Source organism: Chenopodium quinoa, unplaced genomic scaffold (assembly GCF_001683475.1).
Source record: "Chenopodium quinoa cultivar QQ74 unplaced genomic scaffold, ASM168347v1, whole genome shotgun sequence".
In the NCBI taxonomy this organism is placed as follows: Eukaryota; Viridiplantae; Streptophyta; class Magnoliopsida; order Caryophyllales; family Amaranthaceae; genus Chenopodium; species Chenopodium quinoa.
In genome coordinates this window covers 31,586-103,449 of record NW_018742241.1, presented here as the reverse complement: position 1 = coordinate 103,449, position 71,864 = coordinate 31,586, and the positions used below count along the sequence as shown (strand labels likewise).

Below are 71,864 nucleotides of genomic sequence, written 5' to 3'. Positions count from 1 at the left end.
CCACGAGTCTTCGGGACACAACACTGAGGAGTGTATCCAACTGAAGGACCAGATAGAGGACATGGTCCGGAAGGGATACTTGAAAAAATACATCGCGGATCACCGCGAGAAAAAAGAATCCGAGAGGTCAGCAAAGGACCCTCGGCAGGACCTCGACTTCCCCCGGAAAAACAGTAAAAAGCCGGAGGGGAAATTCCCTCTGATCAATGTTATCTCGGGAGGAATATACTCTCGGAGGGAGCACAAGCGCCACCTTAGAGCTTTGACTCACCAGGTGAACAACGTTGACATTCAATCTCCCCAGTCGCCGGTGCCGAACATGACGTTCACAGCCGCCGACTGCCGGGGGATTACGTTCCCTCACGAGGATCCGTTGGTGATCATCGCCACGGTGGCCAACCACGACGTCAGTAAGGTCCTTGTTGACGGTGGCAGTGGAGCAAACATTCTGTTCCGAAAGGCCTACAATCAAATTAAGCTGAAGCCCAAGCACCTTACGCCAGTACCCTACCCGGTATCCGGGTTCAATGGGGCTTCAACTTATCCAGATGGGAAGGTGACACTTCCTGTCACCATCGGTTGCGATGAGGCAGCCCGGAACGTCATGATTGAATTTTTGGTCATCGACGCTCCTTCAGTGTACAACGTGATTTTGGGGAGACCCATAATTCACGAGATCTAAGGGGTCGTCTCAACTTATCATCAGCTGATGATTTACGTCTCAGACGCCGGCTTCCCCGAAAGGATACAGGGCAACCAAAAGGACGCCCGAAGGTGCAACTACCTCAAGCCATCCAGTAGTCGCCCAGATGACGACAAGGATGAGGAGGAGAAAGAAAAAGAAAGAGAGCCAAGCACAAAAAAGCCAAAAGGCCTAAGTGCTTCGGCCCAAGGATCTGTGCCCAGAGAAAAAGGGCCCGAAAGGGAAAAGGCTAGCTCTTCAGCTGAGCCGCAAGACTCAGAGAGCCAGCCGAAGAACAAAAAGACTGGGACACCTGCTGACATTGGCAGCAGGCCAGATTCTGAAGAGTCCAGTCCATCGGCAATGGACATGGACCAACAGACTGAAACAGTTGAGTTGGCCGAAGGAGACGGTGAGAAATGTGTAACAATCGGGATGAACCTTGATCCGAACACCCGTTGTGAACTTATTCAGCTCCTTCGGGACAACAGAGATGTGTTTGCTTTCTCGGCAGCTGATATGCCCGGGATAAGTTCAGACCTCATCTCCCATAAGCTTAATGTTGACCCGACGTGTCGACCAGTTAAGCAAAAGAAGCGGAATTACTCCGCCAATAAGAACCGAGACATCGCAGCCGAGGTCAAAAAATTATTGGAGGCAGGATTCATCGAACCTTGCCAATATCCAGAATGGCTGGCAAATGTGGTGATGGTTCAGAAGCCCAATGGTACCTGGAGGATGTGCGTTGACTTCACGGACCTAAATAAGGCTTGTCAAAAGGATTTCTATCCCTTGCCGAGGATCGATCAGCTAGTCGATTCGACAAGTGGCCATGCCTTGCTTAGTTTCATGGACGCATTCTCGTGGTATCATCAGATCTTTATGCACCCCGACGATCGAGCAAAGACAGCATTCGTCACGAACGCTGGGGTGTACAATTACAAAATGATGCCCTTCGGATTGAAAAATGCGGGGGCAACCTATCAAAGGCTGGTGGATCAAGTTTTCGCCGATCAAAAGGGCCGAAACATGGAAGTCTATGTTGACGATTCGATCGTCAAAAGCAAAAAACTAGAGGACCATGTAAAGGACCTGGCTGAAACTTTCGCCACCTTGAGAAAGCATCAAATGAAGCTGAATCCGAAGAAGTGTGTCTTCGGCGTGAAGTCAGGGAAATTCCTTGGGTTCATGGTCAGCAAAAGGGGGATTGATGCCAATCCCTCTAAAGTCAAAGCGCCACTCGACCTTCCTGAGCCGAAAACGAAGCGGGATGTTCAGCGGCTCACCGGAAGAATGGCAGCCCTCTCGAGGTTCATTTCCAGAGCTTCGGATAAGGGGTTACCTTTCTTCAAAGCCCTGAAACTCCCGAAAACAAAAGAGCTCGTTTGGGAGGAAGAGCAAAAAGACGCCTTTAAACAGCTTCGGGAGCATCTGGCTGAACTCCCAACGCTGGCTAGCCCAGCTGAAGGAGAAACTTTGTACCTATATGTGGCCGTTAGCCCAGCCACCATCAGCGCAGTATTGCTGAAGGAAGAGAGTAAGAGTCAGCAACCGATCTACTTCGTCAGTTATACACTGACGGATGCCGAGACTCGCTATCCTCTACTCGAGAAAGTTGCTTTCGCGGTAGTAGTAGCTGCTCGGAAGCTGAGGCCCTATTTTGATTGCCATCAGATAGTGGTCTTAACTGATCAGCCGTTGGAAAAAGTTCTCGGCAAGGTTGAAAAATCTGGTAGGCTAGCCAAGTGGGCTTTTGAGCTCACCGAATTCAGCATCAGCTACCGTCCGAGGGCTGCCATTAAGGCTCAAGCTCTAGCGGATTTCTTGGCCGAATGCTCATACCAAGAAGCGCTAGACAGTGAAAAGAAAGTTTGGACCGTGTTTACGGATGGATCTTCCACCGAAAACGGTTCAGGGGCAGGAGTAGTGATAACTTCTCCCGAAGGCAAATCCTTTGAGTATGCACTAAAGTTTTCTTTTAAGGCCTCGAACAATGAAGCCGAGTATGAGGCAGCAATCGCCGGCCTAGAATTGTGCATCTCCCTGGAAGCCGATCATGTCTGCTTAAAAACAGACTCTCAGCTAGTTGCATATCAGATCAGTGGCAGCTACGAGGCCAAAGAGCCCTCCCTGATAGCTTATCTTGCCAAGATCAAATCAGTCATTGCAGAGCTGAAAACTTTTGAGGTTCAGCTGATCCCAAGGGGTCAGAATACTCAAGCCAATGCACTCTCCAAACTTGCTAGTTCATCTTTTACCGAGCTGAACAGATCTGTATATGTAGAAGTGCGTCGAGAGAGAAGTGTCGACGAAGCACCTGAAGTGTGCTGCGCTGACCCAGAGCCTAGTTGGATGGACCCCATCCTAGCTTTCAAGCTTCGGGGAGAAACTCCTGAAGATAAAGCTTTGGCCTCCAAGATGAAGAGAACCAGCTCTAGGATCATTGTCTTCAGGGGGGAACTTCTGAAAAAGTCCTTCTCAGCCCCATTGCTGAAATGCGTGGGACCAACAGATGCAGATTATATCCTACGGGAGATTCACCTCGGCATCTGTGGGAACCACATTGGGGGAAGAACCTTAGCCCACAAGGCATTGAGGGCTGGATATTACTGGCCCACCATGATCGCAGATGCTAAGGAGCTGGTTCGGAAATGCGAAAAATGTCAAAAATACGCTCCAGTTATCCATCAGCCAGCAAGGGATCTTCAGCCGATCCTTAATCCACTCCCGTTTGCCCAATGGGGAATGGATATACTGGGACCATTTCCAGAGGCTGTGTACCAGAAAAAATGGCTGATAGTTGGTGTCGACTACTTCAGTAAATGGATCGAGGCCGAAGCAGCCTCGAACATTACAGAGCAAACTGTCAGAAAATTTATCTGGCAGAATATCATCACTCGCTTTGGCATCCCGAGAGTATTTGTCTTTGATCATGGGAGGCAATTTGATAACTTACCGCTGAAGCGGTATACAGATCAGTTCGGCATCAAACTGGCATATTCAGCGGTATGCCACCCGCAAAGTAACGGACAAGCCGAAGCTGCAAATAAACAGATCTTAAATGCCCTCAAGAAGAGGGTGGAAGATCAAAAGTCCAAATGGCTAGAGGAGCTCCCTGGAACCCTTTGGTCCCTTCGGACAACTGAAAAAGAGGCAACGGGCCACTCACCTTTTGAACTGGTGTATGGTGCCGAAGCCGTCCTTCCAGTGGAAATTGGCTCTGAGAGCCTTCGAGTGCACCACTTCTCGGCTGAGAATGAGCGACTGATGAGGGAATCTCTCGATTTCCTCGACGAAGTAAGAGACTCAGCCCGAGACAGAATGGCCGCCTATAAGCAGAGAATCAGCAAATTTTATAACCGAAGGGTCCATGCAAGGCCTCTCAAAATTGGAGACCTTGTCCTTCGGAATGCTGCTGCAGTTCAGAAAGGCCGAATCCATGGGAAACTCTCAGCTGCATGGGAAGGACCTTATGAAATTTATGATGAGCTTCAGCCAGGGACATACCGACTTCGGCAGTTGGATGGAACTGAGTTGAAAAATCACTGGAACGCTGATGTACTGAAAAAATACCATGTGTAAACCCTTCGGGGCAGAACAATCTTTGTAAGTACATTTTGAACTAATGAAAGGCCTTGGAGCCGCCATTTATATAAACGTTTACAACTTTTTATCCTTTTAAAATTTTCTTTGTTCTATCTACTCTTTAAGGGTTTTTTATTCAGCCTCGTCTGAAACCTTCGCCTTCGGGTAACTGGGTTTCAGATTGCTGACAAAACTCGTCTTTTTAAAGAACACTGGTCTTTCAGCTGAAGTCAAACTTCAGTAAGACTTGTTCTCCAAAGACATGAGTCCATGGACAATTCTGGGATATTGCCTTAACTGAGCCTTGTATCCCAGAGAGCCATTATCCGAAACATTGCCTTAAGTTGGCCCTGTGTTTCGGGTATCCATGTTTCAAAGATAGACAGAAAATCAAGGATAACAGCAACAGTTGAAAATTTTTAAATCAGCCTCGTCTGAAACCTTCGCCTTCGGGTAACTGGGTTTCAGATGGCTGACAAAATTCGTCTTTTTAAAGAACACTGGTCTTTCAGCTGAAGTCAAACTTCAGTAAGACTTGTTCTCCAAAGACATTAGTCCATGGACAATTCTGGGATATTGCCTTAACTGAGCCTTGTATCCCAGAAAGCCATTATTTGAAACATTGCCTTCAGTTGGCCCTGTGTTTCGGATATGCGTCTTTTTAAAGAACACTGGTCTTTCAGCTGAAGTCAAACTTCAGTAAGACTTGTTCTCCAAAGACATGAGTCCATGGACAATTCTGGGATATTGCCTTAACTGAGCCTTGTATCCCAGAAAGCTAATATCCGAAGCATTGCCTTCAGTTGGCCCTGTGTTTCGGATATCCAACTTCAGTAAGACTTGTATCCCAGAAGCATTGCCTTCAGTTGGCCCTGTGTTTCGGATACCCATTTTGAAGAAGTGAAGAAATTGCTTATTCAGCTGTAGTCATACTTCAATTTCTGGGGGGGGGCAAGAAGCACTCTCGGTGCAAGTATGTACGGCAGAATTGAAGTATGTTCGGCAGAATTGAAGAAACAGAAACAGTAAAGCATTCAAAAACAAAGCAACTGAAGAAAAGAGCATCAGATTAATAATTCATGCTCAGAAATTGAGCTACAAGTTCAATTAAACTGTATCGGCAGCCGCCCACAAGCGGAAAATAACAGCTGCCGAAATACGTACATAAGCAAAAAAATATAAACTGTTGTACGACAAGGCAAGCTGAAGCAAAAAACAAGGCAAAAAATTCAGAAAGCGGCAAGTCTAAAGTTAAGCGCATGATGAACCGCAAGATTCTGAAGACGACTGCCCGAGTTCCTATGCTTCAGCCTGAGGATCAGACTGATCAGCGTTGAGCCCCATGGTGGCCTCAGCCCCAGCAGCAGAAGAAGCGGGCTTTGCACTCTGCCGAGCCTCCCTTTCCCTCTGTTCAGCTTCCAACTCCATTCTCTCAGCTTCCTCTTCGGCTTCCTCAGCCTTAAGAATTTCAGCTTCGACTGGAGTTGCATACTTCATATGAGGGTCTTCGGGATTCTGGACCCATTCAGCACATTTAGACCAGTCCAGCTTCGGTTCAGCATGAAGGCAGACTCTTCGGCATACTCTGAACCCGTTTCTGAAACCCATCTCATATTCCTCTTGGGTATAGACATGGACTTTGAGTAGAGCCTCAGCATCAACCAGCTTCTTCTGGGTCTCCTCCAAGTCTTCCTTGGATTTCTTCAGCTCATCAGCGAGCTTGGAGGAGGAACCTTTCAGCTCATTCAGCTCCTGCTGAACTTGGGAAGCCTTTGTCTGAGCCTGGGCCACTTCAACTTTTTTGGTCATCAGTTGATCCTCAACCTCATGGAGTTTAGCTCTCTGAGCTTCGGCAGCAGCAGCAGCCTCTGAGAGTTGGACATCTTTGGCCTGGAGCAGCTCTTCAGCAGCCATTCGGCTGGCTTCAAGAGCTTCTAGACGTTGCTGCACTTCAGCTTGTGCAGCAGCTCCTTCCTGAATACGGCTCTCAACAGCAGCCTTGAATTTGGAGACGTCCACTCCCATATGCTCCTGGAGGAATTTTTCCCCTTCCATCAGTGGGGGAAAAACTTCCTTCTCCATAGCGTCGCAGAAGGTTTTGAGGGCTTCAACAGCTCTTTTCTCGTACTCCTCACCCTTCTGCTGCTTCTCTTCAGCTGCTGCTTGCTTCAGCTTAGCAAGCTTTAATTCCTCTTCAGCTACCTTCTTGTCGTGCACAACAGCGTCTACCCTATCTTGTAGGGTATCTATCAGCTCTACAGTGAGAGTCTGATTGTGCACGAACTGAAAACAGGAAGACAAAAAAAAATAATAAAATATTTATAATAATAAAAATAGAGCTGAATTTCAGAGGAAATGAAGACAAGGAAAATTACCTGCATCATCAGCAGTTGGTTAGACCTGGCTGGGTCAGGAACTGATCTGCTGGATTCGCCCATCCCAGCAGTGGCCTTCAGCGACCAGATCCTTGCCCTATCTACTTCGGACATGCCAGCAAAATCGCCGAAGTAGGCTGCAGCTCCTTCTCGGTTTTGACCCCATATGAGGTCCCAGATGTGGTCTGGGATTGGAATTCGGGGGGCCGAGAAACCCATTTCTCCAGATTGCAGAGTCTGGAAGGAAGGGAAGGATGACGATGGAGCTTGATTAGCTTTGGATGGCTCAGCATCATCCTTCTCAGAGGAGTCAATTACTATGACCTCCTCTTCTTCAGGGGTGAGGACGAAAGCCTCAACCTCTCTTGCGATGTCTGCCGTGAAGCCCTCAGCACTGGACATCACGGCATCCTTGTTTTCGTGCTCAGCAGCACTCTCCTTAATTTCTTCTTGGACCGCTCCTCGGGAGTTCTCTGATCCACCTCCATCTCAGGAGGTGGCGGAGGGGTCTTTTGAGGTGATTGGGGTGGTGCCGGGGAACCCTCGGCGATCCATTGCCTTCCTCGGGTTCCCTTATTGCAACGCCGATGGTCATCGGCCTCCGCTGAAAATCATGAGGGCCGATGATGGCCATCCTTCGGCGCCTTTTCTGAAGGGGCTGCTCGTCCATATCTGAGTCTGAAGACTCTCCTTGTATTTGGTCTTCGGGACGAACAGGAGCTTTCCCTTCTCTATGTCTGTTACTCTCTTCAGACTGTAACAAACAGGGGGGGAGGAAGAATGTGAGTAAAAAAAAAAAAAAAGAAAGAAAAAAGAAAGACAAAGTTAAGTCTGAAAGCTCACCGAGGTCTTCAGCAAAGCCTCGTCTTCTTCAGCTGCTCTAGCTGCAGCTTCTGCTTCAGCAGCTCTGGAGGACCCTTCTCCTTCTTCGCAAGCTTCGAGAACCCGTGCAACCTCTTCGGCTGTACGGGCAGCTTCAGCTTCTTCATCCAGCAGCTGAAACCAGGGGTCTCTCTTCTTCCACCAAGGCTTCTGCCTCTGGTACAGAGCAACAGCCTCAATTTGGAAGTGGGAAGAGTCTAGATGAACTTCCCTATGCCTCGGCTCAGTGATAGACGGGGCCCGTTCAGTTACAACTCGTTCTCGGTTGACACCAAGACGAGCGTAGTTAATGCCAACGTTGGTCTCGTCCCGCTCTGAAGAAGGAAAGGGGAAAGGTTAGTTCAGATAGGTTGGCACAACATAAAAAAGCGAAGCGAGAGAAGAAAAAGAGATAGTTAAAAAGCCTCGGCCCCAGCCGAAGAAGCTTACCATCCTTAAACTTTCGGCTAAGGCCAACAGCTGCTAGCATGTTCTCTTTGAAAACGTAATGCGTATCGGGGAGCCAAGTCTCCGGGATATGCTGCATTCGACCACTGCCCCCCCGGTTCGGCAGCTTGCCGAAGATATGTTGCTGATCAAGGTTCGGATCCGCCCCGTTATCTACGGGGGGACCTAGACTTCCCATTTCGGGATCAGGCTCAGCGAGGTACCGGGGAGCGCTGAAGACGCAAGGGTGGCCCGGATCTGTGGGTGCCCTAACCCAAATCCATTGACCTCCCCAGTCCTTGTCTGAAGAGTCGTTTGGCCACATGGTTAGGTATTGGGGCCGGGACTCAATCTGGTACCACCCAGAACCATGGCTTCCGTGCCCACTTTGAATATTTGGCACTAGCCGATGGAGCTTTTTGAAGCAGTGCAGGTTCGGCACATACTTGAAGAACTTGCAGACCCATAAGTATGTCATCACCCTTCGGATGCTGGTGGGAGTTAACTGACATAGAGAGATGTTGTAATGGATCAGCAAGTCTCGGACGAATACGTCCAAAGGGAACCTCAGCCCGTACTGAAGTTGTCTTGTGTACACCCCCACATACCCTGGGGGTGGACGATGGATTCTATCGGATGCCGAGGGCATTCGGCACCAATACCCATCAGCTTCAAAAATGCCGTAATGCAACTCAATTTGCTCGGAAAATCGATATTGATCGGCATTCTCCACCCACCATGGGTAGGGGCGGTTCTTTATCATGGCCGAAGCAACTTCGGCATTCTCCCATTCTGAAAACCCGGGGAGGATATCCCAAAGGACAGCGGGAACTTCATCATCCCGTCCAGAAGCGCTCGACTCCTCCGTTCTCTGAGGAGGAGCCGAGGAAAGGGGAGTCGCCCTAATCCCTTCAGCAGGGTCAGACTCTGGCCTTTGTCCATTCCAGGTCCCAATCTTGTTCCTAGGATCGGGAATCGGCCTTGCTCTTCTTGGAGCACGGGCTCTACCTCTAACTCCTCTTGCCATTGATTATTTCGAAGAAAAAAGTCGAAAGAAAAGGGGAAGGAGTTCGAATTCGAAGAAAAATAAACTGAAATCAAAGGAATTTACCTTAATCTGAAGCGAAAGTTGCCGATTTACGAGTTCGTAGTGGCAAGTCTCAGTTTCTAAGCTTAATGCTCGGGGAATTTGCGAAGTTTTGATGCGGGTTCTTGGTTTCTCTCTCGAGAATTCTGGGTTTGTGTTGGTGAATAAGTGAGGAGAGATGACGCGCCTCTGTTTATATCTCCTGGAATGGGATACGAGGAGTCTGCGTTTTAATTTCTCTTAAATACTCCACTAAGTAACCGTTAAACACATGATCTTGTGATTAAACTGCCCATTATCCGTCCAACTTCCACAATCATCCGCCTTAACCGTTGTTATCTCATTAATTACGGTTTAAATTCAAATTTTTGGATTAATTAAATCATTTACTTCCCTCCTTTTCTGAATTAAATCAAACCCGACCCGTCATCCTTCCAAATCGGGTCTGGGGGGCAAGTTGTTTGGGTCCAATTTAGTCCAATTGGGCCTAGATATTAAATGATCCAATTAAAAGCCCAAGGTCAAGGTTCAACTCTCCAATTGTGCTAAAGTCAAAGGTCAGCCCACAAAGCAAGCCAATTGGGCTAAGGCCCAACCTCTCCATGTATGATGAGGTATAAAAGCCATCAATATTGATACATTCATAGGTTCATTCATATGTTCATTCATATATTCTGATATATTCCATTAAAGCCTCAAGCAACAAACTCTCTTGCATAGTGTCCTCTTCTTACACATTGTACTGACTTTAGCATCGGAGGGGCCTTCCTCGGCAACACCCCCGAGGCTAGTTTACGTGTGTTTACTGTGCAGGAAACCTTCGGCCCAACATAACTTGGACCGAATCCAGCCTTCTCCGTTTCAGCGGACCTTCGGCAAGGTCCCATTGTTTTCACCCGAAACAGAAGTAAAATGTGATAGATCAATTACTAACATCATTGCTCAACATTTCAAATAAAAGATACTCCGTAATGAACTCTTACAAGTATTGTAAGGGTCAATTCAATCTCATGATGAGCGTGTGACCATCTCTTTATAAGATTTACAATTGATAGATCTCAGTCATCTCACACGGTAATAGCCTAAGAGAATTAGTGATAATTTTTTGTATAATAAGATAACTGTTATGAAAATATTGTGTGGATATCCATTATCCTCCTTGTATCATTCCTGAATATTTTAGATTTAGGGTTTATTGTTATCTAAGCAAACCCTAGTTATTATATTGTATGTATATATATCCCCTAATCAATGGAATAATAGACTGATATATTCTCTTCCCAATTTCTCTTTATTCTCTTTATTTCACAACAATAACAAAATTATAGACCTTTTTTTTTGACATAAAAATTACAGACATTTTTGGTACCACAATTTTAAAAAGAAATGATACGTATTTTTTTTTTTTTTGAAAGAAACGTACGTAGTATAAATTTTAACTACTATGTATTTTTTTCATTCCCGAACTTGGTTTTTTTTTTTCTTCCAAATATCATGTTCTTACTTATCACAATTCACATCATGACGTTAATTTTCAATCCCCTCCAATTGTTGTTGTGGGGAATCAAACACGAGGTTTTCCTACTAAATACAGCTCCAATCACCATTGCATTAATTAATTGTCAATTGGTAAACTATGTTGGAACGATGCTTTTGTTTGATAACCTGAAATTTGGGTTCAACATTTTTGTAAACAATAATTTTACCAAGTTTTCATTACGGTAACTAGATAGTATAACCATAAACCGTCATTGAATTATTTATAATGTTTTTTTTTTTTTGGAAAAATTGGTAAAACTAATCCCAACTTTTGTCCGTTCACTCAAAATAATCCCAACTATACATTATTTTTAAATAATCCGAACTTTGGAGGTCATTCGCTTTTAACGGTCCCAATCATCACCCAACTTGTTATATCAAGTTAAGGGACACGTGACACTACGTTATTGGTTGAAAATAAAAAAAAATTTTAAAAAGTTAAAATTAAAAAATCTAAAAAACAATTTATTTTTTTTTGTTTTTTTGAAATCTTTCTCCTCCCCTCTCTCGTCAGCCACTTGCCGTCCACCGCAGCCACCCAAAGCTAACCCCCGTCACAACCTGCTAGCCCCGGCCAACTTTTGTCACCTTTCCCTTTCCTCCAACCATCCCTCAATCACCCACAGTCATGAAAACAGCCTCGTAACCACCCCCAAAACAACCACACTAACCAACCCACAAACCCCAATTGTTGAATCCCACGCAAAAAAGGGTGGGGTTGGGTCTTGCCGACGACAACAGGGGTGAAGGGTTGGGGTAGCATTGGGTTTGCGACGGCAGCAGGGATGGGGGTATTGGAGGGGAAGGGAGAGGGTGGTTTTCGAGGCTGGAGGAGGGAATCAAAGGGTGATTCGGGGAGTGGGGGGTCGATTTTGCTGAGTATGTGGTGGGGAAGGGGGGATTCCAATGGTGGGGGATGAGGAGAAGAGTTGTCGGAGGGTGGAGGATGGGAAGGGGGTTGTCGGAAAATAGGGAAATGTGGTGGTGGTGGGGTTGTCGTGGGTGGCGATGGGATGGGCTAGCGAGTTTTTTTTTTTTTTTTCTTGTTTTTAAAATTTTTCTTTTATTATTTTATTTTTTTGACCAATCATGTGGTGACACGTGTATCTTAAACAAAATCTTATCTCTTTAACAGGTTATCGGTCACTTGAGACCGTTAAAAGCGAATAACTCTCAAATTTCGGATTATTTAAAAATAATCCATAGTTGGGATTATTTTGAGTGAACGGACAAAAATTGGAATTATTTTTACCAATTTTTCCTTTTTTTTTCCAACTACTTCCTTTTTTTATACATATATATATACTTTATATGTTTTTTTGGTATAAAAGAAAATTTTATTAAGCACAACATATATCTTTTACAACTACTCAAAAAAATAAGGAAAAATTAGTATTACTAGCCCACCTCCCCTTCCTAGCCCACCCCCCCACCGGAAAATCCCTTCCTCCCAGCCCGCAACCAGAAAATCCCTCCTACCCAACCCGTTTCCTTGTTCGCGAACCACCAGCCCCCACTGCACCCTTGCTTCCGCCGCAAAAATTGAACCCCCAACCCATTGCCTACTGCAATTTCGCCCAACCAGCCACCATTATTGCCTAGTCCGAGCGGTGGAGCAACCAAATCGAAGAAGGGAAACGGAAGGGGCGTTTTACGAGGCGGGGGAAGGGAGGGAAGGGGTTTCGGGTGGGGCTGCAATTTTCCGGTGGGAGGGGGTTTGTTGATGGCGCCGGCTGTGGAGGTTTCCGGGTTGGAAAGGGGTAGTTTATTATTTGTTTTTTTTTTTGTGAAATTGGTTTTTTTATTTTTTTATAGTAATAGTGTGTTGACATGTGGCATATGACCTGCTACAACAGTTGGTAACCGGTAACCGTTAAGGCCCGATAAAATTCAATACTCAGAAATTGGGATTATTCAGGAATAATCGATAATTAAGATTAATTAAAGTAAATGGTCTAAAGTTAAGATTAATAATAACAAATTTTCAAAAAAAAAATTTGACATCGAAGATCAAGCCAATTAATTTGTACACATCAATTCTACACGTTTGTGAAATTGTGATAGGTAGTTTCCAATTCGCGTAGACTTTGCTTAATTGAATTGAGCTAATGGATATGAAGTACAAACAGACTTATACAATAAAAATTTGATTATTCGGTGAATTGTTTTGTCAAACATTACTAGTATAACAGTAACTGAATTGTTTCACCTCTATCTTTATTTGTTTGACGGGAATTGGACTAAATAAACAAATAAGTAGCCAAAACTGAAAATAAGTAGCTCAATTTATTCGGTGAGTAGTATTTTCAGTTCGGTGTTTTTTCTGTGTGGCGGTGTGGTCAAGGTTGTTTATTTAGGGGTTACTTAGTCGATTAAGGGTTACTTATTCTGGGGTTATTCAGTTGATTAGCGTGTTTTTTGTGTAAGAGTAATCCATGATCGATCGAGTAATCCCTGACCGACCGAGTAACCCCTGAATAAGTAAACTCTGACCGACCGAGTAACCCCTAAATAAGTAACCCTTGACCGAGTAATCCCTGACCGACCGAGTAACCTTTGAATAAGTAACCCCAAAAAAAATGACCCCGATCACACGGTGTGAATAACCACATATATATAAAAATTTGTTTTTTTTGTTTTGGCTACTTATTTGTTTGGTCCGATTTTTTTGGTTTTTTAAAAACAATTTTTTGATTATAAATTTCTATGAACACCCCTATTTACAGTGTCTATAGCACCTAAGCGAGTAAAGAATAATTTGATCTAAAGTTATATCATAAAAATTTTCCTAGATAAAGTCCCTTAAAATTATTGGTCTATATTGTAATCAAGCAACTAATATACTAGTAGATACAAGTCATTCATTTATTTCAAAAAATAAAAAAAATAAAAAATATAATCTAGTATATTGTAATCCCTCTCCCTTATCATCCAACAGGATGCTTTAGGTATTCCCAATCAAAGGGACTAACCTAGCTTTTCTCACTCAATCCAAAATACATATATATATATGATACAAGCCATACAACAAGGCATGATCCATTATATCATCATGTGCATAACAAAATAATATTCCACTAATCAACGATGTGCATTGTAGACTTAGACCAAGCAATTTGGACCCAGACCCGAACGATTCAGCCCATGACCCGAAGTCGAATCAAAAACATCGATTCGAAAATGACCCAAAAGCTACCCGTACCCGGCCCAAAAATGGAGAAGACCCATTCTTGACCCGACACTGAACTAACCCGACCCAAAGTTGACCCGATACCCGAAATGACCCGATCCGAAATTGACCTGAAGTGTTTGACCCGAACAGATCCAATACCCAAAATTTTCCGACCTTATACCTAAACTAAAAATGTCTGGTGCCAAAAATAACTCGAATTGTTCATATCCAACTGTAGCCAAGCTCATAAACCGAATTGATAATTCTTATTATGAAATTTTTTCTTAAAAAAAACACCTCCAAATTCACCACTTTTCTAAAAAACCATCCCTTTTTTTACGAAATTTAAAAATACCAATGCAAAATCCAATACCAGTGGGAATCTAAAAAACCACCCCTCCTCTATTCCGACCTGTTTTCCGTCAAATCCGGTCTGTTTTCCGATTAAAGGTCCATGTGTCACCACCCTATTTGTCAAAATTAACAAAATTAAAAAAAAAATTAGAATAATCCCCAACCATCCCACGGCAGCCACCCCCTCCTCTTTCTCCTGCCACCGCATCGGAACAGCCAACCCCACCCAACCAACCATTTACCGGACAACCCCCACCCCAACACAGCCACGTCCAGCCGGCGAACCACACCAAGCCTCGCACAAGTATATACAGTACCTTCATTTTCTTCTTCTTCCCCTTTTCACTCCATTAAAGCGCACTCTAAGTTCTCCGTTGAAGCGGCTACTAAGCTTTTCTCTCACTCCATTGAAGCAATTTTTCTGAGGTATGAGGATGAGCCACCGGCAGGGGTAAATTTCGGTTGGTGTTGCTGTAATACCCCATATTTTTGAAACGTATTTTCTAATTAATTAATTAATTAATATTTTTTGAAAAGGGTATCTTAGTAATTTATTTTACTATTTGAATTTAGAGTCAAAATGATATCTAAATTTTGACGCCAAATACATTTTAAAACTCAATAATTATTTTGGAGTTTGGATAAGATTTATTATCTATTTATTTTATTTTAAAAATCGAATTATTTATATTTTTTGGATATTTTAATTAAAGCAAAAACTATATTTCATTATTTAATTAATAAGGTCCGAAAATTCCTAATTATTGACTAAGATTTTTGGATTTTCCTAGTGTGGAAAATCTGATTTTCTAGGTTAATTTATTTAGTGAATAATTGGTATCTTTTTAATTAATTATTTTATACAATAAATATTACTTACGCGATTATTTTTAATTCCTTAAATATAGCAAAAAAACTCCCTAAATTATACTAATAGGTTCCGAAAATTTGAGCTATGGAAGCTCAATATTTTCGGCCCTCATGGTCAAATTTTGGGTAATTTATTTTGGAAAATTGTATTTTTAATGATCTCCTTAAAATCTTTTATGTTCCTTAATTTTATTTCTCCATCTCCTAAATATTTTATCATCTTATTTTCCTACCTTATATCTTCCTTGATTATTTCCCAAGTAATCTCTTTTGCCATATTATTTTTCATGACAACACACTTTCCTTAATTCTACTATTCTTAATCACCTTAATATCAAAACTTTCCATATTTCTTTCATTCTCTTCTCCAAGTAATTCCTTAATTCTTTTTACCATAATTCTTCACTGGCGGAGCCAGCGTGGGACAAGGGGGACAGTTGTCCCCCCACTTCCAAAAAATAAAATAGTATAAATACAATATTTTGTGCATAATGTAATAGACCAAAGGAGTTAGCGCAATGGTTAAAGTAAGTTGCATGAGTTTGTACTTGTAGTCTTAGGAACTGGGTTCGATTCTTCCTGTGCGCTTTTTCTTTCCTTTATTTTTTTTTTTTTTTTTTTTTTGTTTTTTTTTTTAAAAAAATTATTATATATATAAATCTTTATAAGATTTTGAAACCTAAATTTTTATAAGATAGTATTACTTCAATTTAATTCTTAACATTACCCCATTTACTTATTTGAATAATTGTAACTGTAGTTCCCTTTATTTATTTATTTATTTTATTTGTTTTTTAATAAATCTTTATAAGATTTTGAAACCTAAATCTTTATAAGATAATATTACTTCAATGCATTTCTTAACAATTACTCCATATACGTATTTGAATCTTTGTAATTGTAGTTTTGCATGAGCTTTACCCCAAATTACGATTGTTATAGCCTAATAGATAATTATGACAGTACTACATTTAAATAACTATATTATTAATTGTTTGAAATCTTCAAAAATTATGAACCCCTAAACAAATAGTTTATGGAGAAAAGTGGTATACGATGTTGATTTTTTGACTAAGTACTCCGTATTTTATATTTTGAGCTGTAAAACTTTAACTATTCAAGCATATTTTTGCTCCAATATTAAACTAAGTGATGATGTTTATTTGTCCCCCCGGTTTGAAATTCCTGACTCCGCCACTGTAATTCTTCCTACATTCTCCTACCATAATTCTTGCATGAACTAGCCTATAAATACCCCCTCATACCTCTCATATTCTTCACACCAAAAACTCAATTCTCTTCTTCTCTTTTACTCTTCTTTTCCCTCAACCTTTTCCTACTTTTATTTCTCCTCCTCTTTTCTAAAAGAAAGTATGCCCGTATATCTTTAGAGTTAATTTTTGGAAACTTATGGTCAGTTTTAAGGTTTTTCTATTTCACAGAAAAAAAATTTATCTCGAAAAATACTTGAGGTTAGGCTCAAGAATCACCCAATTTGGAGTTATATTGAAGGAGTTATGACCTCTGCAAGTTCTGCCTATTCTTTCCAACGCAAATTCAATTCTCTTTAATCCTATTCCTTTATTTTCTTCATGGTTAGTTTTTTAAAATATAAATACTTATTTTCAAAGTTATAGTTTTATATTAAAGTATTATTTTTAAAAGTGTTTTATAGTCCATGCACATTAGATTTGGGTTTATGTCTAAAGATGTTGTGATAACCTTATGGTTATGTTAATTGCAAGGTGTATTCGTGATTGAACTTTGAAAGTGCAAAGTGTTGATTGATATTCGGAATCAAGGTACGTTTAGGTGGCTAGATACCTTCAAAAGTGATTGGTTTGAATAGCATGTTTTATATGATTTTATTGGTGATTGAATTAAATTGATTTGAATCATGATTTATGAAATAAAGTATGTTTGGAGGTATTGATTTTAATATTTCTTTTAATAAATGTATTTTTAAGGGATTGATTTAAATATCATATTTTAAATGGTTTGAAATTATTTATTATGTTTAAAGGAATTTAGTTTTTTCAAAAAAAAATATGTTGGATTGTTTTAAAGAGTTTTTAAAAAGGTTTTTCAAAGGAAGAGTTATTGATTTTGAAAAGTTATTTATATGAGTTTTAATTCTCAAGTATTTATGAAAAGGTTGATTTTGAAAGCACGTTGAATTAAATAAAAAGAAGTTTTGAGTTAACCTATTATAAAGGTTGATTTTATTCAAAGAGGAATTTTATTGAATTATTTATTAAAGCTTTACAAGCATGTTGTTAATAATCCCAATATGCGGATTTGGTTGATAAGACTTTGGACTTTGTATGACCGAGTCTTTCCTCAAGAATATTCTTGCAATATAAGGAAACTAGCTTGGAGGGTGTGCACACTTGGGTGAGGAATTGGTTTTAAAAAGAGGAATTGATTTTATTGAATTGATTACTGAAATATTGAATGATTGGAATTGGTTTTATAAATCGCTTCATCAAATTATTGAATTATTGAGAATTGGTTTTGAAATATGAGTTTTGGAATTCATTGGATTAATTATTGGAATTGGTTTTAAAAGCATGCATGCAAATAAATTGAACGTACTTATCTTGCACTTATCGTACTAAGCATATTTTGCTAATCCGTATTTCCTATTTGTTTTGGTTCGCCCTGTTTACCGTAATGGTAAGCAGTGTTGACTATTTTCAGGTGGAATCATGAATGAACATATGAAAGTCCCGGGATTTGCTTCACCTAGTTTAGGAATGTTGGTCTTGTCTTTATTTTGAGTACTCATAGCAATGTTACTATTTTTATAAGTATTAATAAAAGAAAGTTGAGTTTCCGCTGCAAGTTTTGTTATTGAGTTAAGTATTTTGAGTAGCCTTACGTAATCACGCGGCGGTAATACACCTAAGTCTATCTCTACGATATAATTATACGTATTATACTAGTGTTTCCGTAGAGGGAGATTTGGGGTGTTACAGTTGCGGCTGGTGTTGCGAATTGTAGGACACTAAAAAATCTAGGGTTTCGAGGAGAGAGAAAGGAGAAACATTTGGGACGAAATTGGAGGGGGCTTGGTGGTCGGGCGAGCAGTTCTGGGGCTTGGTGGAGTTCACCGGAAGGGGTAGTGGTTGGAAGTGGCTGGTTGGGGAGTGGGGTGTTCCGGCAAGTGGCTGCTTTGGGTGGATCGGAGTGGCAGAAGGGGGACGAGATGTGTTAGGTTTTACAGCAATTCAATCAACAAAGAATTACTTAAAATTGTGGAAAACAAAACCTAAATAGTGTATAATAATCAAAATATACAACAATCAAACTTAAACAAAGTATTACAACCAAGCACCAAATAAACAATGTATATTCTGAAAATACAAACAAGAACACTAATGTAAAAGATTCTAACTTGCCTCAACTCCAATCCTTGATGATGATGAACATGAACATGAGAAAATAGATGACCACTTGAGTCTCAAACCTTGATACACTGTCAAATACGTGTATACACTTTCCTAAAGAGGTTGATTTCCCCCACACGGTGCTTTGGTTAAATCGGAAATCCTCTTTGAGATACAATTGACAGCAAAACTTCGTTCTTAGCACTAGAATCGAAGAACAATGAATAATTCACAAAAATTGGCTAAATTTCAAGAGTTTTCTCACAATAGTTTGCAAGAAAATTGAGAGAAAACAAAGAAAATGTTCTGTCTTTTTTTCGTTGTTCACGAAAATTCTCTTTTATAAGAGAAATAACCGTCAGCAAAAAACCGCAGAACTAGGAAGCAGCGCGGGCGCGCCAATAGGATGCGCGGGCGCGCCATCTTTTGGAGCGGGCGCTCATCCCAGAAAGTCTGCAAATGAAACTAGAAGACAGTGAGAGGTGCGGTTTGAGTGCGGTATTCAGCGCAGGCGCGCCACCAACAGCGCGGGCGCGCCTCCCACTTTCATGCAACATGCTGATTTCCAGAGAGGTGCGCGGTTTAGGCGCGCTCTCATCGCGGCCGCGCCTACCTGGCGCGGTCGTGCTTAACATGGGCGCGGGCGCGCACCATACAACACTCTAAATCATCAACAAGATGGTTGTTGGGGTTAAGGGGGATTTTATTTTTTTGTAAAAAAATTGATTTTTTTTTTAAAAATTTTTTTTAATTTAGGCCAATAGGGTGACGACACGTGGATCCTTTAGTCGGAAAACAGGTCGAAAAAAGGGATAGGGTGGTGATTCCTACTGGTATTGGGTTTTGCAGGTGGTATTTTAAAATTTCGTAAAAAAGGGGTGGTTTTTTAGAAAAGTGGTGAATTTGGGGGTGGTTTTTTTTAAAAAATTTCCTCCTTATTATAACAATAACAATATATAAAATTATCGGTTTAAACTTGATCCACAAATGGAACAACCTGAACATGACCCGACCCGAATATGACCTGATCATACTCGATTTGAAAATGGTCTGACCCAGCATGCGCGACCCGAAATTGACCCGACATGAACTCGACCGATAGCCGACCCAAGTCAAGTCATACCCAAAACCCAAATTGACCCGACCTGACCCGTACTCGACCCAAATGTTAACTAAACCGAAATAACCTGACATGAAAGTGACTCGACCCGAATAACCCTTTTACCAGGTATGTAGTGCTGGTGGCGCGACTTCTTTCACTAAAGATTTTTTTTTGACAATCAAGAAAACAAACTGATTACATACCCTTTCTAGCTGCTACAGCTAGTTTATGGGCTTCTTTTACATTAAGTCTATGGACTTTTACAATTACAAAAAAAGATTTTCTTATACTCCGTACTTCGTAAGATTTTCATGGTTTATGTACTACATAGTGGAAACATTTAAGTGATATAACTTATTATAAAGATTATTTGGATGACATGATATATATACTGTACTCCCTCCTCTCATTGTAATTGCTCTAAATTATTTTTTAAATGTCTCATTGAGTTTATCCCATATCATGAATGAAATGAGAGATCGCTACTTTATTTTCACATATATAATACATTATATATTAATCTCACTTTCCACCAATGTTCTCTCTCTCAATAGTTCTATTGAATTATAGTAAATTTTCTTCTATATGGCAACATGTTGAATAATTTAGAGAATGGTAGACTAATTTTATGTTATTTAATAGAATTACTTAGATTAAGGTGTTGTATTATTAATCAAATAAGTAATTAGAGCAATGAACCTCGGTTAAGAGGAAGCAAAGCAAGCAACCATCGCCGCCCGGTTTGGGTTGTGCTCGCCAGGAATTGATTGATTCGTCTTTTTTTCAGGAAATATTGGAATTTTTCGATATGTAAACTTCTGAGTAGGAAGAAAACTTGGCGCGAGGGTGTGTTTGGGAAGCTGTTCACCGCTCGGCAGGGCCATCGCCACCCAGCCGAGCGCGAGTGGGTTCAAGCTTCGTCACCCAGATCCGCCCGGTAGGGTGAATTGCGGCCCGATTGGGCGCGGGTTGGGTTTTGGAAGGTTTTTTTTTGCTTGAATATAAATATTTTCAAAGAACATATGATGAATAATAACTTCAAGAAATCAGTTTTTTGCTTTTGTTCTTGAAACCTTTTGCTTTCTCAATTATCATCATCATAATTACCAAAATTTTGATTACATTAGATCGCAAACATACTACACACTATTGTGATTGTCTTCATTATATCTCCTAGTAATTTCGTGATACCCGGTATGTAAATTAGGGTCGAAATATTACTTTGGAAAAGTGATTTTGTTCACGCCTCAAAGTGTTAATTTGTCCAGTTCGTTGCGATTTTTGTGACCCGATAAATACATTCCAAATATAACAAACTCAATAGAACGAAGGAAATATATAAAATAACATGTGATTTTAACTTCGTAATCTCTGATAACAAATTGTTTTTGGATAAAAATTACATACTCCATCTTTTATTTTTTGTCCTACTCATTACTATTCATCCATTTAATCCATTCTTTTTAATCTATTCACTTTATATTGTTCTATTTTGACTAATCCTTTTACCATCTTACCATTTTAATCCTACAATAATTACATCTTTCTACACATTGTCTCATTTTATTCACCATTTTTTCTCACACTCATACATCTTTTTACATCAACTTTCTACGTAATGTTTTTATGGCATCGTTTTTTTTTTTTGGTTCAATCCATCAATTTTGTAAGAAAATTTGGCTGTATCTATAAGTGTCAAAACAAACAATCCTACAAGTCGAACATTATTTGCACAATTGCACCCAGCAAAACAAAAAAAAGGAGGAAGAAGTTATACATTTTCTTCAAAAGGGTCGGTAAGTTGGTAGTATTTTGTCTTAGGGAATTAGGACATAACACAAATTGGGTAATGTAATTAACAATTCTACAGCTAGGGGATAGAGACTCAAAGCCCAAAAGGTATTTGTCTAAACACCCCAGATACATAAAGCATTGACTATGAAATTATGAATAGTGGAGTCTATTTTCTTTCTTTTTTTATTATTATTTTCTGTCTTGACCAAAAACTCCCTTTGCCCTTGTATTAAAATATAAACCACACAATTACTATTTTATAAAACGATAAGACTATAGCACCCAAACAAACTAATAAATTGAGTAATCTTGTATTTATTCCTTTTGGTATTGAAGGAAAGAAAGATAATAGACTCTCTTCGAGACAGGTATATTTGATATATCAACAGTCATAATTGTATGTATTGAAGAAAGAAATAAACTAGGGTGTGCCTTCAAAAAAAAAAAAAAAAAAAAATAGGGTGTTAAAATAGGGGGGGGGGTGGGTGGGAGAGATTTGTTTGCTTGATTAGATATTCTAATTCTAATCTAAATTTCGGAAAGTGTAAGTGCATAACTATTAGCCTTCATTAATAATTGTAAAATTATGATATACGGAGTATATAGTTATATAAGGCGTACAAATAATAACAATCATGTTAGTATGTTACTATCTTAGCATTTACAACTACTTCGAAGTTACTAACTTCACATATGAAAATGATATCACGTGTACAATAAGCCACTTATTCCCCTTTCATAATAGGTTGCATCGATATCAGTTGTGGATTTAGTCTAGGTGATTTAAACTAATTAAGTTATGCTTGTTAGTCTATCGTTCTCAAAATTTTGTTTCAAATACTAAAATTATTTTCCAAAAACATACAAGTAAAATTATTTGTTTCAATTATTATGACTACCTTATTTTCATTTGTTTAGGAAGACTAAGTTTGATGAAGGTTTATAAGTTTAAATAAGATAGGTTTTAAAATAATAACTAGTGTGTAGATTGGGTAATGCCTCAGGTTGCTAGATTCAGTAGTTTGTACTTCTTTAATTCGATAATTATGTTCGACGGTTTGTATAGCTAGTGTATGATCCGGACAATGTCTCGGTGTTTTTTATTTTTACCTCATATGTATTTATTTTCTAATCTAGTGAAAAATAAATAAATTACATAACCTCTAATTTACTTAATAAGAGAAAGGAATATATAATGTTATGTGAAATTTAAAACATTAATAAAAGATGGTTGAGATGATAAATGTGTGACCTTAATGTGTTGGAGGTTACGGGTTCGAATATAGCTTAAATCATAATTTATTCACTTAAATGAAGTGACAAGTTTACGTGATGCATATACTTTGAATAGTGACGTGGTATTGTGTCTTGTGACATGACGCATATATTTTAAAGAGTGTCATGTGTCACCGTTCTTTTAAAAGGAACGCCTTTTAATATATATAGTATAGATTCTGATACTTGTTAAAAACAAAATAAAAAAAAATAAAAAAATAATTTACCACCATGGATTTTTTTTAATAATTTCATACAAGGTCAACCGATTTGAATTTAGTTGAACTTTTTAAACTTTATTATTATCCAAGCACATTTTTTCAAAGGTAAACATAACATGACCTAAAAGTCAATATATTGTAACAATTTAAAAATTAGCCGAAGTGCTTTTAACATTAATTTTTGTAAAAAACAATTAATCATAAAATAAGTTTCAATTATTTTAAGAGTAGATTGAGTACCAAAGTTCCAAAGATCCATCTTCCATGTTAGTTTCACATTAAGTTCATAACGGTCAATCTTTTCTTTATGTAACCACCTACTTAGAACCAACGTGAAGAGAAACAACAACCATTAATGAAAATACTTGAATAGTCTACTTAACCCAAAAATTTAAACCGAAACTTGTACTTATAAAAACACCTCCAAATTCCCCCAAAGGACATTTTTGGCACTCCACCCTCTAAATCTCCGATCCTTACCACATCACATAAATTCCCTCCTCCAAAAAACCCCCACTTTTATTCAATCCAAAACCAAAATTCCCAAAAAAAACTCAATTTTCCCTTCATTTTATTTTCTTCATTCTTCAATGGAGAAAACTCAAACTCAAACAAAATCTCTATTTCGCCTCCTATTCTTCACCATTTTCCTCCACAATATCCACCCAATAACCACCCTAACTCCGGCCATTTCCCCCTCAAAACCACCCACCTCCGCCCCATCAACCACCGCACCCTCAAAACTTGACCCAAAACAGCTTAGAGCGCTTCAATCCCTCAACATCCCCACCACCAAAGACCCTTGCTCCAACCCTCCTTCCCTACACAATGCCATCCGTTGCGACACCGCTAAGCCTTTCCGCCACTTACTCTCCCTTCACTTAATCAATTGTTCCGATGACGTATCCCTGTCAATTACCGCCCTCAAATTACTCTCTACCTTGCAAGATCTCCAGTTCATCGACTGTCCCGTTGCTCCGGTCGCATTCCCACTTGAACTCGTCTCGAACATAAAAACATTCACATGTATAAACAGTCTGAAGAAACTCTCAGGAGTCTGGCTTAGTAAGCTGGAGAATGTTACAGATCTTACTGTCATTGATGTTCCAATCAAAGCGAGTGGTCCAGTAATTGTGGTAGCTCATCTTAATAAGGCGAACAAAGTGGTAATGTCTCGTACCAATCTCACTGGTGGTTTGCCAGGCAAATCATGGAATGCGAATGTTTCGCACATCGATTTATCCGGTAATCATTTGAAGGGTAAGATCCCCATTTCAATGACTGAACTTGAGAACTTGGTACATCTCAATTTATCCTCGAATCAGCTCACTGGGGAGTTACCCTCTACTATGGGTGACCTCATTGAGCTGCGAAACCTCTCAGTTTCGTCGAATTCTTTATCTGGGCCGATTCCGGAATCCCTGAAATCAATTCCATCTTTAATTTCCCTTGATCTGAGCTCTAATCAGTTCAATGGGAGTATCCCTAGTTTTCTGGGTAAAATGAAGGGTTTGAAGCATTTGAATCTAGAGAAGAATAATTTTCAAGGGGTTTTACCCTTCAATGAGTCATTTATCAAGAAATTAGAGGTTTTCAAGATTGGGGACAATACCAATTTGTGCTATAATCGTACCACATTATCATCGAAACTGAAACTTGGCATTGCTCCTTGTGATAAGAATGGATTCCCGTTGTCGCCTCCGGCGCAATCGCCTTCAAGCGACGACGAAGGCGATGAGGATGATAGCTCTTCGGAGGATTCTACTAGTGACAAAAGTGGTGGACATCATGGTCCTAATAAGGTTGTTCTTGGTGTTGCTATTGCTCTTTCTTCTATTGTTTTCTTGATTATTTTCCTAATTCTATTATCAAGGAGGTGTGCATGATTATTTTAGAGATTAATTTTTTTTTTTTTTTAGGTTTGTTATTATTATTAGATTAGATTGGATTATTGAAAATTGTCAAATTGAACAAAGAAAAAAGAAGTCTATTTTTTTTTTAGCTCTATACATTGCCAATTAGCAAAAGGGAAAATTGGCAAATTGGAGTAGGAGAAGGGTATTTTTTCCATTATTTTTTTTCAATATTGGTGTGATTATTTTTGTTATTTTGTTGTATCTCTTAAAATATTATTATTATTATGATATATTGATATGCCAGCAAAGAATTGGCAGTCAATCTTGATTATATGTACTGGATGTTTTGATTATGGCTGCATAATTATTAATGCATGTTATAGGATGAAGCAAAAAAAAAAATTAAGTATATACTTGTATTTATGGTTGTTGCCTAGCTGGATTGATCCAAAATCACAGGGACCGTAATTATTACTTTTAATTTTATTGGTTAATGTGGATTATACAAGTAATCAAGTTAAAAGTACAGTATAGTTAAGCTCAGAAGTTTCTTTTTGCTTCAATCATTTTCACATTTCTTTGCCTTCTGGCAAGGTTCTTTCTTTCTTAATTGATAAGTATGTCTTGAAATTTTGAGTTTTTGCTATCTCAAAGCACTACTTTTCAAAATTAACTACGGGAGTTATGATAAAATTATGTGTTGATCGGTGTTGGTGTTACTCTGATCTGAATTAATATTTGTGGGGTTTAATGTTTAGTATTGCTACAAAGTATTAATTTTCATTTTTGTGCATAATCTTTAGTACTAATATATTACTTTTCTAAGGTTAACTATTATGTACGTTACAATTGATTGGAGGATGAAATATTCTTAAAGACCAAAAAAATTGCAGATCTAATGAGAAGATCTTTTTGCAGGAGGTTCATGCACTAAAAGCTAAAAAGCTCTTTAAAAAAATCCCTAACTCGATTCTTTTTTCACCTTATAACTTGTTAATTATTGTTTTTATGTTATTCCCTCCTGGGTTCTGCCCCTTTCTGTTCTGCTCTTTGCTTTGCCTGCCTACAATCCTTTATTCTCTCCTGAAGACTTGCAAGTTGCAAATAGTGCTGTTAAATCGGTGTGTCGATTAGGTTTTGTGAACCGTAGTCTGTTCTTCTCAGGTTTAGTCGAGTCTTTCTCATAACAAATTAGTTTTGACAGCTTTGAATGCAAAGATGGTATACGGATCGTTTTATCATTAATTACAAATTATATAGTACACTCATAATTTATTCAAACTTAATCATGCACATTTGGAGCAACAGTATAATGCAGTGCTCTCGAGTGTAGGATATAAATTTCTACTGATATGTGCCTGTTATAGAGTAATTATCAAAAGGTCGTAAAAGAAGCAATAAAATACTCCGTAAAAAACTGGCATGTGACGGGGCTGCGGCATCCATAACCACTTGGCCGTATTAAACTTGTCAACTAATGAACAACTCAAATGAATTATATCCACTAAAAAACAGAGTTATCAACATGACTAATCAATTACCAAGAAGAGATTCATGTGATCCTACATCTCAGACAGCAAGGCCAGGCTATCAGTTATCAGCCTCTAAACAATAATATTGCTGCAGAGAGACAAATTACACCTTTTTATGTAACGGCTTCTCTGCCAAATAGTTCCTCGGAAGATTATTGCCAAGTATGTGCAGACAAATTGCAGCTGTTTCACGTTTTCAGTTGTATCATTGAAGACTCCTGAATGCTGATCAATGTAGGCTGATTCTAATATTTATGTATTATGCTGAGAGCTCCAAAATCCAGGGATGTGTAAGAAAAAAGTAAGAGAAAATGATCCCGTGTACTCTAGATTCTACATAGACCAGCAGCTCGTAGAAGAAATAGATCTGTAGGCATATTTAGTATGTTGAGAATTTTCTAATATAGCCTCCTTGACATTAACCCTTACAAGAACAACGCGCATCCTTGAAATGGTGGAAACGCCGAGAATCTCTTAAGAGAATTTCTCTACGACAAGCTTTTGACATGAACTTAGCTGTTTCATGGCATTCGTGGCAGACTTTTGAGTTCTTTGTGACACGTATGGACTTCCCTGGTTCCAAATTTAACACTCCAAAGGCCGCAGCTGACATCTCGCTGTGTCCACAAAGAGATACTTCCTTCTTCACTTCCTCTGCATTACTCAATGTGTATTTTGCTGTTTCAGAGAAATCTTTATTCTTCATCATAGTTCTTAGTTTTTTTAAGAATGTGTCAATCTTTTTGAACTCTGGGTGTGCAGCAGGATTTCCTGCCAAAAAGATTTGGACCTTCTCCTTAACTACAATCCAGCTGCAAACCTTATTCTTTTTCAGTCCAAGATGGCTAATTCTGTTCTTTAACCATTCAACCTTCTCCCACATTTTGGCATCTTCGTAAATATTTTCAAGCACATAGTATGCAGCGTTATCTGGTTCAAGCTCAAAGATATGTTCAGCCACCTTCTCTGCTAGTTTGACATTATTGTGTACCCTGCAACCTTGAAGTAAAGCACCCCAAACAGCAGCTTCAGGCTTCAGTGGCATACTTTCGATGAACTTATATGCTTCTGTCAACCTACCAGCATTAGCAAGGAGATTAACCATGCAAATGTAATGCTCCAGCTTGGGCTCAATTTTACATTCCTTTGCCATTATGAGGTAAAATCTCTTTCCTTCATCAAGCAATGCTGAGTGAACACAGGCATATAATATAGATGTGAAGCAATTCTCATCTGGTTCAATCCCTTCACTTCTCATCTCATTAAAGGTGAAACTAGCTTCACTACCAAGTCCATGAATACAATATCCGGCAATCATTATAGTCCATGATATCAAGTCCTTGCTAAGAATCATATCAAATGCTAATCTTGCAAAGGCTAGATGCCCACACTTCACATACATGTCAACAAGTGCATTAGCAACATACTGATCAGAAATTTGCCTGTTTCTGAGCACGTAGGCATGGATTTGTTTGCCCCTTTCCAAGTCTGCCAGGCTTGCAAAAGCAGGTAATATGCAAGATATGGTTATACCATCGGGTTTCAATTCACGTTGCATTTGAAGAAATAAACTCAGAGCTTCATTAGGAAGGCCATTCTTTGAGTAACCACCAATCATAGTATTCCAGGATATTGTGTCTACCACAGGCAACTGACTGAATACTAATTCTGCATCCTCCATGCTTCCACATTTTATATACATGTTCATCAGAGCATTACAGACTGATATATCTGACAGCATATTGTGCTTTTTGATATAATCATGTGCCTCCTTCCCATCACCCAACAATCCACTCGATGCACAAGCATTTAACACAGTAGTCATAGCAAATGTATCAGGTCTAATACCCTTGTTTTTCATTTCATGAAACAACTTCACAGCAGCATCAGAATGACCTTCTCGTGCATATGTACCCATCATGGAAGTCCATGACACAATATTTCGATCATCCATATTTTCAAAAACTCTAATAGCACAATCTAAATAGCCACATTTCGAATACATATCAAGTAATGTATTGTTAAAAGTCAGATCCTGATAAAAACCAGTTTTCACTGCATAACCATGAAGCATTTTACCAAACCTGAGGAGAGCAATATCTGCACAAGCTGCAAGAACACAAATCACCGTCGTTGAGTTGGGCGATGCACCAGTACAAATCATTTGCGGGAAGACCTCGATTGCCTTCCACTGACATCCATTCGACGCATACCCACTAATCATAGAATTCCATGTTACAACATCTCGGTCAAGCAATTCATCAAACAGCTTCTGCGCACTTTCAACCCTCCCAAACTTGAAATAAAAACTAATGAGCGAGTTCACCACCACAGTATTACCACCTAAATGCAATTTCAACAAACACCCATGAGCCTTTTCACCTTCCTCCAAAAACCCTAATCCAGAAAAACACTTAAAAACACTCGAAAATGTATATGAATCAGGCTCAACACCAAACTCCTTCATCTTGTTATACAAATATACACCTTCCTTAAACTCGCCGGCTTTCGAATACTCCTTGATCAAAATATTCCACAAGTAAACCTTCTCATTGGCAATTTCATCAAAGATTTTCCTACCCTCTACTAAATCTCCACAATTCACATACATAAACACTAATTTTGCACCCAAATCACTGTCTGCTTTCCAACTGTTCGACGAAATGACTGAATGAACTCGACGACCCTCACGCAATGATTTTTGCTCAGCACAACGTCGGAGAACTAAACAATAAGTACCCAATTCCAATTCCGATGCTGGTGAACTACAGAGCAAATCTACAGCTTCTGAAAGCTTACCTGATTCGCAAAAATGTCGAATTTTGTGATTGCAATCGGCAAATTCGGTAGACATTGCTTTATTCAGCACAACTGAGGTTTTAACAGGGGTTGATAAGATGAAATTTGATGATTTTGGAATTGTAATTGATATGGGTTTGGAGAATAAGTTAGGAATATTAATATGATTGAGGGTATTTTGTTTTTTATTTTGAAGAGGAAGAAGAGAAACCCACAAGGTGTTTGCCATGGTTGTCATGGCGGATATTGAGGGCGGGAAAAGGTGGGAAATTGAAAGTTTGTTAGTTAAGTGTTGAATTCAATATTGTAATTTGGGTAACTTTATAGTTTGTTAGTGGAAGTTGTAAGAAAGAGGAGTTATTAATGTCCTCTACCCAAGTACCCAACTATTCTTTGCTATCTCAAATGTATATATTTCCACTTTTTGTCAATATTTTCTCCAGGTTTGATGCATTATAAGTAACATTTTTTCTAATTGAGAACTCAAGTGAGTTGTCTCGCATTAGAGAAAGAAAAGAGCAAAAACACCTTCTAAGTCCACAAGTTAATTACATGGAATTTTATTTGGATTTGTAATTGCATGGAATTCTCCTCTTCTTTATTGGGTTGCCTAGACCTTGGTTAAGGGGCTTCCAATCAAAATAACAATTTTGTACCTTCTACTCTAGTATTTTAAATGTGTTATTCACTTATTCGCAATTGGTCTTATAAGCATTTGGTTTTATAAGAAATAAATACTACTTCCTTCATTTCTTTATACTTACAACACTTTTCTAAAATGAAAATATTATAATAGTTGCAACACACTATAAAAGAAAGGTTTTTATGGTAAAAATTATACTATAACCTTTATTTAAAGCACATGGCCCACTTGATTATACTCCAAACAACCTCTTAACCTTATTTTAAGTGTGTTATATTATGTGAGGACCATGATAAAGTGTGTGTTGCAACTATAATGAAACAGAGAAAGTAGTACAAAATGTAAAACTTTATAAAAAAATAAAAAATAAAAAAAATGAAAATGAAAATATTTTGGTCACATAAAAACAAGTTGAAGGATTGAGGCTTACAGGCAGTGGAAAATCTCATCCGCTGAGAATGGAGGCAATTGCTCTCTCTGTCCTCAACAATCCCACTTCCTTATTGCTGGGAGGTATTAACCTTTTCTCTATCTTATTTCAATCTTGTCTCTGCTTATCTTTTCGTATTTAGCTTATGTATTAATGATAGTGTAATCTGAACTAGTAACTTGACCACGAAATTGGGATGGAGTGAGTAATTAGTATTCATATTGCCGCTTAATTGAAAAGATTGTTTTTTTTTTGAATGGATAATGGAAAAGAAATTTGAATTATTGAGTAGGAGATTTTTTTTTTTTTAAAAAAAAAGATTAATCCTAAAGATTTTACTTTCAAAAAGATGGTTTTTTAGTGGTTGCATTTGAATTTGAATCATGGTTGTAGAAAATGATGTTCTTTTGGGTTTTAATCTGATTGTAATATGTAAATCCCTTCTTTATTTCCTCTAGAACATAGTAATGCCCAACAAAATATAATTTGTATTTTGATTACAAGAAAGTTAAGGCTAGTTAGCTCAATTGTTATATCATTGATCAAATTGGAAAATAAGTTCTAATATGTTTAATATGATTGTGCTTGCAACTCTGTGTTAGCTTCAAAGATTAATTGTAGAGGCTGCAAATTTTGATTTTGGTACGCGTATTTGGGACTGAAAACTGAGTCATCATTTTTTGATGCAGCTTGTTATATTTGGCAGAGACTGTATACAGATTACTGCCTGTTGCATCTTGCAAGACACTATCATTTCACAATAAAAACTCGAGCATCAGAGCTTACGACACAACTAATTGGGGAGGTAATCTTTCCTCAAGGAAAAGTTTTTCGGGAAGAGCATTTGAAGAAGATGAGTTTAGCACACATATAACATCTGACAGCAAGTCCTCGAGAAGGGAAAAATTAATAGCGTTGTTTAAACGCATCCAGATCGAAATCTCTGAAGGAGAATCAGGAAGTGGGAATTATAGCAAGAGTACCCAATCAATTGATGATGATTCTTCTGTTGAAACCTCAGTCTTGGAATTTCTTCAGCAATCAAGCAGGGAAACAAAAGGTGAATTAGTAGTCATATCAGCTTCTTTTCACTACTAGATAGGTATGCAAGTATTTCACTTATTTGATTATCACATGCAGGTTTATAGGTTTATAGACGCTCTCCAGCATGCTCTTTTCGAATGCTAAACCAGTCTCTGTCTGACTGCTTTTAGCGCTTGAATTAGAACTAACAAGCTGTCTGTCATCCTGATAGTAAATTAAATAAATGCTTCGTATATACAAAGTAACTAAATACATAGATTTTGATGACAAAGAAAAACTAGATGTTTAACTTGTTGTGGGTGAACACACACTAACAATAAGTTCTGGGTTCTGGGAACAAAATAGTCGATCTCTGAAGTACACAGTAACATTGCCACTTGCCAGTACATCTGTAGAATGCTTTTCTCATATGCTATTTAGATTATCATAATCTACTCTAGAAATATTGGATTGAAATGTTTTATGATAGACCAGATCTTACAAAGTTAAACCTTACCAATCTGCTAAGCCAACAGCAAAAACTTTTTCCCTCAAGCTCTGTAGATATGCTAACCTGTTAGTGTACAAAATCTTCTTCTATTTGCAGTTGAGAGTTCAAAGTTGAAGCATAGTGAAGAGCCCAATCGCAAGAAACAAACTAGTGGGGAGAAATCAATATCTGTCCCAGAACCTCCTCCTACGAAGTTTACTCGTCCACCTTCCAACTTCGTGAAGAAGTCTCCAATTCCATTGACAACAGCATTGCAAAGCAATGAAATTGAGTTGAATAATAAAGAGTCAAGCTCAGAATCTGACAGAGAGTCTTTAAAGGTTGAAGGAATGAAGCTCAGCGAACTCAAAGGGCTCGCCAAAGAACGGGGTATCAGAGGTTATTCCAAATTAAAGAAGAGTGAGCTTGTAGAACTGCTAAACTCCTAGGTAAATGTATAGCTTGTCTCCTATGATTGATGTTCTAGCATTTTAAGGCTCCAGTAGACAACAAAACGGAGTAAAGCTGACTTTGATGCTGATAAACTATTATCATTCTTGGTTTTCTACCTAGCTTTCTCTGGTTCTGTTCATACAGCCTCATTGTCATGCAACATTTGTTGCTCGAAATATTGGCTTTCTTTTGTACTAATATCTTTCTATTTGAAAGTGTATTCTTGTATATATTCATTTGTTGATATGATAATTGGTTTTTTGTGTATCTTGGTGTTAAGCAGTAACAGTAAAGGCTGATAAACAAATATCATATTCAGAAGTTTCTTCCAAACTATCATATAGCTCATATACAGGATTGACAGATCAATAAATTGTTGACTCAATCACTGTTGATCTAGGCTATGCTTATTTGCATCTGAGACCATTAGAAGCTTCAGGCCTTTGGATCACAGTCCAACAGTAGACGTGCCATTGTTCCGGACGTTCAAAGCGAAAGTCTCTTTAGATACCATTTGAATGTGTATGTCAATCAGTAACTGAGTGATGACAATTATGTCATGTACAATTGTACACTGGCTGAAATATATTGGTTGAGCAAAGACTAAAGGTGTCCAATTCACCTGATTTTCACTTATTTAAGCTAACCTAAACTTATTGAATCTTGTTACCTCAAAGACTAAACAATCGGTGTGCTCAAAGACTAAACGGAGTAGATCTTGTTATTAGCTATAAATTGAACTTGGATATCATTTATTTAGTCACGTTCTCACATTTTAGTAGTAAATTGAACTTAAGTAACCTTTATCGACCACTATCCGAACTTATATTACGAATATATGAACTTCTTTTCCTTATACCTCCTTCCTCCAATAACCCTTAAAAGAGAGGCACCTATCTAAGTTCTCATTTTATGGTTTATACGTTCAACTAGAGTGATAATAAGTTAATCAGTGAGATTTGAGAATGGTGCCACATCTTTGTGTTATTTCCAGCAAGAACAAAGAAGGATTAGTGATAGTGAATAGATAGTTAATCTAAGCTTGTGATGCACTTTTGTAATAGTTTATTTCAAACTTCTACATGAAATAATAAAGCATCGTAAATTCGTAATACTGCTTTTGGATGCAAAGAAAAAGGCGATAAGAATTAAGCTACTTATCCAAAACAATTGACAAATTCTTTCTATAGAATCAACACTCTTACAGAGAAGTATATTGTTGGGAGTTATATGCAAGAGTACAAGCATTTATTGATCTTTCTTACACTTCATATATACAATGGCTTTGTCCGTTAATTGTAAACATGTATAAAGTAGTAGTTCTGTCAATTAAGGGAGAGCAAGGAACGAGTCACTTCGTGCAGGAAAGTGGCATGGCACCCGGTGTAGGATCGCGAGCCCAGAGCCATCAAGTTCTTAAGACATTGGTGATTTGGTGTGCACAATATTCACATCTCAGTCAGGCATGTATATTTTTGATATATGATACCGCGAACAGTGTAGAGTAACCCCGAATCATGGGTTTGAACACCATCTATACCACTATACAGTTAAAATCACAACCTACTGTTGTTTATAAATCCAAAGTGCCCACTACAAAGATCTTAATGTATGCTTAGCTTGCACTCTCAGATCTCAAAAAGTAAAAATGTGTGCGTGTGTGAATAAATGTCCCAATACTTCACCACGTTCCTTCACCAAAATCTTAGCCATTAGTCGGCTAGGAAAGAAGAAATTATTGTGTTAAGAAGAAGAAATAATGTACATACTCAAAACATATTAATGCGGAAAAACCATGGCACGACAAACGCGATGACCAAGCAGGCCATGAGGAAGTTACACAACGGTTGTCCTTGCCAGCATCCTTCTGCACCCATGTTTGATGAATCGGTTGCATTGGCATTTATTCTGCTGTCTTTCCACTCCTCCATGAAGCTCTCGTTCCCCACCCCTCGTACATTGTTTGCCATCTCCCCACATATTTCGCAAATCCTATACAATGACAAAGGCATTTCAAAAAAAAAAATTAAGTCTAAACTCTCAACAAGTTCAGTAGTTCTCTCTAGCTCAAGGAGGGCAAAGATATACAGGCAACTACATTGGTAATACAGAATTGCACACAGATATCTTACATCGATTCGATTTTTAAAAATATCCGACTATTACCATAAATCTTTGAACAGGTATAATTACTTATCAACAAATGTTATCAATATTGTCCCAACTCTCAACCAAGGCAAAAACCAAGTGTTGGGATGCCTTGTATCTGGCCTTAGAGTATAATTAATATTATAGGTCATTTGACTGTATTGCTGTAATACTTGTAATACGACACAACATAGCGAGGGCAGAGAAGGTAACCTGTTTTTGTTGTAGGAAAGAGATACTTTGGAACTACTACTTTCAGTGTATTGAGACCAAAGATAGAAAGGTGATTTTTCTCATGAAAACTACATGTTCTGTTGTGTGGTTGATCAACTTTTAAGAATTCCGAAGTTCTTAAGCAACAAAATACTCATAAGAGCGTGATAAGTTGCTTATACAAAGAGGTATGCAAGTGGAACTTCCAATACTTTTCAAACACAGAACACACATCTATTCATGAGAAAGCAAAGCAACAACTTTGTGATAAAAGGGATGTCATTTAATCATTTCATCTACTACATATTCACGGTTTTCCAGCTTTCATATGCAAACTTTAATTTATATGGACTATCAACTTTTTTACTATGTTGACTTTAAAGTCCATATAAGGCCAAATTAAAACATGTAATGAGTTATTCTGGATAAATCTATGACGTCCCCGTCTAGAACAGACTACTGACATGCTTTCAAAGGTTTCATAAGGATAAACCTTAAACACTTCTTTTTCAAACACTATATATGCTTTGATAAATGATAACATAAAGGTTAGGTATGTGAAAGTATACATATTCAAATAGAGATGCACACTAGTTGTTTAGACCAGGTTCAAAGTTCGGTTCACTACTAACTTGGTTTGGATCTTATTCAAGTAATGAGTCATTCGATACAATTTCGATTTTAGTAAGATCAAAATGAAACTACAGTATCTAATTTCATGTGCATTATGAATATGACTTAGGATAATCATGTTATCTTCGAATTCCATACTTTTTGACTAATAAGCTTCTATAGATTACAAAAAGTAAAAGGTGCATCTAGAATTTTAGATCTAATAAAAAGTGATGGACAAATCTTATATTAATAATTTGCAATTAGTCAAATGTGAGATGAAAAAAGCCAGATTTAGGGTTAAATTAATCTTAACCAAGATGTTCTAATATGGAGTATCAATTGTGTTTGACTAAAAACTTCAACTTGCAAAAGTAGTATCAATAACGCTACATACCTTAATCTTGTTTGTTACTCTCAAAGTCCATCAAAATGACAACTTGTTAGTTATTAACAAACATCAAATGCAAAAGTAGTATCAATAACGCTACATACCTTAATCTTGTTTGTTACTCTCAAAGTCCATCAAAATGACAACTTGTTAGTTATTAACAAACATCAAAAGTGTTTTCAAAAAAAAAAAAAAAAAAAAAACAAACATCAAAAGTTGAAGCTCAAACTCAAACACTAAACAAACTCGGACTTATTTTTACAAACAGTCGGCAACAATTGATTTTACCAAACATATTTTCGTGGTAAACACCAAATAGTAATGATAGACCCATTACAGGTCACTAATACTCCACATAAAACAAAGCGAAATAGTCAACTACTAATAACCACAAGTTAATTGTCAAACAGTACCAACATTGCTTACTAGAGATTTACCAATGCAAACATGGTATCAATTGTAAATTTGTAATGTCAAGTTTGAAACTACAAACACGAATATATACTTAATCAAGTGAAAAACAAGGACATTTCAAGTACAAAACAAGACTAAAAAAGACAAATTTAGAGTTCAAGCAATCACCTGTTTCCCTTGAGCTTGAACCAAGCCTCAGCACAATAAAAATGTGCAACACTAAGTTCACCTTTACATCCACAACCAAGCAAGATAAGATCAGTTTTCGCCGCGAAAAGCGGCAACTTCCATGGTTGCTCAGAACTCAAATGACAAATTCTACACAATAATTCACCATCACAAACTTCTCCATCTCCGCATTTTACATCAACAAGCCATGGTTTTTTCTCATCTTTAGTTTCAGCAACCTTTGTTTCACTCACAATTCCTGTTGCACAACTCTCCCCTGAATTACTTGATCTGTTTTCAGAATTTCTGACAACATCGTCAACAACAACTACAATAACACCAGCTGATTCCTGTGAACAACTCAAATCTTGTGAATTTTCCTGTATTGCAATAACTGTTTCTGAAACTCTTGCATCATTGATTGAACAACCTGAATTTTGTTTCTCAATTTCTTGAAGCTCGACAACAGTTTCTTGACTCATAATTTATAATTTTCAAAACCAAAAAAAAATTACCTTAAATCGCTAAATTTCACGAAACCCGTCATTTTTTTTCTTTACCAATTACATAAAACGCAAAACTTTTACCAAAAAACAGAGCAGCTCATTCTAATTAAATTATAAAAACCCAAAAAACCAAAATTCCATAAACTGTAACAAATTTAAAACAAACAACAATAAAAATTTGTGTGAAATTTATTGGATTATTAAAATTAGAAAGAGAATATAAATAAAGTGTTGTAAGGAACTCTGTTTTAGAAATGTAATGTAAAGTTTCTCTGTTTCTCTCTCCTCTGTTTTGTGACTCTCTGCCTTGACCTAGGATTTTAAGCATAGAAATTGGTTTTTATTTTATTTTATTTTATTAGGGATTTAATGGAAGTTTTTACGAGAAGAAAGGATAAGAAAGAAATCAAAAGAATACTCTAAAATGGTACGAGTAAAAGAAAAAGGTATGGATCCAATCACGGATTCAAGACCATTTTTTTTTTTTTATTTTTATAAGTGTTTAGCTATATCATAAAAACTAATATAAATGAAATTTGATTTTAAATTTTAAATATAATTATTAAGATACTAAATTGGGATGGGTTAAATTTTTTTTACTTCAATTTTCTTTTTGTATGAAACAAAAGTACAAGATTTAAAATTTTCTATTTAAACAAATTAATCAGAGAACAAATTTTTTTTAATGATAATTAATGTAATTATAAGACTATGGAATATAATTTGAAGTTAAATTAATACAATTATAGGAGTTTTATGGATCTTGTGAGTTGTGAGTTGAGTTGTTACATCAATCTAAAGGGAGTTGCTAATATTTAATATTCATATGGTAATTTATGGTTGATGATCTTCCACAAATATTTTAAGGTTTTATATTATATTAGTGGAACTATTTAATAAAAAATGAGGGTCCACCATGTGAGAAATTTATGTTGCAACTGTGATTCTGTCCACAACTTGGTGTATGGATGTCGAATCCCAGTAAACCTGTAAATAGATATTTTAATTTAGGAGGTTTTAAGCATTAATAATTTTTTAAATTAAGCACTTCATTCACTAAAATTGAAGAACGTTTTTCTAAAGTAAGCTTAAGTGGCAAAATATATACGTAAATGGTTACGTGGTAAAAATATTTACCAAATTAAGCTTCCAGGGTAAAACGCGGTCTCAAACAGCGTTTTATGCCCTAGTTTTTTTTTATAAAAAATTCAACTTAAAAACGCTGTCTGGGACAGCGACTTTTGTTGTTGACTTTTTCTTTTAAATTTTTGTAATTGCCTTTTATTTAAAAAAATGTTTTTAAAAAAAAAAGAAAAAGTTATTCACAATACGCTGTCTGAGACAGCGTTTAACGCTCAACAATAAACGCTGTCTCATACAGCGTTTATGGTTGTTAATGAAACGAGACAACGTTTCTGTCGTTTTTTTTTTCCCTCCAGCAGGCAGCGTATTTCATTTCCTCCTCCTTCATTCTCAAACCCCTTCTTTCCCAAACTCTAACTTAATCCCTCTCTCTCTCATACTTGTGCTCCTCCGTCTAGACCGCCGCCGCCACCTCTACCGTCGCCCGCCGTCGTCCGGACGCCGAAGCCCACTATACACTCCCCTCACCCCGAAATAGGTATTCATTCAACTCTCTTTGTTTTTTAAATTCTAGGGTTTATGTTGGTGATTTCTAATTTTTTTGGAATTGAGTTAAAATGTTGATGAGGTTGAGTTGTTAGTGTTAATATTGTTGAATTGTTAGTGTTGGTAATTGTTGAATTGTTAGTGTTGATAATGGTAGTGTTGATATTGTTAGTGTTGATAATAGTTTGGATAATGTTGAATTGTTGTTGTTGGTTATGTTGAAAATTGTTGAAAATGGTTGATAATTATTAGATTTTGAACAATTGTAATAACCTACATTGTTGCGTAATAGTGGTGATTTAGGGGTTCTTAGTAGTTAATTTGTAAAGTATGTAAACTTTATTTGTTTGATTGTGGTGATTTAGGGATGATTTAACGGCTTTAAGTAAAATGTGTTTTGGTTGTTGTGTAGAATATGACTGGACAAAATGTAGTGTTGTTATGCTGTTGGGGAGGTGAAATTTTGTGCGATGGATCAAACGTTGAGTATAGTGGAGGGAATATGGAACCACTAACACTTGAACTGAACATGACAGTTAATGATTTGATGAACGAGGTTCATAGTAGTATTGGTTCAAACCCAATGAATGTGGAACTGAACATTAAAATGAGGTTTGATACTGGTCATGGGGTTCAAGTGTTACCTGTCTCTACGAACAGACATTTGAAAGCTTTGAGGAGCATTGTTGCAATGAAGGGTGTTCCCAATGAGATATATGTAGAAACGGTGCCTATATGTACCCAACAAAGTACTCGGGCTGAACAGCAAGCTACATATGTCTCTGATTACAACACCGCGCCCTTCCAAATGCCCTCAAACCACATTCCATCGAATGAATATGGGATGGGATCTTTCACTCGAATGCTGCAGGACGACCAATTTCACTTGCCGTTAAGTTCTCATATAGCTTCACCAGTACATGCGGGGGGATGTGTGACAATGTTCGGCCAACCTGGTCCGTCGTCATCGAACACTGTGGCATCTTCCCCGATGCAATTGCATAGCTATTCGCCTATGCAAGATGATGTTCAAGCATCACCATCTCGAGAAGAGCCAAATTATTTTGATGATATTGTGAATAATGAATTGTCGGTGTATGATGTGTATGCGGAAATGGATGATGAGGACGAGAACGGAGAGGAGGATGATGAACCTGCACAGATGGAAGTTTTCGAGCCCTTGGTTTGAACTCCCATACCCTGGTTCAGTGAGGTCCCCGAGAACTATGAAGTTGATCAGTATTGGACCGAATCGGGTAGCCACACATCGTTTGTTCCTGGGGGAGAATTTGAGAAGGGAATGTATTTTGAAAGCAAGAAAATGCTTCAAGAAATGGTGAAGATGTACTCTATACAGAGGAATCAATTCTACACCACAGTGACCTCGAATGATGGTGTCCTACATCTGCGATGCAAGAAGAAATGTGGTTGGATGCTACGGGGTACCAAATCCAGTGAGCACTCCCGTGGTTTTACCATAGTCACATACAAAGGCCCGCATCGGGAGACATGTGTCACTGAAGTATTATTTACTAATAACCCACACTTGGATTCGTCCATAATAGCAGAGTATGTGAAGTCCTTTGTGCAGAAAGATCCGTCTTTGAAAGTTGGATTCATCCAGGAACTCATCTCCAAGCAATTTCAATTCATTTCGATGTCCCTTATCGACGAGCGTGGTATGCCAAGGAGAAATCTATAGCTGAAATATTTGGGGATTGGGAGAGTTCTTACGGCAGACTTCCACACTTCATGCAAGCACTCCTACGGTCAAACCCGGGAACATGTGTCGTATGGAAACACAAAGCTTTTGTGGACGGTGTATACTACAGCAACATGGAAGTGTTTGAACGAGTGTTTTGGGCCTTCGGTCCTTGTATTGACGGCTTTAAACATTGTATGCCTGTTATCTGTATCGATGGGACGTACTTGTACGGGAAGTATAAAGGAACATTGTTGGTTGCTACAAGTGTTGATGCAAGCTTTCAGGTATTTCCTCTAGCATTTGCGGTGGTTGAAGGGGAAAACATATCCAGTTGGTCTTGGTTCCTGGGTTGTATTCGGGATCGTGTCACGCAACGGGATGGCCTCTGTGTTATATCTGATCGACATCCTGGGATCATTGCAGCAATGAATGATCCTAATGTAGGATTCACCGAGCCGCGAGCCTATCACAGGTTTTGTGTCCGCCACATAGCTTCTAACTTGAAGACTCTCGTGCGAAGTAACGACATGAGAGATATATTCAAGGCAGCGGCGTACCAAAGGCAGAAAAGAAAACTTTTGGCTGATCTGTGTTTCATTGGTGAGGAATGTACCAAGGCCATGGAGTACATTGCTCAAGTCCCGCTCACTATGTGGTCTCTCTTTCATGACAATGGTCGCAAATATGGGATATGTATTACAAACTTCTCGGAAATATTTAACGTGTTGAAGGGAGCTCGATTTCTACCGATCATGTCCCTTGTCAAGTTAACCTTCCACAGAGTTAACAAGTATTTCACTTTGAGAAGAGAGTCTTTCGAGGCTAGGTCTGATCAGGGACTTCCATACCCCCCAAAGGTCACTGCGATCCTGGAGAAAAACACCACAAAAGCCAGATATCATAGAGTGGATGCGTATAATCGCCGTTTGCATATTTACCAAGTGACAACAGAGAAGGGAGAGCGAATTGGTAGTAAAGGAGGCCACAAGCATACAGTTAACTGACAGTTGAGAACGTGTACATGCAACAAACCGAAGATATTCCACCTCCCATGTTCTCATGTTCTTGCCGTCTGTGCGACGTATTCACTGTCAGAGCGGCCGTGGGTGGACCCTTTGCTTCAATCGGCTGCTTACACGAACACCTATGCACCACAGTTCTGGCCTATCCCCTACGAGACAACCTGGGCACATGGGGCACAATACGTTGGCCCTAAACTCATTCCGGACGGCACCATGGTTCGTGGAAAAGGTCGTCCAAGAACGAAGCGCATACGCAATGAAATGGATGATACCAACGAGCCCCCGACCAAATGCAGTCGTTGTCACCAGCAGGGTCACAACCGAACTACTTGTGCATCTAGACCGACGTAGGACCTAAGTTTATATTTGTTATTTGTTGTAGTAGTACCTAGTAGTGTTATTTTGAATATTTTGTACCAGATTTTCTGAAGTCTGTAAAATTACAATCACTTGGATGATTTATATGTCCTACTTTGGATGTTGTTAGAAATTTTTTGTCTTTGCGTTTAAATCGTCTATCTTATGTTAAATTGCTATTCCAGTTATTTTGTTATTGTATATTATGTAACGTTCTCAATGAACAGACACCATGCACGGACAGGATAGGACACCCGGACCCCTTGACCCTTCTGTCCTGACTCTGCAGGACACACATCGGAGCGTCGACGTATGGAACCAGACGGTAATATTTCATCTGTTACTTTTCTAGATTCATTGATGTACTATCAAATATTAATTTCAAACGGATCATGCTTTTTCAGGGTGACGTAGCGAAGGCGCTGATTTGCAGGCACTACACTTCCCGGGCTCTGGGCGGCTGGGTTGTCGATGAACGCTGTCTTGCGTACGTCGAGTATGCTGGCTTTGGCGGTATTCATTGGGTGGTGTTCAGGGAGATCGACCGACAGCTTGTCACTGCGCTAGTGGAGAGATGGAGGCAAGAGACGCACTCCTTCCATCTACTAGTTGGGGAGGCCACCGTTACATTGCGGGACGTCGCGATACTGACGCGCCTTCCTGTGCATGGGACTGTGGTGATAGGATCCGCGATAGTCGATCCAGCTGGTTTGGTAGTCCGGGTTCTCGGGGTGCAGCCGGGTCACGACAATATTAGGGGCTCCGCGTTGAGGACCGTCTGGTTACGAGATACTTTCGGTGCCATGCCTGAGGACGCTGATGACGTCACAGTTTAGAGATACGCTTGAGCGTACCTGTTCTTGCTCATTTCCGGCGTGTTGTTCGGGAACAAGAGCGGGAGCCATATGCATCTTATTTACCTACAGCTATTAGACCACGATTGGGATCATATCCGTGGATACAGCTGGGGTAGTGCCTGTTTGGCGATGTTGTATCGCAACCTCTATAGGGCCTCCCAGAGTGGTGCAGCCGAGATCTGTGGACCTCTGATCGTGCTTCAGGTAACCAACCTAGTTTTCCACAAGCTACTTAGGCAATGACCACAAAACATACTTAACATAGTTTTGTATTTTTTTATTGCAGTTATGGGCTTGGGAGCACATCCACGTAGGAAGACCAGGTCGGCCGGTTGTACATCGTCGAGGGAAGCAGGACAGGGATGACCAGTATGAGCCGTACATCGCTCCACCGCTCCCTGCAGCTGATGAGGCATACGATTGCAGGTTTGTAAAATTTGTCAGTCTTTTTTGCCCCCAAACAGTTTCATTTTGCTAACAAATAAAACAACTTTGTTGCCATAGGTGGGTGGTCCCCAGACTCACACAGGCGCATGCGGCGACGGGTCTTCCATACTACCGAGACGCCCTTGACCGACTCACTAAGCAGCAGGTGGAAACTTTTTAGATATTTGTAAACAATTATGTGCTGTGTACACCATATGTGGACTAACCTAATTATAATATCTATTTTGATGTGTTATTGTAGATCACCTGGGATCCGTATGAACCAGCGTTGGTAGATGACATGCCTGCACATCTACTGGATCATCAGGCAGAGTGGCATGCCAGAGTCCCCCTGATTTGTTTCGAAGTCGTGGAGAGTCACCTACCCGACCGCGTCATGCGACAGTTCCAACTACGCCAGCCTATTCCCAGCAATGTGACACTAGTGTACGCCTTCACGGCATTGACCGACGGGGAAAGGGGGAGATGAACTGGGCATTGGAGCATTGGCGTTTCCTTGAGCTATGGCAACAACAGCTGGAGTTCATCGTTGGCGGTGACCCGATGCAGGGCGATATGGATCCTCACGATCCGTACATGATGTGGTACAAGCGTATTACACGCCGTTTCCTCAACCCCAGCTACACACCACCGTCCACACATTACCAGCTAGCACATGACGTCATTCGCGGATATGTGAGTTTCTTTTATTGTACTTATCGTCCTCATTTTTTATTTTTTAATATATCACGTAATTGACTGATCAATGATTATTGCAAGCGGTGGATATGGTGTCGATGTTTGATGCACTATCACTCGCCCTTGTAGACGGACCCACCAGAGCCCAGGTCGAGCGGATGCGAGATATGTTCATGACTTCCTTACAGAGACATGGTCACGGTTATCTCATCCAGCAGCGGGACAGTCAAGATAGTGGATCCTCCTTCCAGGCACAGTTCGACCCCGGCCAGAGTAGCGGTGGAGGTGATCATACGACACCCACAGACGCAGAGGAGTACACCATCCACACTTAAGGGTGAGCAAACCGGGTACCCGGTCAAAATTTTAGGATCCGGACCCGGAATTGGTTGGGACCGGGTCCTAAAATTTGGAACCGGAATTGGAAAAGGTACAACCGGGTCCTAAAAATTTAGGAATTGGAATTGGTTCCACCGAGTACCGGTTTCGATTCCGGGTACCCACTTATATATATAAGTGTTGAAATATAATACAAATCATAATATATTTTTTGGTTTATTTTTACTTTTAGCGTTTAATACTTATATTTTTATATACATTAAGCTATTTTAATTATATTAAATATTAATACATATTTTTTATTTTACTAATTAGTTACGTTCAACATATTTTTGTTTTTTTAAATATATTTTGTACAATATGTGTTGGGTAACCGGTATAGTAGAGCGGAGAGAAAAATCTAGAAGTTTTAGGGTTTTGTTTGATAGTGGATTTAGAGTTTTATAAGCAATTAGGCTTAGAAATTAAAATGGATTGTAGATAACTCTTTAATTTCTTAAAAACACAAACAATCCACATACTATATCATATACAACCGGGTACCCAGTGGGTATCGGGTCCAAAATTTTAGGATTTGGAACCGGAACCGGTTACAACCGGGTCCGAAATTTTGGACCCAGTCCCGGAACCGGTGAGACCAGTTCTGGGTCCGGACCCGGCGGGTCCTAACCGGTTCCGGGTCCAGTACCAGGTACCCTGGGTCTTTGCTCACCCCTATCCACACTACTGCGCCCCTTGGGAGTCAGGAGGACACATCGTCCAGCCAGCTCACTCCCCCACCGCGCCGAGACCCATTCACCACCATTTCCCATTACACTCGGCGTCGTAGACGCACGGACGACGGTCATGCTAGGGACTCTTTATCCCGAATTGATGAGTAAGGATCGTATCGTATGATTTATTTGTTGTAGACAAACATTTTCTAGAATGATGTATATAACGATTACATTATTAATATAATACATGTTTGTTGGATGAATCTGTGCGTGGTTTGATGTTTAGTTTCCTTATTTATCCAAACCGGACTTATGTAAGTCAAAATAGATCCTTCTATGCCAATTTGTATCAAAAACAAACATTTGGGATCCTTAATCAAAAACGGGGTAGAAGCGATGGTCGTGGTGGCTAATGTGGTGCTTCATTGTGGTTTAGTGATGTTGGTTGTGGTGGGTGGTGATCGACGGTGGTGGAAAGGTTGGGGCTGGTGGTGTTGGAAAGGTTGGGGGTGGAGTTGGACTGTTTTGAAGTGCATAAGGATGATCGAAACTGGCGGAAGGTGGTGGTCGATGGTAGGGGTTGGTGGTGGGGGTGGTGGTTGACTGTGGTGGCTAAATCAAGGCAGAGGGTGGTGTGTTAGGGCAGAAATTGGAGAAAATGCTGCAAACTTCTGGTGCATTGCAGACCAGCAGAGAAACGCTGTCTGGGACAACGTTTTATGTACAAAAAACTTTGTATATAAAACGTTGTTTGTGACAGCGTTTTATATGTTTAATAATTTTTTTTCCCCTTTTAATGTTAACATATCTGAAATTACAAAAAAAATTTACAAAAAAGTCAACAACTAAACACGTTGTCCCAGACAGCGTTTTTAAGTGGAATTTTTTTTTTAAAAAAAAAACAGGCATAAAACGCTGTCCGAGACAGCGTTTTAGCCTGGAAGCTTAGTTTGGTAAATACTTTTGTCACGCAACCATTTTGGTAGATATTTACCAAAAATGGCTTACTTTGGAGAAAAGTCCAAAATTGAATTAATTTTAAGGCAAAATTCATCTCGATAGCAGCAACTATGGATTGAGTGCACCCAAAACATAATCTTAAACAGTTGTAACTCAATAAGCACTTAATCACTAAAATTAAATTAATTTTAAGGCAAAATTCATCTCGATAGCACCAACTACTATGGCTTGGGTGCACCCTATAACATAATCTTAAATGGCTACAACTCACACCATGAACTATGGCTTGGGTGTAGTCCACGACACAAATTGTGAAACTGTTGCAATAAATGACAGATGAAATGACGTAATTGATAATTTTATTTCACATTTGATGATCTCTGTCATTTCATGAACTACCTGGACATGGGTGCGAGAAATAACATAGATTAGAAGACATAGTCTTGTATATTTATTTCATCTCCAGTGTTATTTGTGTCATTGCATGCACCCAAACTTATAGTACATGGTGTGGGTTGCATCCATTTGGATGCACTCAAACCATAGTTGATATTGTTGAGGTCAATTTTTCCTTTTAAAAATGAATGACAAAATCACATGTTGATAGGTAGAATTAAAGCTCGGCATATTTAATGTATGGTTAATAACATAGTGTGGTCACATTTGTTTATTAGAGTAATACGTATTCATGAATATCAGTTTCCTCATTTATTTGTAAGAGTAAACTTACTTTATCCATATTGATAACCTCAATTTAATATATAAGTAACATCGATTTTTGTAATTCAAAATATAAATATAAATATATATATATATATAATATATAATATATATATATATAATATATATATATATATATATAACTTTCTGAGTAACCCTTATTCTTGTGTTTTAACTATTAATGGAAAAATACACTTACTTATTAGAGTAACCCAATTTATCTATTGGAATAACCTCATCCATCCAGATAACCCCATTTGATCATCCTCGTATGTAACCCTCATTACTCAATTAATTGCTTTATGTGAAGTGGCTTCATCGTGGGCTGATCTCATATTAGAATTTGTGATTAATATTTATTTTATTTAATATTTTCATTTTTAGCTCCTTATATATGACACTTAGAATTTATATATCAATTATTAAAAAGTGACAAAAGTTAAAGATTGTGAAAATACACATTAAGATTAATCCAACAATAGTTTCATAATGTGTGTGTGCGCGCTCACAAAAAAAAAAAAAAAAAAAAAAAGGAAATATGACATAATTACATTGATTTGTGCGTGATTTTGTCATGCATTCCTAAATTAATATCAAATTAGAAAATATATTAAATGCTCATTCTAAGCATTAAGGGATACATATAGCATTACCCTTTTATAAATTACAATAACACACTCTGTTGTATATATTAGTAAGAAATGTGACCAAAATATTCAAGTAACCCCATTTATATATATATATATTTTTTATATATATATATTTATTTTTTAAAAAAAGTCAAGGCAAATATTGTAATGTGTTAGGAACTTAGGATACAATAATTATAGAGAGTGAATGTCAACTACCTTATTTAGTTAAAGTTTTGGGGTGTACTCTTAGAATCAAATCTCGTTCATATCATTGCTCTTGTGACTGTCTTTAAACCAATAAATAAATAAATTACAGTAAAATACATTTTTAAAAAATGTACACTCGAAAATTATTTGCACAATTGTATTTGTACTCATATCTTCTTTTCAATTCATTACTTGCAACACTTTAAATTTTAACATAAAATCATTATTATTTATTGTTTCTTTACTCACTAACGTCTTTTGCAAAGTTTCCCTTTCTTCATTAACTTCACTTATACATTAGTTTAATATGAAAAGTAATTTGTTAAATATCTTGAATTTCTTACAATATAGTAGATAGTTGTATGAATCAAATAGAGCTAACCTATTTTGTTAATTTATGGGAATTTGGAAATATTATACTGGGCAATTGCCTGAGCACCCACAATGGTTGTAAATAGATTCTTGCTTGCAATTTGAAATACTTGGAGCTAGTAGCTAGCACACCATTGTAGAGTTACAAGGGTTGTAGGCTTGTAGCTTTTGAGATTGTTATATATACTCGGGTGCACGGTACACCCATGAGCATTTTATTCTCATTTTGATGATTGTGTTTCATTTAATCATCAAATGAAGAGCAAAAACTCTTTGGGCTAGTTTGGTGCACGGTACACCCAAGTGTGTATAAAATATTTTAGGTGAAACTACATAGCTTTGTAGAGCTATGCAGTTTCATTTCACCCAAAGCATGTGTTGTCCACTTTGAATGAATAAATAGTTTGTGAATATTTTTTTTTTATTTTGCAAAAGGTAATAGCTTGTCATTGTGAACGTTATAGCTTATTAAATGATGTAGTTTGGAAAATAATAATATGGCAACCCAAAGCTACAAGAAATGTAACTATCCATTGTAGTCTTGTAGATGATCACATGTTACGTGTTTGTTATTTACATATTTACTTATATTAAATTTTGGATGTCGTTGACTTTGTTTTAGTTCATAAATATTTAGGTGCAAATTTATTTGATAGGTATATTAGTTGCTAAGGTATGAGGCCTAAGATCAACCATAATATAGGATTTTGAAATTGTGGTGAGCAAATAGAAAGCAACTTACTCTATGATTAATACTCGTGTTTTTTTGTTTTTGGAATATCTATGATTGTCAGTCCATTTATTCATCTGACATTTAAAATTATCATCTTCTTGATGGGACCTTAATTGTCATTTATTGATTTACTTCTTCTGTTTGCATTATTAAGGTACTCTTAAGTACCCTTTCTATTTCCCTTCAAAAAAAAAAAAAAAAAAGGTACCCTTTCTATTTTACACACCCAAAAAAACAAAAAAAATATTTCTACTTTTTCTTTAATTTTTATTCACAACATATACTCCCTCCGTTAATTTTTATTTGCAACTTTTACTATTTTAGTCCGCTAAACATTATGTGCAACTTTCTATTTTCTTTCTAGTTTTAGTCAACAAAAACTCCAGAAATTACATATTTACCCTTACTTAAAAATTCTGATTTTTATAATTTTACCCTTATTTTACTTTAATCAAAATTATGTACAATTAATCTGATTTAACCTAATCTAATCTCTCCCTCCATTTATTACCTCATTTCCCCCAACCACTCTCATCACTCACATTCCCAACCACCAAAAATTAATTGATGATGTCTGGGCTTCCTTTTATCATATGGAGAGTTCCTCAGAACCCTAGTTCTTGTTCTTCGTCTTTCTCTCTCCTGTTCGTCTATAATTTTCTCCAATCTTCCTCCTCAAATCTGACCTTGAGACCTCAAATCTGACCTTGAGACCTCAAATCTTGCAAAAACCGAGTCCCCCAACAACATGATTAACCTAGATCCACTTCACGACGCTTCCATTGCCACCGACGACGTCGGTGAGGGTAATTTGATTGTGTCTCTGATTCAATCTTTCGACACTGGATCTTCTTTTCCTCGCCAATTTTACGAGTCAGGTGAGGCTGGTCATTACTATTCGTTAACCACCTACAAGGCTTTGGGTAAGGTTCTTGAAAGCGTCGAGGAGGAGGAGCGTCTCAAGAGGGCTGAGGGTGAGGGAGAGGGAGAGTCCCGTGGCAAAAAAGCGCTTGATTTCAGTGGTGTATTTGTAGATCTAGTGTGTGACAATGGTGAGGGGAGTTCTGTGCCCATCACTAAGTGATAACTTGTTATTTGGCATGATTTTAGGGTACTTTTGAACCTTGTTTTTGTTATTAATCGACATCAAAGTTCATTTTTTATCCTATTTTTATGCAAATTTTGTACCATCCATGCTTCACCGGTTGTTTGTGTTTTTGATGTAATGTAGCTATTTGTAGCACTATGGACATGATCAAGCATGAGTGAGCAAGGATAAGGGCAAGATTGGTTGATAGAGCCATGGAGGAAGAAGGAGGAATGCCTTAAAGGGAAATGAAAAGCTTTTGGAGAACCTTGAAAGGTCGTTTGCGTAAGCGTCAACTTCAACCAACCATAACTTTTGATATTATCAACCTTTTGAAGCGATTCAAATTGGAGATTAAAGTTCGTCTCAAGAGCTTTCCAACGACTGGTCACAAGTCCACTTCCGACAGGAAACGTAGAAGTTACAGCTTCCCAAAGTTAAGCAGTCTAGGCAGGGCATCCTGCACGGACGTGCAAGATGATAGCACGTCCGTGCCAAAAGCTGCACGTCCGTGCAGACCTTGGCAGAAGCCTCTGCCTCCATTTTGGCCCTCCTGCACGTCCGTACCAAACTTGGCACGGCCGTGCTTAGCCTTGCACGTCCGTGCCAAATCTGGCACGTCCGTGCAGACCTGCAGTCGAACTTCTTCCTTGTTTTCTTCGTCCTTTTTATTTGGGGGTCATATAAATACCCCTTTAGAGCTCATTTGTACGGGGGATGCAGTTTTTTTAGAGCTTTCCTCTTAGTTTGTAGTCTTAGAACATTAAATTCTCAAATCATTAGTTCTTAATTTTTAGCTTGGAAGCATTCAAATTCAATCATTGTAGAAGACAAAATCCACCATTGTTGCTCACTTTGAAGCTTCATAGTAACCATTTCTTACTCATCTTTTCTACTTCTCTTTACTTTGTTGTTGATTACTTGCTTAATTCTTGCATGCTTAGATTGTTAATTAGCTTAATCCTTAGTTTGAACTTGTTCATGAATTGCTTGAAACCTCTAATTGCTTTAACCTCCATGGATTGTGAGTAGTCTAAATTCTAGGGTTTGGGTAAAACCCTCAATGTAGTCACTAATTACTTGTTGCATGTGCTAATTTGGTTGTTGTGGGATGATGATTAGTTGAGCTTAAGTGGTTTAATTGCTTAGTTCTTGTATATGGCCATTGCTAGAACTATTTATCCAAGCTTTCTCAACGAAGGATCGAGAGATGAACTTGAGTTAGCTCCCTTATGCTTAATTGACCCGAAATGCCATGAGAATAGGGATTACCGGTCAAGGGAATGTTTATGTCATCGTGATTATGCTTTAACACTTGTTTTATGCTATGTAACCACGAGAGTAGGTTGTATTCACGATTCAAGTAATCCCTCTAGCTTGAGAGAGTAGTTGGGTGCTTTAGATGACTTCCCCTAATTTGTCCCATTAATTTACCTTGATTGTAGCATGATAATTGTGATTTGTGATGAAGTTGAGTGGTATAACCCGAGCCCTAGATTCCTCTTAATATTGTTAATCTCCTCTTAGCTTTAGTTGAGTTGAATTAGAAGAAGTTACTCAAAACCAACCCAATTTAGAATTCATTTAGCTTATTTAAACGGTAGTACTCGGTGGTTGATTCAACGCCTCTCTTGGGTTCGACCCTTTCTTACCCTTACTATTGTTAGTGAGACCAAGATAGGAATCATTATCTTTGGTAGGCTTGTCGACGGCCTATCACTAAGCCCAGATCTAACAGGGCAAGGCCACCCACAAAGATTAGGGCTAGAAGGAAGGCGGCGTTGGTGGCTATGAGGCGGATGCGTGGGTTGCCAGATAAGGAGATGATCGTTCTGTCTTCTGATGATGAGGATGAAAATGGTGACGATGGTGAAGTGGTTGGCCCTCCTTTGAAGAAGCACTATGCGAGGCGGATGAACCCAAGGGTTCAACCCTCCAAGTGACTCTTGCGTAACGATTCCTAACCCTACAGTATTTCATTTTTTTATTTGAGTCCCTCTCCTTTGATTTTTTCGATAATATGTTGATTTAATTTGGTTGCTAGTTGGCTTCGTTGGTTATTTCTGATTTGATGTGGATGCATGTTGGCTTCGTTGGTTATTGCTGATTTGATCTGGATTCATGTTGGCTTCGTTGCTTATTTGTGATTGTCTGATCTTTTGTATGGTTGGCTATGTTTGCTGTTTTGGACTATGTTGGCTTCATTGCTTATTTCTGATTGTCTAAGTTGTTGGATGGTTGGCTACGTTTGCTGTTTTGGACTATGTTGGCTTCATTGCTTATTTCTGATTGTCTGATCTGTTGGATGGTTGGCTATGTTTGCTGTTTTGGAGATTATTTTGTGATATGTTGGCTTGTTGGAATATGACATTTGGTGCATATGGGGGTTTGATTGATGAATGATGAGGCTGCTGTGTCATTTATTTTTTAAAGTTGGCATGGTCATACCTTAAAGTGTTCTCAATGATCATTTGGGTAGAGAACACATGACAGTCCCTTATTGTGTTCACACATTTCTTAAAGGAGTCCCCTTTGAATATCTGTTGTAGCATGATTTGTATTGAGTCCCCCATGTTTCTGTGTTGTTTATATTATCCAAATCCAAATGAGGAAGAGACTCTATTGACTTTCACAACACACAAGTGTTTTGCTGCAACAATTTGCTTAATGTTGTTGTTGAGGTAACCTTGTGAGTTGGTGTTTTATTCAAATATGGGAAACAAAACTTCTGATGGATTGAGTGCCCACATAACATCTGATTCTTTTCCATTTCTATTCCATTCAAAATGTGGGTACAAAAGGACTATACATAAGACTGCCTAACATGTTTGATCACTATATTTAACAAAATACACCTAACCACCTAATAACTGAATAAAAAACAGGAAAAAAAAAAAACAAAACAAACCATAACATAGCTAAGTGGTTATGTGTGGCAGTCCATGTGTTTCTCCATTGTTGTGATGAGTCCCCTAGTCTGCATCTACCTCCATATCTTCTGTTCCTTGTTCAGTCCCTTGATTTACAAAACATAGTGTTTAGGTACTCCACAGCCTCCATAACTACTTCCTTCTGCACTTCTACTTGATTTGGCAGAATGCCAAGATTTTCAAGTGTTTTCTTGTTCATGTGGGGTATTTTGTACTTATTCCCACCTTCTGCCTTGAGGATCTCTGCACTTTTGTAAACTCAGCCAAATGTACTTGTTCACTTGATGATTGAATGTCTCATAGGAGTCCTTCACTTTTGTAACTAGCTCATCTAGGTTGCTAGGAAAAGACTGATATTGCAAAGATTGAATAGACCTAAATAACCCTAAATCAAGCACATTCAAATCTAGGGACTGTGCTGGCTGAAAAACAAATTGAATGTTGAATCCATGTGCTGTTGTTGCTGCCATAAACTCTGCATCCTTAGGAACTTGGTGAGGCCTTGCATTGTCCCATTGGATCACAACATTTTTTGCTAGACTCTCAGGCCACTTTGAGATAATTGCTGGTATGACATTTGTCAGCAACATATCTCTAATTACTTCTCTGTTTACATTCTGGATTGCCTTTGTTTCCCAAGTTCCTGCTACTCTGTTTTTACTGGATTTCTTTGCTAGTTGTTTGACAGTGAATGGGAACATGCCATACTTCCCATCATGGATTAGTTCCCCATTTGTGTCATACAATGGCTTCCCAATTAAGCCCATAAACATTGCCTTGAGCTTGAATCTTTTGGACTGTATTGCCCTGTATGGATCTTCCTCACTAGGTAGGAGATAAAACCTCCTCTTGTCAGGGTTCAGATAGAACCATTTCTCATCCATGTGTATGACATGGTTCATATCAACAAATGTGGGTTCCTCATTACTTGTTACTGGATTTATGTGTGACAAAATCCATTTCAGTCTTGCTACCTTGTGGTCTGATGTCAATGCTGGCTTGTTGCTACTTGTGTGTGTTCTTAACCTTCCCTTTTTCTTCAAATTGTGAAGAGTCACATGAGAGATATTTAATGTTGCTGCATAACTCCTTTCTGTCTGCCTTAAATGCAAAGGGACTGATTGTAGGAATTCATCAGAAAATTCCTTTGGCTTTCTACCTACTCTGCCATACTTCTTGGTCCTGACATCAATCAAATTCCCCTGTGCCATCTTTTTTTTATGTCTGTGAAAATTCTTGTGATGGTTGATTTGTGGATATTGAATTGAACTGATAAATTCTTTAAGTGACCTCTTGGTAAGTTCCCTTGCTGCATTTTGACCAACATTGAGTTCACAATTTCTCTTTTCTGTTGCATGGTGAGCTACTTTCTTTGTGTATGTTGAGTCCCATGTTGAATTGGTTGTTCCATTTCTGGGGAACCAACCTCAGCTTGTGTGTCTTGTGTGTTTTGCTGGCCATGTTCTTCTCCTTGTGTGTCTTGCATGCTCTCATCTTCAGATTCGTAGTCATCCAAGCCTAGATCTTGCATATTTTCTGCATGGTCATAATACAATTCTGCCAGTTGTTCTTCTGTTAGAATTTGATCAACATCGAAATACATAGCATCAAAAAATTCTGCCATGGATGTCTGAGCTGTTTTTTTTTTTCTAGCTTCAGCTTAATGATGTAGGGGTGACTGCTGTTTTTTTGTGGAGGAGATGAAGGAACAAGGAGATGCAGCTGCTTATGAAGTTCTTTGGGTATTTAATGTGCAGCACTAATTTCAAATTATGGGTTTTTTTTTTGGTATTTAATGGGCTGACAATGTGTAATTAGTAAATAGTGCTAACTTTTAGATGGACAGATTTCTGTTTTTGTAGAAACCCTAAGACAAAAAACTGTTGAATGTGTATGAATGGTGGAGGCTTGTATGTAAATGCCTCTTAAATGGTCAATGAAGGGTTCAATTTATTAAAAAAATTTGAAAGTCTTCTGAATTTTTTTGAAATTAAGGAGGGAACCCAAATTTTCACCAAAAATTCAGCCAAATCGAATTTCTGGTGAAAATTTGGGGGAAAATCAAATCCCTCCAAATCTGCCACATTTTCCCCACCTTTTTTGCAAGTGGGTGGGTCAACTTTCTCTTTCCTATCACTTTAATTACCTTCATTTACTTCCTCTAATATTTGCCCCTTAAGTTTTGCCTCGTGAACCGCAAAACACTCCAAAGTTACAAATAAAAATTAACGGAGGGAGTAGAATTTTGCATTATTTTCACACAATGTTTAATCGCAGACTCACAGTACAACATGTCATACTCTAAATAAGGCAAAATCCCACCACAATAGTTACTGTTTCTCTCCTCACTTTTGGTCTCTACCAAATTATGAAAAATATTATGCTCTTAAAATTGCAACAATTTGAATAACACACGTGCTAATGCACACGTTTGACTATTATAATATACAATCAATCAATCATGCTTTAACAAAATTTAAGAAAAAATAATAAATTGATATTAATCTTACAATATACTGCGAGTATAGTAGCATTTTTTTCAATTAAGTAGTAAAAAATGCATTTAAAATCAAATTGCTGCAAGTATTTAGGAATGGATGGCAATTGTCCGTAGCCATGGCCAACGACTGTTGTAGCCCTTGTAGGGGGGGCATGGATATGCGGGAGGCGTGGTGGAAAGTTGGGAGCATACAGCCAACGAGCTTTGTTTAAGTGCTTGATATTCAATTTAAACTCTCCAATAAAATAAACTACCTTCAGAATTTAAGTAAATCTCATTTTGTGGCAAGATGGAAATAGTAAATTCAACTACTTGGTAAATGATTATTATGGCCTTTTAATTCAATTTCTTGATGAATGATTTGGAATCAAATGTGAACTTTTACTCAGAGACAAGAAGCAATTTACAAAATCATTGCACAGCCATACATACAATAACTACAATAGGAATCATCTAGGGCCAGATAGTTCAATATCTTCGAAAACAAAGGAATGTTCCTCGTTAATATCACTGTAATTCCTAGAGAAACTGGTAATACAAGATCGTTCCTCCGGAAGAGAGCTTCTGGCATGCAATTCATCTCCATGTACAGACTGCCCTGCAATACTTTCTAAAATCTTCAAAACCTCAGACATCTTTGGCCTGAGACTAGGATTAGCTTGAGTGCACCGAAGAGCCAATTCCACCATTTTCTCTAGCTCATCAGCGTTGAAACATCCCTTTAGATCCCTGTCCACAAGCACGTCCAACTTCTTCTCTTCATATAATGCCTTCATCTATAGAGAAGGGGCAAAGAAGTGAAAAGAAGAATACTACTGAGCAGCACATCAACTCAACCCAGCTTTGCAAGCCAGGCCATTGGAAAAGGGGTGGAGGATATAGGGAGTTGTATACATGTGAATCCCTTCCTTATCCTCTTCCCTACTTTTCTCACTTTCCATGGACTTCCAAGTCCAATGATGGCTTAGTAAATTACTCTAGAAGGGGAAAAAATAACTTACTTTCCATAAAAAAAAAAAAAAAAAAAAAAAAAAAAAAAAAGCATATATAATGTAAATGGAAATAAAATGATCTAAATTGTAAAGCGGACGTAACTTACCCAGTCAAACATAATTCCCTTCTGAGCCTGACCTTTGCCAGCATCTACTGTCTTTTGCCCTGTAACAAGTTCCAAAAGTAGAACGCCGAATCCAAAGACATCAGTCTTATCCGAGGATTGTCCAGTTGAAAGATACTCCGGGCAATATGACCAACAGTACCACGCACAGCAGTAGTGACATGAGAATCCCTCCTGTCCAAAAGCTTTGCAAGGCCAAAATCTCCCACAACAGCTTCAAAACTCTCATCAAGCAAGATGTTAGCAGCTTTCACATCCCTATGAATAATTTTTGGATTGCACTGCTCATGTAAGTACAAGAGTCCACGGGCAGTTCCCTGAGCAATATGCAAGCGCTTGCTCCAATCTAAAGTAGGCCTATCCCCACATGGGTCTGAAAAGATATACATGATATATATCATTAACAGTAAGAATGCACCCATTTTCCTAGACTTATTCAAAATGCATCTGATGGTAAGAGAACTTACATATTAAGCTATTAAGCATTGGATATGCAAGTTTTCTCATGAAAAGAAATGAGCAAACTAGAAAGCAGATCCACATCACAGAGTCAGAGATTACTGTTACAGCTTTGTAGACTTTGTACTTCATACACAAATGAACAAAGACACATATACATGCATTTGTCATTTCATATGCATATCTTTGTTGGAAATCTGACAATTATACTCAAGTATGATCAATTTTTGGTATCAATTTAGGACAAAAACATGTTAAATTTCATAAGTGGAAGATTCTGAAACTTTAACAACTGACAAGTAACCTTATTGAAGATTATGCTCGAACTCAAGTCCATGTAACAAATATATAAAGCAAACCATTTGACCAACCTCTCAACCGATCAGCAACACTTCCATTTGGCATGTAAGGATATATGAGCAATCTCTCATTAGGTGTCATACAAAATCCATATAAACGCAGAAGGTTCCGATGTAAAGCTAAACCAATCATCTCCACTTCTGTTTGAAATTGTACTTCACCAGTGAAACTGGGGTCTTTCAGCCTTTTAACTGCTATCATAGTCTTGTTTGGTAGACAACCTTTATAGACTACTCCAAAACCACCCTTTCCTAGTATGTTTTTGGGATTGAAGTTTCCTGTAGCTGCTTGAAGTTCACGAAACGAGAACCTCTTTACATGACCAATACTGAATTCATAGTCTTGCTGTACTGCATATTCCAATAATTAGAGGCTTTCACACCATAGTTATCATCATATAAACACTCATAAACTATAAACAATTTTTTTAAAAAAAAAAAACAGAAAAAAGAAAAAAAGACTTTAGCTTCAGAGAATACCATATGATGTCATGAGAAGACGGGACTTGTAGTAGTGGACCCATCCAATTATCAGCAATATCAAAATCACAAATGTGCAGCCAACACCAACAGCCACTGGGACTTCCCATCGATGATGATGACTTGATTTTGAGATAGCTGTATGACTTGTGTCTGAAAAAGATTAGGTTACACAATTAAATCAATGAGAGAGAGAGAGAGAGAGAGAGAACACTACCATTTTCAGGATTCTTTCCATTGATGCAAACTTGGGAAGAAGAAGAAGAGGAGCAAAGAAATGTGTTCCCTGTCACACTACACGTATATGCAATTTGTCACTCATAATAACTAGAGAGAGGTAAAGTTGAAAACATTAGTAAACAATTTAATATGACTTCTGAGTAACATACATAGTGATTAAACATTATGATACAAAGTGTTAATGTCCACCTAAGATAATAACAAATAAATTGAACATATTTGGAGAAAGAAGATCCAATAGCAGCTCATTATCACCGGATAAGCGCTAACATGTTTCTTCTTCTTGTTTTTTAACCTTCTAATAACCATTTTACAAGATTAAATATCAGTCGTACCAAAGCATCAAGTGTTATTGTTTCTCAAAGCGGCATACAATCTCCATCAGTCTTACAAGTAGTAGGACTGTAGAATTTATATCATCAACTCTAAAATTTTGCGATTTATATACATACTACACATGCTGGACAGTTTTCATTTAGTATAGATACACAATCTATGGTTATTAATCAATTAATTTTTAAATTCATGAAAAGACATTAGGGGATACATCTATTTTTTTTAACAATAAAAATGTGGATAATAATTGTGGCCAATAGATTGGCAACAGGGGCTGAGCAAAACTATCTGAAAATCCGAAAATCCGATGATCCGATCCGAAAATTATGAATATCGGATATTTTAATATTTGATTTCGGATATCCGAAAAAAGTCGGATATCGGATATCCGATCCGATGTATGATGAAAACCACCGTAAAAAAACTTACATCTAACAAAAGTCAAAAGTTACCAAACTCTAATATTTCACTTTATTCCCTCAAAACACTCAAACCCCCACCACGCCTCTCTTTCTTTTCTCTCTCTAACTTTGGCGTCGTCGTCCTCACAACCAGCCTTCTCGGCCGTTCTCACTCAACATCTCAATTCTTGGCTTCGCCTCATCGGACATACACATCTACACTTCTTCTGATTTTTATTTTTCACTTAATTTGGTTGTAAATGATTTGTTATGTATATAATTTGTACATTATTCTGAGCTATTTGATTAAGATTCTGATTTTATGTCAAATTAATTTTAGTAATTGGCTTTTTGCCATTTGGGTTTTTCTCAATATACTGTATCAATGGCCGGGTATTGGATATCTAGACTATCCGATCCGTAACTTTTCTGATCGGATACGGATATCGAATTTCTGAAATTTCGGATACAGATATTTGATCCGAAATCCAAATTCGGATCGGATATCCAATCCATGCTCACCCCTTATAGGCAATGGTCATGTTTGATGATAGATAAATGAGAATTCTCATGAAGGGTAAAATTTTCTAGGAAAGGCACAATTTCTCTATACAAACCCACCAATAACTCAGTCGATAATCTCTATATGGATGAAGCTTCTTCATTCTGTCTTTTGTACTTTATCTTTCTTTGAAATCTTTAATACCTTGTTCTCTATGGATGCAAACCGCCCATACAACCATGATTTTGGTATTTCACAGACTTATTGCAGTCCTATGCACTATGAGACAAATAAGGTCTATAGATAGTGCTTTAGTATGCTGTAATAAACTTAGTGGTAGGAGCACTATTGGGAATGACAATATAATTCTCTTATAGTCTTATGAGGTAGCTTGGAAAAACGTATAGAAGTAGTAAGTTTAGAGAGGGAAGAAAAGGATGCAGAACATGTATATATAGAGAGAGACCAATGAGAGAAAGATGAAAATGCAGAATATTGTCGAAGTTTATTTTACTTTGCTCAGCTTGTTGAGAGTGTCCAGCCACTAGAAGGCCTTGGATTTTGTGCTCAATTTGAAGATTTATTTGCAATAAATTATTATCAAAACATATCCCCAAATTACAAACTACTTGACACTTTTATAAGGCTGACGATTTGGTAACGGAAGCTTAAATCCCCCATCATTATATGCCTAGATATCTCATTTTCATGCCTTATCTTTTCAGCAGACAGACACATACATTTGTACCAAACATTCAAAAGATTTAGTGAAGATTGTACAGCTAATACAAGGCATTGACCCGCAAACTTCTGAAATTTATCAAGTTGAAATGGCACTGATCACTGATATACACGCAAAAAAAAAAAAAAAAAAAAAAAAAAAAAAAAAAAGTTTTAGCTATGGAGTAGAGTAGAGAAATGTAACAAATTTTAGCAGTAGAAAGGTCTATACCTGTATGCTTTTGCTAGTATTCTTGGTGTGGGACCAGTGAGATTGTTAAATGACAAATCCCTGCCAATGCATAATTTCATTTCAGCGCCAACAATAAACATACAGTAGATTAACAAACAATATTAGTGACCGGAGACATACAAGAATGAAAGACCTGAAAGATTTGCAACGCGTTTAGGAATCTGTCCAGACAATTTATTTCTACTTAATTTCCTGCATATTGCACAAGAGCTATATTAAAGGTCAAATTAGAAAGGAGGTGAAAAAACAAAACTTTAAAGCTATACTTACAAGTAATTTAGACGGCTGAGGTAACCAATTGAGTCAGGAATCTCACTGCTAAACTGGTTACCTGAGAGGTCTAGAGTTTGAAGCTCTTGGAGTTTCCCAATCTCATCTGGAATTGGACCAGACAGCTGATTGTTCTGCATCGAACTGTAGAACACAATGTAGTTAGACAGGTTCTGCCAACCAGCAGCAAGCTGCAGTTTCAAGATGTAATTAGCCTAGGAAGTAAAGTTATTTCCAAGGCCACCTTTGATAACTCAGCAACCATCATATTTAAAACATTTTCTTTATTTTGCATTTATTAAAGGAGATCATCATTCTCTTCAGGTTCATATCCTGCCTAAAGGTTTGAAATATTATCGCCAATAGAAGTTTGCATGCAGGTGAAAATACTATGGAGAAATAGGATTAGTAATTATAATTCAAAGCTATATTACTTTCAAGTAAGGAAAGTGAAAGGTTGGAAAATATGGTCTTTCCCCATCTACGTAAATCAATTGACCATCAACAACCAACTGATTAAAGGCAAAGCAGAAAGCAGGTACTACCTTAGGATTTGCCATATAAGGTACTAAATTCAGGAAATGGAAGAGAAATTAAGTCTAATCTCAACATAAAAATATCCTTTGTAATAATTTCACACTTCAATTTCAGTGAGCATGTAATGCTTCTCAATGAACACATATATTAAATTTCATCTGTATCTTTAGCACGACAGCACTCATACTTCCCTTTTTTAAACAATCAAACTATAGGTTGGGACCATATAAGAAAATTCAAAACAGATAAAACCAACTGTAAACTATGCACACAAAGATGCATTAAATGAGGCCAACAGTGGAATCTCCGGCAAGAACTATCATTCAATCAACTACTGTCTTATGGTAAAGACTGTTGGTTCGTTAAAATCTACATATTCTCGTGAAGGGGCTGGTCTCATTTAATGTACCAAAAATTTCAGAAAATGTAAACAATCACAATACTAATCCAAAAACAGAAAGTACAGAAGCATTCATGAAGAAAAACATCTCATAAATAACAGCTCCTCATTCTTCAATCAAGTGAGAGGCATAACTGTCAATATTATTGCCTACTTATATATTTGTCCTTAACCAATAACAACGAGCTTACATTGAGCGAAGTCGAGTCAAGTTTCCAATACTAGAAGATAGGGTTCCTGACAATCCCATACTAGCCATATCACTGTGAAAAACCCACAAAAACAAAAATCACAAATTCAAACATAAACCAATACAAATTTTCAAAACAATATTGTGATTTTTGGGAGGAAAAAACATGGAAAATAATGCAACTTACAGAGAGATAACAAAACCATCATTAGAGCAAGCAACCATATACCAAGTGCAAGGATCAACTGAATTAATATCCCAACCATCTAGAACATGGTACTTTTCATCTCTCATCTTGTTCTTCACTAACATCAATGCAGCCACTATAAATGTAACCCCAAATCAAAAAATTCATATTAATCACATAAAAATTACAGAAACTCAACAAATAATAAAGAATCAATAAAAGGGTATTTGAAGCTAAACATTAAACATTGGAATAATCCCAAAATAAAATTAAATGAAATGAAAACAAAAATCAAGGAAACAAATATGATTAAATTAATGTGTTTTAGAAGCAAACCTTCATAGTTGACACCCTTTGGAGAAAGATTACTATCAGCAGCTCCAATCACATCAAAAAAGCACAAAAGTACTGCCAAAAACAGAACCATGGCCAGAAAATACAATCATAAAAAATTTAAAATTCACTAAAATGGGGAAAAAAGAACCACTGATAGATCTTGAGTGAAAACTGAGAGTGTAATGTCAAAAAGTTAGAATCTTGGATTTTTCTGAAAAAAAGTTGCAGAAAAAACGACAGTTTGTAAGGAAAATGGTGCCAATAAAGAAGTTCTAGCAGATGATGCTGAAAGGAGTAAGAAAACGAAACATAAGGGTGTGTGTCCTTGGATTTTGGGGTTTGAAAAATTAGCTCAAAAACAAAGATAATTTTGTCTCGAGATTTGAATGATTAGTGTCAAAAATGTCTAAGAATCTGGTAGAGTGGAGAACAAGGGTGTCCTACAAAGCTACAATACTATAGTATTTGGCATTTGGTGGTACTCACTCCTTCGTTACTCCCTATGTCTTGCAAAAATGGGCACTTGAATAGGTAAATTTTCAAAAATATCGACTCGATAGTAGAAAGTGGTAAATTAAGTGGCATAGAGTATGTAGTTGGAATGTAAAATTTTATAGTTGGATTATTTGGATGTATATTTGTTTTGACATTGAATTCTAGAATATATGTGAATATAAAAGTAAGCTCCGGTTATTCAATTTGAGTAACAATTTTTGTTTTTCAAATGGCAATAATGTAAATTTGAACAACTTTTTGTATTTTTTATTATTTTTACATTAACCTAACATTTCATTTGACGTCGTAAGCAATTTCCATCGTTTCACCCATCTTCTTCCTAAGGATACAATTTTCACCATTTCACCCATCTTCTTCCATTTTATTTCACCCACCACCATTTCTACCATTTTCGACAGCTTTCATCTCCACCCACCACCATTCAAACGAAAACCCTAAAACAAACTGAGATATAAAGGGCATAATCAATCCCAAAGGATAGGGGTGTTATGTTCCTCCCTTGAAGCAACCCTTGAGCTTCTGAAATTTCCATTGAAGCTTCTGAAATCTCCATTGAAACAAAATCGTGAACAGTCGACGTGAATTCCTGTACCACCACGCTGATTCCAACAACTACAACCTTCTCTGAATGCCTCGCTGAAGTCCGTAGCTGACAACTCCAACCTCAACGCTTCTCCGATTAGTGTTACTGCAAGTGTTGCTTACCTGCTAATTTTCATTAACATCACTTAACGTCAGTTAACATCTTCTATGTTCTATCCATCCTCATTGTAAATTACAGTCAGATCTCCAACAAAGTATGTGAAATGACTAAAGTGCCCTGTTGAGAAACGAGTTTTGTTACTCATGTTGAGTAACTTGTATTTTCCCGTGAATATAATATTCATTGTTTCAGTATCTTTTGTACATCATTTGTTTTTTAAAGTATTACACTTTGGTCAACGAAGAATTTTAGAAGATTGAATTAAATTTACAGTAATAAAAACAAGCGGGGTCAATGGATAAAAAAGAATTGTAAGAAAAGTAAACTTTACTCATGTGGCTTGAGATTTTTAGCAATTATAACATCTTGATAATCATCTGGTCTATTAACCTATGCAATGCATGGATTGTTTAAAGTAAAATCGGGTTACACTTAACTTATGTTCAATAATTATGTAATTTTCTATGAGAAACATAAATAATCAAGGAGATAAAAGTTGAACATTTATTTTAGCCCTTTAGCTTGTGTAATGCATGGATTGAATCAACTAGACTTATGGCTTGTACAATGCACGGATTGTTTTTAACGTCTATGAAAAGGTGAAGGTAGGTCTTTGGGTTTTGTACCCAAGACCCAACTAGTAATTGTGACCGAATTTTTAACAAAGCGAGCATATAGAATAAGTTATAGATTGATTGTACTAACAGACATAAATCAATAAAGAGTTAATTTTAGGAAAAATTATCGAGATAAAATGACCTTTCACCCGTCTTTCGAAAATAAGACGACCTTTTAATTATTTGCATGACCGGTTGACCATCAACCCCCACGGCCCCACCTCATCACCAAGTCGTCACCGCCACCCTCAACTCACCAGCTTAGCCGAAACCCCAGCTCTCACCACCATCCAATCACCCACCACCAGCACCGAATCCACCACCAGCCCTCACCAGCAGCGCCAAATCCTACCCCAGCCTTTACTAGCCCGGCTGAAACCCCCACCGCACCCTTCCACCACAAGCTCGAATCGGCGAAATCCCCACCCCTAACCTTCTACGAACCCGAAAATCCCCCATCGAAACCCTTCCGCCACCAATTCTTATCCTCACCATTCTGAAACACCCATCCCAAAAAACCAGTCGGCGTTGCGGGGAAGCAAGAGGGGCTTGGGGCACAGCGGGAAGCGCGTAGGAGGGGGAGGGAAATGGGCGGCTTTGCGGGAAGGGAAGGAGGGAGGAGGGGGCTGATGCTGGTGGTACTGCACAGAGGAGTAGGGGGAGGCCGGAGGCGGCTGAAATGGGGAAGGGGAGGGGGAAAGGGTCTTTTTTTTAAAAAAAAAAAAAAGAAAATTTTAAAAATTAAAAATAAAATCCTAAGCAATCACAATCCGACACGTGTTCGGTTTAACCTTTGAAACAGGTTACTGATTATTTATTCCATTTATAGAATATGCATGTCAAAAGCCGTTTTGGAATAATACAATTTATTTTTATTTATTTTTAAGACAATATTCAAGTAATTGATTGTTATTTATAATGTAATTAATTAATTAATTGATGTTTCCTTTTTCTTTGCAGATCGATTGATTTTTAATTAATCATCTATTAGTCTACTACTCATGTACAATAAAACAATATGTCAAAAAAAGAAAACATCTTAATCTACTAGAAAATAATAGTTTATCTTCATGATAAACTTTCATGGTTTATATTGGTCTTTGCACCTTATAGGTTGAGGGTATTACTGTAATTTCCAGATTAACTACAAACAGATTTTGTTAACGTCGTTTTTCATCTCCTCCATTAACATCACCATTCTCTCTCCTCCATCACACGAATTTAATGAGCTTCAATGGAGAATTGGCTAGCTAAAATGGAAAATTGGAAGTAGATGACAAACCTTACCCTTTAAGGTTAACCATGCCCTGCAATTCACCATTTTTACATAGAGTTTTCATTTGATTCCGGGGGCAAAGCCGCCGGAATTGGTGGTGGTCGACCTGGTCGTGTTGTTGGTGAATTTGAAGGGCCTTGAAAAACAGATGAAGGTGTGGTAGAGATAGGAGGAAGAAGATGAAGGTAGTAAGAGGAGGAAGAAAGTGAACTAATGGAGTATTGGAGTTAACACTGTTAATTCTGCATCTTCCTTCACGTAGCCACATTGCAAGTACATGATGTGTCACATTTTACTGTTGCCAAAATTCACCAAATTGCCACTATCTACAAGATTAATGGGGGCTTGCCCTTAATCTACAAATAAAACATTAAAGCAGATCACTGACCAAAAGAAGCTTCTAGAGGTGCTCATTATTCAAATTAAAACCAAAATCCAATCCAATCCAAACCGAATTACCAATCGAGTCGAATCCGAATTATAAATCGAATTGAATCACATTGAATATTTTGAAAATTCAGATTTTCGGTTGGATCAAATTAACGTTGTCAAGGCATTTAAGTTAAAAAATATTATTAGTCAAAGTTGATGATGACAAGTGTGCCGGTCAAAGTGAGGCATGTATTTTGAAACAGGGAGTATAAAACATCTTAATCTAAGAGTTTTCCCATATGCCTTACTTGACTTGGATGATGTAATGTGAATATGCCTTGTGATCTTTTCAAGTTACCACATCACAACTTGGCAAGTTGGCATATACTTTGTAATACTTAGAAGCACAAGGATCTCAGTAAGGATTCTCAAAGCAAACATATCTACCTCCTTTACTGTCAACATAAGCAAAGGCTCTGTACAACTTATAATCATGAACAAACTCAAGCAACAGGGACTACCACCTACTTAAAATAAGATGAATCAAAGCTGTAATTCGAAATTCAACTCGCAAAGCAAACTCATAAACTTATGCAACAGAAAAATGAGCTTTACTAAATACTAATTTATGAACTGAATGAGATAGTAAGCAAACATTACTTTTCACAGGATGATTGATAATAATGGTACTACACTTCTTCCTGTCCAAGGTCTGCATTTGGTGCAATGAAGATAGAAAAACTACTGGATAACATACAGAGTAAACAAAATAGACAAGAAAATACACCCACCAACTACACCTTTCTGTCTCCACCGCTCTTCAGCGGTCTTTCCTAACAGCCATAAACAATTACAACCTCCTCTCTACTAACTTCAATGAGTACATTATCAGATTGACTTTTTCTATCAACAATTTACAGACAAAAAAGCGCGTTGGCGGTGAGAATGAGTGCACGAGAGTTAAGCAAGCAGAAGTTGGAGCTACATGTTTGCCCACTCGTTCTGGCTGAGAAAATTACATAGGGATGCCTCCATACATTTAGACTAAGATCTTGATCATGGTTTTCCACAGGATCTCACTCATCAACCAGCAAAAAACATCTATATGTGCTATATTGATAATTATGTCCCTGTTGGATGCATCAAATTGTGACCATACTGTTGCCTAACGTGCTCTGGAATCAACTTGTTAATTAGATCTGATGAAGCTCCAGACAGCTGCAAAAAGAAACAACAGCAACCAAAATTAGGAACTCTTATCATCCAAAATTACGGAATTGTTTGAATACTACTAGTTTCTCAATGCAAAGATTCAAAAGCAATATAATCGCTGACTGCATGATCCCAAACGACAGCCTAAGGTTTTCTGCCTAATGAGCGAGAGAATATACATGCTACAATGTCAGATAATCCCAAGTGAGACTCTCAGGCTTAGATTACACTAGACAATCTCAAGCAAAAGCCACAAAACATCCATGCAATTTTCTTCACAGCTAATTTTCAAGATAAAATAAATTATACTTCGTACTATTCTCCAGTAGAAATAAAAAGTCTAATGATCTCCTCAGCAGTGAAAGAGGGTCCTTAACTCCTTGTTACTAGATAATCCTTCAAATCATTACTAAGTTCTCCAGCTTCATAATATTATCAACTCGGTATGATAATGTACAAAAACCAAACACAGTAAACAGCACCTGAATTTCCTAATCCAGGTACAACACAATCAACTGGCATTTCTATCATGAAGTGGTCAAATCATGATTTTTACTTAAAATAGTTTCAGCAGCCAAATGTATCAAGCAAATTTCCATCTGGCTCAGTGTAAAAGCGTAAAACATAGCTGAAATAAACACAAGCATGAGAAAAACAAACATACTTCCTGTTTAAAATTGAAGAGAGGAGGCAATGGGCGACCATTAGGAAGACGAGCATTTGGTTCCCGGAGTTCATCAAAGAAAGGATGCGCACATGCTTCCAACTGGGAAAAAGTAAGATGAATCGTATAAATACTTCAATGAACTGAATATTACAGATGGATTATAATCCACAAAAACAAGACGCGAGAATAAGCTGATCAAAATGCTATTGACTGATTAATATAATTAAATTTAAATTAGAGCAAAGCATAAAGCATTAATATGATTTGGTTACAGAAACTTTTCAAACTTACAGCAGTGCAGCGTAAACTAGGTGAGTACTGAAGCAGCCTTGAAGTCAGATCAATGGCCTCTGGAGGCATGCGTTTGTGGAAAACCTGAATCGAAAAAGATATATAAACAACTTTAAATAAAAACTCAACTTAAAGAGGAGAAGGGGAAGGGTTGGGATTCTTGAGAACTGAGCACTGTGCTAATAAACCCTTCCTTTCTGTCAATTATTTAATGACATGTGACAAATGTGCCGGATTATAGAAGTTTCAACAGGATAAGCTAAATCAGTCCCGACACAAGTATGCAGGCATGCAGCATCTGTGGATTTATGATGGCCTCCAAAAATTAACTCAACAAAAACTACAAAAAGCACATATACAAGTAATATACCTTGTGCCAAGGAGTTGCTTTAATCTGGGGAAACCTAAAATCAGAGTAATTCGGATTCATGCATCGAATTTCTTCCCGTGTTGGTGTACCAAGGACCTTCAAATATACAAAGTAAAGATTTTGTCAAAAACAGAAAAGAACAGGCAATAAGTTACAACATGACCCTAAACTTTCCACATGCTGAACAGCCTTTCAATGAAACTTTTAGGCGTACCTTGATGATCTCAACGAGCTGATCAACAGCATTTTCCCCAGGAAATAATGGCTGGAAAAATCAAAAGAACACAAAATGAAGAGCATGTTCCATACAAATTACAGATCACACTTAGAAGAAATCCTCAAATTGAAATTCAGCTATCATAATATACTCACCTGACCAAGCAAAAGTTCAGCAAGAACACAGCCAGCAGACCATATATCTATTGAGGATGTGTATTCAGTGGCGCCAAAAATAAGCTCAGGAGCTCGATAAAACCGAGAACAAATGTAGGAAATATTGGCTTCACCCTTAACCTGATTGGACAAAAAAACAGGAGGTTAAAACGCCAAATTTAAGGGTGTAACAACCCCCCCCCCCCCCCATCCCTTCCGATGGAGGAGAGTAAGTGGCAGAGAAAATTAAAGAAATCCTTCTCAAGGGGGTTTTTTATTAAGAGAAAGCAATTAGTATTTAATATGCTACCATCATGCCAAAGCAATTAGAGAGAATACACACAGAACCAATCATCGCCATTTTTATGCCTTCACTATTTGTTAAAAGAAAAGGATCATGCACATATATAAAGTAAATGAATAGAACAGGAGAAACAATATTAGTATTATAATCCGGCAATGTTCACAGCACAGATCACAATTAACAAGGAGAATACATGTCTCGGCAACCACTACAACAAAATTTTTTGACTGCAAAACATTATGACAAATGTAGTTAGTAAACAAAAAAAAGAAAGGGAGGTTTGACATACAAGAACTTTAGCACTTCCGAAATCGCATATTTTCACTTGGTGGGTGAGAGGATCAACCTGCAGGGATCATTTACATCAAATTCAGCTCATTTTTTGATTAAGCTTGGAAAGAACTAATGGAAAATAACATACCAAAACATTTTGAGGCTTTAAATCCCTATGGCAAACTCCAGGAACATGGTGCAGATAAGCCAAGCCACGGAAGATCTGCAATGTGATTATTATACTTTAAATATGACAACCAAAACAGAAAACCAGCATCTCGACATGAAAATATAACATACCTGATATGTGTACAATTTAATATAGATGAGTGGCATTCTTTGATTAGCACTACTATAGTGCTTCAAAACCCGATACATGGTCTCAGGGACATATTCCATCACCAAGTTGAGGAAAAGCTCATCTTTACTAGTTGTTGAGAAGAAACAATGCTTGAGCGAGATTACATTTGGATGGTCTAACACTCGCATCAACTGCAACTCACGGTTCTTATACCTTCTATCTTGCAACACCTTCTTAATGGCTACAGTCTCTCCGGTTTCCAGACATTTTGCCTAAACAAAGACAACATCAGAGGGAAAAATCAATAATTATTTCGCTTCTGGACCAAAATAGGTCTTAGCAATCTACTTATGTATACCTGAAATACAATTCCAAAAGATCCAGTGCCCACAACTCTTTCTGCCATGTAACTAATTGTCTGAAAGAACAAAAATTGTGTTAAACAAGCATAAACATGTAAAAGAACAATTTACCAACTCAATGATAATGCACAAATCCACATCTTAAAGCATGAACATCATAAATATCTTACATCCTAGAACAAATTTAAGCACAAAACAGAAGCACAACTCATTATGATAGCTAAAAAAGATTTTAAAAAAAAAAAAAACTGCAGAACCAGTGGTGTCAAGCAAAGCAGATAAAACATATAATACATAAGCACTTAGACTTGTTCAATCACTTGAAACAAAAATCATCTCTAAAAAGGCCAAAAGAATTATAAACTCGAGAAAAGCGAAATGAGATCCAATTTCCAAAAATAGAGCATACAACACACCTGTTTAGGTTCTCCATTTTTACCCCCAATTGTAGTTGAAATAATATGTCCAGTGACAGCGCCATTGCCGTCTACTACCGTCGAAGCTAACTCCTGCAACAGCAAAAGTTAATTTAGTTTCCAACATCAACACCATACTCAATTCCAAAATTTAATCTAATTTAGCTAAACGCTCTAAAAAATGCAAATCAACCACCTAAGTGCTGTTAGGGAAGTGAAATCTATGAAATTAAAAAGATTTCAAAACATCAGAAAATTCTGCAATAGTACATATAAACAGCATAAAATCAAGCACATTTCAGATCTATAAAGTCACAAATTCAGCAAAAATCAAGTAAAATTCCAGCTAAAATTAAAAAAACAAAAAAAAACAACAGGAATTTCAGAATAAACAAAAATCAAATCCATCCAAACAAACACACAAAACACAAAAATTCACTCAAAATCAACAAAATTACACACAAACACAAACAAAAAAACAAGATCCATTGATAGATCGGAAGCAAAACCCTTAAAAAAACATAAAATTCGATCTGAAATGAAGCAAAAAACAGGGAGAAATTGAAGCTTGAATACCTAGATCTACAACATAGAGAGAGAATTTGGAAGAACCATGAGAAAGGAAGAGTAAGAGAGAGAGAGAGAGAGGGAGAAGAAGAGTACCTTGTCGTCAGCCATGGAAGCTGGGAAAGAGGAGGAGGAGAGAGAAAGAGGAGAGGAGGAGGAGAGAGAAAGAGGAGAGGAGTTAAGAAAGCATGGAAAATGGAGTTTAGGGCGACGGAGAGAGGAGAGAGAAAGAAAAGGGGAAGACCCCAGTTACGACAATACCCATGTGATTACAGCTCTTGCCCTTTCCCCCTTCTTTTTTTTCTTTTTTCCTTTTCTTTTCGGGAATTATTATACCTCATGTTTAGGCTATTTTCATTGTATTATACGTACATTCTCGTATTACAAATACCAATGATGTATTGTATATTGACTTACGCTAGCAAAACTGGCCCAGATTTGATTAATTGATGATCTGAGCTGAAGTGGAGTTAATCCTCTTTGGATCTAATTAGAATGACTAATGCACGCCATGTAGATTGGCAACATAAAGAGGGGAACCACAAATTTTTATATGTGGTCAGGGTTACTTATTTTAGGGTTATTTATTGAGGGATTACTCAATTGGTCAAGGGTTACTTATAGGGGTTGGGTTACTTATTCAGGGGTTACTCGGTCGATCAGGAGTTACTCTCAAATTGAAAACGCGCTAATCGGCTGAGTAAATTTAGAATAAGTAACCTGACCGACTAAGTAATCCCTAAATAAGTAACCCCGGAATAAGTAACTCCAACGAAAACGCGCTAACCGATCGAGTAACCCCTATAAGTAACCCCTGAATAAGTAACCCCCTATAAGTAACCCCGTCCACACGGTGTGTCCAGCAACACGGAAAAAGCGCCGAAGGAAAAATAGGTAAACAAATATTTTTAAGGGTATAAATGTCCACACACTATTTCAAAAGGTTACAAAAAAAAGAAAAATAAAAACTAATAATCCCACCTTTGGCTTTTATGCTCAAAACAATCCAACCTTTTCGAAATCTGAAAACAATCCCACCTTTGACCCCATCTGCTCAAGTCAATTCTTTTACCGGTTTTTCAAATTAGTAACCTGTTTAAGAAGGTGACTTGACACGTGTCATCTTCTTATTGGTTTTCATTTTTTTTGATAAATTTTTTTAAAAAAAGGATAATTGAAAAAAAAAATTAAAAACCTTTTCTTACCTCTCCGATCCCTTCCCTTGCCGGACCACCAAACAAACAGCCCCTGCTCCACAGCCACCAATTCGCTTCAACAGCCATAACAACACCGATCAGCTCACCCACAACCGCATCCCTACAATCACCTAATATCGCAGCCCGGAATCTTCAGCGACCACCACATTGCCATAACTCGCCACCACAACACAAACCACAACCCACGACAACCACCTCACCAGCCCACAACAACAACAGCTTCGCAGCCACCAGCCACACCAATCAACAACACGAATCACTCCCTTAATTTCATCACAAAACCACCATTGCCGCCCAACAATAGGAAAAAAACAGAGGGATTTGATTAAATAAGATCGAATGGTGGTGATTTAATGATGTCGATTTTCGATGATGATGAATGGTGGTGATTCAATGATGAAGATTGATGATGGAGTTTGATGGTGATTGAAGCTGGGGATCAAAGCCCAAGTAAGAGAAGCCAATTTGAATTAAAGAAGAAATAGGGGGCGAGTTTAGGTTGGCTGGGGTAGTTGTGAAAGGAATGGTGTCCTTCCAACAAGTGTATTATTCCGATAGAGGGTTCGAAATTATTAGAAAGCTAATATTCAGTGAGGTCAAGTGATCGGAATGTATAGGTGGAGGCCGTTTCCGATCAGTAATATTAATGTATAATAATATTACAGCTTAACACTACTAGAAAACAGCCAATCAACGACGGAAAAAATCCGTCGGAAAACCCTGAAATTCCGACGGAAATGCGCATTTCCAACAGAATTCCGTCGAAAGGCACCGTCGCATTACATGTTGTAGGAATTTCGCGATATTCCGTCGGAAAGGTCCATTCCGACGGATTTAGTTTTGTCGGAGTCAAGTTTGACTTATTTGGATAGTCCGTCGCAATATACCGACGGAATTTCCGTCGGTATGAGTTATAAAT

At 37.8% G+C, this 71,864-nt stretch overlaps 6 protein-coding genes and 1 pseudogene across 6 annotated transcripts; 2 read left to right on the top strand and 5 right to left on the bottom strand.

Annotated features, from left to right (window-relative positions):
- Nucleotides 1-22,899: 22,899 nt before the first annotated feature.
- On the top strand, nucleotides 22,900-25,117 carry LOC110736202 (receptor-like protein 51). The gene has a single exon (XM_021916367.1). It carries the CDS (start codon nucleotides 23,344-23,346, stop codon nucleotides 24,637-24,639), a length of 1,296 nt encoding a protein of 431 aa, XP_021772059.1. The 5' UTR covers nucleotides 22,900-23,343; the 3' UTR covers nucleotides 24,640-25,117.
- An 858-nt stretch (nucleotides 25,118-25,975) lies between these two features.
- LOC110736183 (pentatricopeptide repeat-containing protein DOT4, chloroplastic-like) lies at nucleotides 25,976-29,469 on the bottom strand. Its single transcript, XM_021916345.1, has one exon. It carries the CDS (start codon nucleotides 29,176-29,178, stop codon nucleotides 26,560-26,562), a length of 2,619 nt encoding a protein of 872 aa, XP_021772037.1. The 5' UTR covers nucleotides 29,179-29,469; the 3' UTR covers nucleotides 25,976-26,559.
- Nucleotides 29,470-29,869: 400 nt separating this feature from the next.
- LOC110736193 (SAP-like protein BP-73) lies at nucleotides 29,870-32,246 on the top strand. Its single transcript, XM_021916353.1, has 3 exons — nucleotides 29,870-30,096; nucleotides 30,720-31,073; nucleotides 31,644-32,246. The coding sequence occupies exons 1-3, from the start codon at nucleotides 30,042-30,044 to the stop codon at nucleotides 31,973-31,975; spliced, it is 741 nt and encodes a 246-aa protein (XP_021772045.1). The 5' UTR covers nucleotides 29,870-30,041; the 3' UTR covers nucleotides 31,976-32,246.
- A 1,426-nt stretch (nucleotides 32,247-33,672) lies between these two features.
- LOC110736175 lies at nucleotides 33,673-36,918 on the bottom strand. Its single transcript, XM_021916334.1, has 2 exons — nucleotides 35,926-36,918; nucleotides 33,673-33,971 (listed from the first exon to the last, which is right to left on the bottom strand). The coding sequence occupies exons 1-2, from the start codon at nucleotides 36,405-36,407 to the stop codon at nucleotides 33,749-33,751; spliced, it is 705 nt and encodes a 234-aa protein (XP_021772026.1). The 5' UTR covers nucleotides 36,408-36,918; the 3' UTR covers nucleotides 33,673-33,748.
- A 15,119-nt stretch (nucleotides 36,919-52,037) lies between these two features.
- Nucleotides 52,038-53,033, bottom strand: LOC110736587. Its single transcript, XM_021916852.1, has one exon. It carries the CDS (start codon nucleotides 53,031-53,033, stop codon nucleotides 52,038-52,040), a length of 996 nt encoding a protein of 331 aa, XP_021772544.1.
- Nucleotides 53,034-54,682: 1,649 nt separating this feature from the next.
- Nucleotides 54,683-61,538, bottom strand: LOC110736167 (annotated as a pseudogene).
- Nucleotides 61,539-65,198: 3,660 nt separating this feature from the next.
- LOC110736159 (shaggy-related protein kinase eta) lies at nucleotides 65,199-70,047 on the bottom strand. Its single transcript, XM_021916311.1, has 12 exons — nucleotides 69,825-70,047; nucleotides 69,162-69,254; nucleotides 68,742-68,801; nucleotides 68,383-68,655; nucleotides 68,231-68,305; nucleotides 68,099-68,155; nucleotides 67,506-67,646; nucleotides 67,348-67,398; nucleotides 67,134-67,229; nucleotides 66,764-66,847; nucleotides 66,470-66,571; nucleotides 65,199-65,811 (listed from the first exon to the last, which is right to left on the bottom strand). Exons 1-12 carry the CDS (start codon nucleotides 69,837-69,839, stop codon nucleotides 65,716-65,718), a joined length of 1,143 nt encoding a protein of 380 aa, XP_021772003.1. The 5' UTR covers nucleotides 69,840-70,047; the 3' UTR covers nucleotides 65,199-65,715.
- Nucleotides 70,048-71,864: the final 1,817 nt, after the last annotated feature.

What these genes read in the sequence shown, in the direction of transcription:
- LOC110736175 (XM_021916334.1), bottom strand. Translation starts at nt 36,407, where the DNA reads ATGAGTCAAGAAACTGTTGTCGAGCTTCAAGAAATTGAGAAACAAAAT. An exon ending in TTCAAGCTCAAGGGAAACAG is followed by an intron (nt 33,972 to 35,925) that starts GTGATTGCTTGA and finishes GTCATTGTATAG; the next exon opens with GATTTGCGAAATATGTGGGG.
- LOC110736587 (XM_021916852.1), bottom strand. Translation starts at nt 53,033, where the DNA reads ATGGCACAGGGGAATTTGATTGATGTCAGGACCAAGAAGTATGGCAGA.
- LOC110736202 (XM_021916367.1), top strand. Translation starts at nt 23,344, where the DNA reads ATGGAGAAAACTCAAACTCAAACAAAATCTCTATTTCGCCTCCTATTC.
- LOC110736159 (XM_021916311.1), bottom strand. An exon ending in AGCTCGTTGAGATCATCAAG is followed by an intron (nt 67,230 to 67,347) that starts GTACGCCTAAAA and finishes GTATATTTGAAG; the next exon opens with GTCCTTGGTACACCAACACG. An exon ending in TCTTCAATTTTAAACAGGAA is followed by an intron (nt 65,812 to 66,469) that starts GTATGTTTGTTT and finishes TTCTTTTTGCAG; the next exon opens with CTGTCTGGAGCTTCATCAGA.
- LOC110736183 (XM_021916345.1), bottom strand. Translation starts at nt 29,178, where the DNA reads ATGACAACCATGGCAAACACCTTGTGGGTTTCTCTTCTTCCTCTTCAA.
- LOC110736193 (XM_021916353.1), top strand. Translation starts at nt 30,042, where the DNA reads ATGGAGGCAATTGCTCTCTCTGTCCTCAACAATCCCACTTCCTTATTG. An exon ending in CACTTCCTTATTGCTGGGAG is followed by an intron (nt 30,097 to 30,719) that starts GTATTAACCTTT and finishes TATATTTGGCAG; the next exon opens with AGACTGTATACAGATTACTG. An exon ending in ATCAAGCAGGGAAACAAAAG is followed by an intron (nt 31,074 to 31,643) that starts GTGAATTAGTAG and finishes TTCTATTTGCAG; the next exon opens with TTGAGAGTTCAAAGTTGAAG.